Consider the following 69,090-nt stretch of genomic DNA (forward strand, 5'->3'; position numbering starts at 1 on the left):
CAAAAAAATAATAAAAGATAAAAAATACCTAGTTTCAATTTCTAATAGATAAAGCAACTATAGCGATGACTCACGAGAACAAAAGGTTTTTGAAGTTCTCAACAAGTTTTCAGAGTATAAAGGGGTCCTGAGACCAAAAAGTTTGAGAAGCACTGTCCTTCAGGGAGCAGACAGGTGCAGTAAATGAGTGAGGCCTGATGGATTTGTTTCACAGGAGCGTCTTCAGTTGTATGCTCTCAGCTAGGACACGCTTGGCCTAGGACCCATAGGACAATACCATTCACCTCCACAGGGCTTGAATTTCCTCCCTTTCTTCTTGAAAACTGCATTCCTCTCAATTTATGTGATTTGCCCACTTTTGATAGAAGAGGAGATGCAAGATGCATTTCATTATCATCTTAGCCCGTGAGAGCACATCGGCGCTAGCCCGATGATAAAGGGCCTCAGCCACTTGGCCTCAGAGTCGTGTAAAGATAGGGACTGCGGAGGCTGGGGGCCCCCTTCAACAAGGGCTGCCAGGCAGGGCTGCCGCACCCACTGGCAGGCCAAACATCACTAGAGCTACTTTTCAAAAGAAGGTGGCGATCCTTATTTTTATGTGAAATTTCCTGATTCCTAAAATCTTGGCAACTGATGAAAGGAATCCAATTTTTAAAAAATCAACACTCTGGGAGCCAAACTAAACCCAGCTGGGAGCCAGATTGGTTCTGCACACCATCAGCTTCTGCCTTGGAAGCCACAAGAGGCTCGTCGTCTGCCAGAAGTTTTCCTAAACAGAGATGGAAGGACAGGGAGAGGAAGAGCTGTGTGGGGAGCTTGGCCGCACCTCTCAGCTGTGGGATTTCTGAGGCGTCCTTGCCCCACTGTGAAACCCCACCTCCTCATCTGTAAAAGGAGAGAAGCTTCTAGAGTCCTCAGTTCTTTGGACTGTCATGATGCTCAGCAACAGAAGAGTGTGAAGCGGTTTTGGAAACCATCCAATGCCTCATCAACGGGAAGGATTCGTACTGACAGGAGGTGGAGGCCTCTCAGACTCTCCCCATAAATAAATACCCCGGAGGTGTGAAACTCGAAATTGCTGATTGCATTTGATGACACCAGAGCTTTTTGAAAGAATATTTATTTTTATTTATTTATTTGGCTGCACTGGGTGTTAATTGTGATATGCGGAATCTTTGTTGCAGCATGTGGGATCTAGCTCCCTGACCAGGAAGTGAACCTGGGCCCCCTGTATCGGGAGCAAAGAGTCTTAGCCACTGGACCACCAGGGTCATCCCCACACCAGTGCTCTTCTCTCAGCTTAGCCAGTCCTCCAGGTGGTCCTAGTGATGGGAAGCAGAGGTACCCAAACATCAGTGTGCACCCGAATCTCCCAGAAGGCCTAGTGAAAGGCAGACTTGGCAAGTCCAGGGTGGGGCCCTGGAATGAGCATTTCTAACAAGCTCCCAGCTGATACCGCTGCTGCTGGCCTGGGGGCCACACTTCGAAGACTCCTGTTGTTGGCTGACGGCAGAGAGCGCCTCTGGGTTAGACTAAGCACCTGCTCCCAGTCAAGAGCACGTGGACCAAGGGGGTGCAAGGGCTTGATTCTGTCCTAAGATGAGTTTTGCTCAGTCTGTACAGTGTTTTAGGTAAAAATTGGGCAAATACCTAAAGACTGAGATATTTCACATAGAAATCTGAACTCTTGCTGTTACAGACTGAACTAGGTCCGTCTGAAATTTATATGCTGGGGTTTCCCTGGCAGGGCTTTCCTGGTGGCTCAGATGATACAGAGAATCTGCCTGCCATGCGGGAGACCTGGGTTCAATCCCTGGGTTGGGAAGATCCCCTGGAGAAGGGAATAGCTACCCACTCCAGTATTCTGGCCTGGAGAATTCCATGGACTGTATAGTCCATGGGGTCGCAAAGAGTCGGACACGACTGAGTGACTTTCACTCTTTGGCAGTCTGGTAGTTAGAACTCAATTCAGTGCTTTCACTGCTGGGGCCTGGGTTCAACCCTTGGTTGGGAAACTAAGATCTTGCAAGCCATGTGGCCAATAAATAAATTAATTAATTAAATGTAAATGTTGGCATCTTAACCCCCAATGCAATTCTGTGACCTTATTTGGTGATAAGGTCTCTCTTTTTTTTTTTTTTTTCTTTTGATTGCTTGGCTCAATATGTGGGGTCTTAGTTCCTGCACCAGGGATCAATCTTAATCACTAGACCATCAGGGATGTCCTTTGATAGAGTCTTTACAAGGATAATCACATTAAAATGAGGTCATTAGGTGGGTCCTAATCCAGTAGCTTTGTTGTGCTAATAAAAAGTGGAAATTTGGACACAGAGACCCACATATAGGAGAACACCATGTGGATGTGGAGACCTCTAGTCTCCAGCATCATGAGACAATTTGTTGCTGTTGTTCAGTGCTAAGTTGTGTCTGATTCTGGCTTCCCTCTCCTTCACTATCTTCTGGAGTTTGCTCAAACTCATGTCCACTGAGTTAGTGATGCCATGCAGTCATCTCATCCTCTGTTATCCCCTTCTCATCCTGCCCAATCTTTCCCAGCATCAGGGTCTTTTCCAGTGAGATGGCTCTTTAGCATCAATGGCCAAAGTATTGGAGCTTCAGCATCAGTCCTTCCAATGAACACCCAGGACTGATCTTCTTTAGGATGGACTGGTTGGATCTCCTTGCAGTCCAAGGGACTCTCAAGAGTCTTCTCCAACACACAGTTCAAAAGCATCAGTCTTTTGGCGCTTAGCCTTCTTTATGGTCCAACTCTCACATCCGTACATGACTACTGGTGAAACCATAGCCATGAGACAATAAACTCTATTTTTTAAGCCACCTGATTTATGAGGCTTTGTCACAATCACCCTAGCAAACCTGCCTTTCCTGGAAAGACCTGGTGATTGGGCAGCACTGGTAGATGGATCTGAGTGGCACCTCACCTTTCTTCGGGCACAGGCTCTCAGGTCCCTGAGTCCTCCAGTGGGCTGGGGACCCGGGTGCAGATCTCAGCAATAGCACCCCCTGTGGGACACACTCACCTGTGCAGCCCGCCCCCAGGGACAGCCTTCGGTTCACCCCCAGAGAGATGGTGGACCCCTCAAACTAGACACACAACTCCAACGCGGCTGGTGTTGATGTGGAAGGCTGTGACATCTGAGTCCTCCAAGATCTCCGTGTCCTCCCCCAAAGCCCACGCACCAGGTCCCTCTCTTCTCTGGGACCCAGGCGTACAGGCCCCACCCCAATCTCAATGGGCCTTTGTCCCTGCCTGGGAAAGGCACGGGCAGAGTCTGACATCATGAAGCCTGAGGTGGGGGTGGGACTCCTCATCCCCCACCGCCCGCCCCCCACCCCCCGCCCGCCCCTAGGCTTCTCTGACTCCTCACTCCCCAGTCTGGGGATTTCCCCGCCTCGACCCATTCCTGTGCCTCAGGGCGGGGTTCTCCCTTGGGAGAAAGGGCCCTCTCTCCCTCCCTTCCTCCCCACTGCTCTGGCCTGAAGGACAGAAGATGGCCTAGTGTGGCTGAGCAGCTCACGATCAAGCCACTACTACGAGGAGGCTGAGATGACAGAGGATGAGATGATTGGATGGCATCACAGACTCACTGGACATGAGTTTGGGTAAACTCCAGGAGTCGATGATGAACAGGGAGGACTGGCGTGCTGCAGTCCATGGGGTATCAAAGAGTCAGACATGACTGAGTAACTGAACTGAACTGAACACTTAGTCACACCACCACCAGGCAAAGGTTATGACTGGGCCTGGGGCAGCAGGAGGATCACCATAGAATCTGCACACAGAGGGTCCCCACCCAGCTCAGAGAGTCAGCACAGCCCGGGTTGGGCACCCTCGTGCACCAGGCACTGTGCTAGGGAACACGGGGGTGAACAAGACAGACAGACAGGCGGACAGACGGAAGCCTGAGCTCAGATACCAGTGGGGAAGCAGCTCACTGAGGGTGCAGGTGGGCAAATGAGGTGCTGAGGGCCATGGAAGGACCGGGCAGTATTTAAATATTTTATTTATGGTTGTGCTGGGTCTTCACTGCTGCTCGCGGGCTTTCTCTACTTGAGGTGAGTGGGGGCTACTCTTCATTGTGGAATGAGGGCTTCTCCTTGCCAGTGGCTTCTCTTATTGCAGAGCATGGGCTCTAGAACACAAGCTCAGTAGTTGTGGTACAAGGATGTGGGTGCTCCGTGACGTGTGGGATCTTCCTGGACCAGAGATCGAACCCATGTTTCCTGTGTTGGCAAGCAGATTCTTTTCCACTAAGTCATGAGGGAAGCCCCTGGGGCAGCTTTTAAACAGCGGGGCTCGGCTTGGCGGAGAGGGGCTGGTCAGCAGCAGATCAGGAAGTGGAATGGGGCAGGGGAGTTTCCAGGAGGAAGGAACAGTGCCAAGGCCTCCAGTGAGGGTATTTGAGGAACACACTCGTGCACCCACTCTGTGGTTAGGAAGTTTAACTCAGGAGTCCGTCTGCCTGCAGGGCAGATTGGGAGGAAGCAAAGCCCTGTCCTCCTGAAGGTCATGTTCTCACGGGAGGAAACAGTTAACACATAAAGTCATTTCCAATGGCAAGAAGAGCCTGGAAGAGAATAGACCAGGGTGTGGGCACCAAAGACGACACCCTCTAGGGAGGATGGAGGGGACTAAAGCCGAGAGTGAGCTCTAGAGCCTGCCTCCTTCTGGTCACACTGGCCTCTGTGGCCTCCCGGGCCTAAGGTTATTACTAGCATTGCCACCAAGATTCCCCAGAAGCTGAGGACAACACGTTCTGCCTCTCAGCCTGAGACTTCCAGATATGTTAGAGACGCACCCCCGCCCTCCTCCCAGGGACCCAGAACTAGGGTGCGCAGGGATGGAGCGGGGAACGAGTGAGGCAGCCACCCCCAGCCCCTCCAGGAAGGAGCTCGTGGAACCCAGGCGTCAGGCTGCCCAGTTCGCTCTGTGGTGACAAGGGCCCTTTGTGCCCCCCTCCCCCGGGGGCAGGGAGGAGCTGGGCCCTGGAGGCAGGCGGCCCCTGGCACCCGGGGGGAGGGGAGGGGCTGGCGAGTGGGGGCCTAGACCCTGGGAGGCCAGGGGACGGCGAGCAGGGCCGGTGGAGCAGAGGGTGCAGAAGCAAGGGCATCAAGTGAGTACTGCAGCTGAGAGGGCTGGGGACGGGGAGGAGAGCAGAGGACCTGGGTTGAGAGCACAGGGCAGGGTCACCCAGGGCGCGTGCAACGCAGGGCGTTCTGGGCCGTGGATGGTGGCTGTGAGCTGCCACTAATTTAGGATGGGGGAGGGTGCTGCTCAGGACCGCGCTGGGCGTGGGCTGGGATCATGGCACGGACACTGACTGAGCTTTGGGAGCAAACCACAGAGAGAGAGACAGAATGAGGCACCCTCCTTGGGACCCCTCCGGTGGAGATTCTGCCCTGGGGCTCCTAGGTTTGTGGCAGTTGGGGTGGAAGTGGTCCAGGGCCAGGAGAAGACCGAAAGGATGCCCAGGTAATCAGAGGTCTGTATCCTGCCATCTGGGAGGGGATGGGGGTGGGGGGGTTGAGTGGGCAAGTTCCAGCACTGAGCACACGACAGGGGTGTGTGTGCACAGGCGCGTGCACCTCTCTGAGTGAGCCTTAATCCACGTCAGTGTTTCTCCATCTTTTTTTTAACATCTCACTAAGGAAACCTTTCAGACTTGCTTTTCCTAAACCCACTTCCTCCATGAAATCTTAAGATAATAGATGGACTGTGTTTATGTACCACACAGCCCTTTAGAGAGCCACAAACCATCATAATAACTCAGGCTTTTCTGGACCCCATCCCCAAGAACCAGTTTTCATCCTTATTCAGAATGCATGATCTACACGCTTGGTTCATGAGTCTGGGCCCGTGGCCCTCACCTGTGTCTACCCGCCGTACCTCCCCGCGGCAGGCACAAAGACGGCATCTGCCGTGTGTTCTTCGGCATGGGTCTGGGTGGGTCTGGCCACAGCCACACCTCCATGTGTGTGCTGGTCCGAGTGCCTTTGGGAGTGTGCAGTGTGCAGTGTGTGTGCCTGATGGCCATGCCTGTAGCTGTGCAGGGGTGTGGTGGGCAGGAGGGTGAGGTGTGTGTGGGTATCTGCTGCACGTGGGTCCCGGTGCCTGTTGGTGTGTGCAGGGTCCTGAGCAGTGCTGTTGGGGTGAGCCGCCTCCTTCTGGTTTTGTCCAGATCTGTAACATTTCATGCCAGCATTTGCATGTGTCTGACTACATGCATCTGTCCGTGGGAAGACAGTGTCAGAGGCCAAAAAAGCAGCCACTTGGAAACTCTGGCTCCAACCCGAGGCGACCCACGGAGCAGCCGGGTGCCAGGGACTCACTAACCCCAGTCCCTGGTCCTTCCTGGCTCCACTCAGAGCCCGGCCAGGCGTTCCCAGCTCTTCTCTCGACCCCACCTACCTCAGAAGCCCCCCAGGACGAGGCGCCCTCACCCTGAGGGAACAGGCCTCTTTTGTAACCGGGCTCTGGCCTCTGGAGGGTGAGGACACCAGGGGCCATCTGTGGGGCGGGAGAGGGCGGCAGGAATTCCCGCGGCATGTTGGGAATGCTGATGCTGTGAAACCCAGTCATTGATGGGGCTGGGTCCCTGCCTGCCACCCCCAGGTCTCAGCCATGGGACAAGTGCTCCCTTGCCCCATTCACACCCCTCGCCTCCCCCTACCCCAAGGCACTGCTGCTCCCCTTTGCTTCCCTGGAGTTCTCCATCATGGCTTGCCACGGGAGGTGACCACAGAGTAGCTTTGAGGCTGTGTGGGAGGGTCTCAAACATCCAGAGGCCATGGGCAACAGAGGCTGTGTGGGCAGCCTGGCAACGGCCACGACTCGTGCTGGATCCTGTGAACGGGGGTGGGGATGTTCGGGCCCCCACTTCCTTGCACCTGTTTGATTCTTGCTCCAGGTTGGCCGGCTGACAGCTGCAAGCGGGACCAGAAGGCATTCCCAACTCAGGGAGACGGAGGTGAGCGGGGAGGGTTCCAACTTCCCTTCCTCCTGGCTTTTCCTGCTTCCTCTTGTTCATCCAAACTTGGCTCTATCCTTACTTTCTGGAGATCCCCAAGGGCATAATGGTGATAAAGATAATTATTAGCACGTCACTAACCATGTAGATATCTTCACCGGCTCAATGGACGTGAATCTGAATAGTGAAGGACAGGGAAGCCCAGCGTGCTGCAGTCCATTGGGTTGCAAAGAGTTGGACGTGACTGAGCAACTGAATAACAACAAACCCACGGAGAGTCAGGACAGTTTGGTGGTGAAGTCTACAACCCTGGACAGGCAGACAGGGCTTGAATCCTAGCTCTGTTGCTTGCTGGCTGTGTGACCTTGGGCAAGTTACTCAATCTTGCTGGAGCTCAGCTACAAAAACAGGATAATAATTGCACCTACCTCAAATGAATTTGTATAGTAGAGTACCTCGGGTGGTACATGGTTGATGCCATAGATGTGTCTGTGATCATAAATACTAACAGCAGCAGCAGCTATCATCTGAACGGGCTGCTTCCCAAAATCTTACCAGAAGTCTTACTTTTCACTTCTCTGGGCCTTCAACACTCTCCTCTCCCCTCTCCAGCTCTGCTCACTTGCTGTACAAAATGATATTCCTCACGGCACTGTCTCTATTTTGGATTATGATTTCAGGTAATAATGCATGGGGATCTGGAGGTTTGTGGGTCCTGGCCCCTGAGCAGGCTGGGGTCCCTGGACCCCTCAGGTGGTGGGAGGTGATGAGAGTGGGGGTTGGGGGCACCCGGGCAGAATGTGTCTCTCAGCCTCGGCGGTCCTGCTCACCCACAGCCTCTCGTGGGGGTCAGTGGGGCGCCTGGATGCCATCGTCCATCTCGGCCTTTGAGGGCACGTGCGTCTCCATCCCCTGCCGCTTCAGCTTCCCTGATGAGCTGCGGCCGGCCGTCGTGCATGGCGTTTGGTACTTCAATAGCCCCTATCCGAAAAACTACCCTCCGGTGGTCTTCAAGTCACGCACGCAGGTGGTGCACGAGAGCTTCCAGGGACGCAGCCGCCTCCTGGGGGACCTGGGCCTGCGCAACTGCACCCTCCTGCTCAGCAACCTAAGCCCCGAGCTGGGCGGCAAATACTACTTTCGAGGGGACCTGGGGGGCTACAACCAGTACACCTTCTCCGAGCACAGCGTCCTGGACATCATCAGTGAGTCTTGGGGGGCTGTGCCGGGGGCGGGGACCATGGGAAACAGGAAGCCCTCCCAGTGCCCTTCTGGGAAGGTCTGGTCGGCAGAACCAAGGACTTGCTGGTTTGGCTGGAGGGAGGGGTGCCAAGCCTCTGGCCCACATGACCAGGCAGATGACAGAAAGGGGCAAAGCAGGGCCCCAAGTTGTATTGTCCTCCCCAGAGGAAAGCAGTGGCTCTTACTCTTCAGAGACACCCGGGAGAAAGACAGTGGGGCTCGGGGATTGCGGTAAGGTCTCTGCATCCCTGTATTAGCTGGGCTACTGTAGGCAGTTTGCTGAAATTCTCTGGGCCTTGTTATCCTCTTCTGTAAAATGGGGATAAGAACAGCATTTAAAGTTCAATAAGGGAATAGTTGTCAAGTGCTAAAAACAGTGCCTGGCACATGGAGCCTGGCTCGAGCTAAATGGGGTAGCATGAGAATGCAGGGCCATAGATCTCAGGCAGTCTGAGTTTTTGTTGTTTTGTTTTGTTTTGAGCCATGCCAAGTGGCATGGGGGATCCTAGTTCCCTGACTAGGGATAGAACCCGTATCCCCTGCAGTGGAAGCTTGGAGTCCTAACCACTGAATGGCCAGGAAATTCTCTGAATTTTCAAGGGAAACCAGAACTGTGTGTTTTCAGCATAGGCTGCTACTTCAGATTTTTTTTTTAATGTCTTAAGTTTATGCCAAATAAAATGCAGCTCTGGGCCAGTTTGGGCAGAGTAGGGTCCACTGCCTCATTTCTGAGAGGCCCTGAGAGGCATGGAATCCTTAGATTCAGGTTCCCCATCAGCTCTGAGACCATATGAGGAGCCAGATTATAGCCCTGATGCAGAAAGAGACCCCGCCCCCAACTCCAAACTGCCACAGACAGACAGACACAGCTCCAGGACACACCACACACACGCGCGCGCACACATGTGGAAGGTAAAGCAAAGCAAACATGAGAAGGAGAAAAGTTTCTTGAGGAATATAATATATTGTCTGGGGCACAGAGCTTCCCAGGTTGCAAAGTTGGTAAAGAATCTGCTTGTCAATGAAGGAAGATGCAAGAGATTCAGGTTCCATCCCTGGGTTGGGAAGATCTCCTGGGGGAGGAGATGGCAACCCACTCCTGTATTGTTGCCTGGAAAATTCCATGGACAGAGGAGCCTAGTCGGCTACATAGTCCATGGACTTGCAAAGAGTTGAAAGTGACTGAGCATGCACACATAGGGCACAGATGATGAAGCAAGAGCAACAGGGTTTGAAGCTCAGTTTTATCTGGTACCAGCTGTGGCCTCAGCTTCCTCATCCGTAAAATGAGCAAAATAACATTACTCACCCTCTAGTTTCAGCATGGCTGGAAGGACTGGCAAGTCAAACACCAGTGAAGTACTCAGAACACAATATTGTTGTTTCCATTATTATTACATCCCTCGTTGGATCTGCGGAGGGCTTCTGGGTGAACCGTACCCAGGAGAAGAGCCGGTTGTGGGGAACTCTGCATCCAAGGGCGGGGAGGGAACCAGGCGCCAGGAATGGAGTCCGACAGCGGCCTGCGGGTGAGGGATGGCTGGTGGGCGACGCTGCTTCCTCACCCTCCATCTCCCGGGCTCATGTAGACACCCCCAACATCGTGGTCCCCCCGGAAGTGATGGCTGGCACAGAAGTGGAGGTCAGCTGCATGGTGCCTGACAACTGCCCGGAGCTGCACCCAGAGCTGAGCTGGCTGGGCCACGAGGGGCTCGGTGAGCCGACTGTGCTGGGGCGGCTGCGCGAGGAGGAGGGTACCTGGGTGCAGGTGTCGCTGCTGCACTTTGTGCCCACCAGGGAGACCAACGGCCACCGGCTGGGCTGCCAGGCCTCGTTCCCCAACACTACCCTGCAGTTCGAGGGCTACGCCAGCCTGGACATCAAGTGTGAGCCTGGGTGCGGGCCAGGGGCGGGGCGGAGCGGGGCAGGGTCAGGGTCAGGGAGGGGGCGGGGTCAGGGCCGGGGGCGGGAAATGCGCGAGCGCCCCCTGAAGTCCTGTGTCCTCCCACCGCACCGCAGACCCCCCGGTGATCGTGGAGATAAACTCCACAGTGGAGGCCATCGAGGGCTCCCACGTCAGCCTGTTCTGCGGGGCCGACAGCAACCCGCCGCCGTTGCTGACCTGGATGCGGGATGGCACGGTGCTCCGCGAGGCCGTGGCCGAGAGCCTGTCCCTGGAGGTGGACGAAGTGACCCCTGCCGAAGACGGCGTCTACCTCTGCCTGGCTGAGAACACCTACGGCCAGGACAACCGCACCGTAGAGCTCAGCGTCATGTGTGAGTCGCCGCCCTGTGCGCCTCACACACCGGGCACTGGGGAACCAACCTCGCCCAGGGCAGAGCTGGGGGGCGGGGGCTGAGGGTAGCGATGGCGGTCAGGTCCATGCCTGCAGTTGAGATGAAGATGGAGAGGAAGTTCCAGGTTAAAGAGTTCTTTCATTCTTGAACACCTACTGGGCATCTATCTCCTGGCTAGGAGGACATGGAGATAGGAAGAGAGAATCAGAGTTGGTCTCTGCGCACCCAGGAAAGCCTGTTAAATTCAGTTTCCTGGGGGGTAGAGCTGGGCTTGGCCCCAGGAATGTGCATTTTATTATTATTATTTTTTAAAATATCTGTTTATTTGGCTGTATCATGCGGGCCTAAAATCTCAGGGGCTTCCCAGACGGCTCAATCATAAGAAATCTGCCCACCAATGCAGGAGACATAGGTTTGATCCCTAAGTTGGGAAGATTCCCTGAAGAAGGAAATGGCAACCCACTCCAGTTCCTTCTGGGAGAATCCCACAGACAGAGGAGCCTGGTAGGCTACAGTCCATGGGGTCACAAAGAGTCGGACAAGACTGAACAAACACAGGTGGGATCTTAGTTCCACAACCAGGGGTCAAACCCATGTCCTTTGCATTGCAAGGTGGATTCTTAACCAGCAGGGAAGCCCTGAAATCTGCATTTTAAAATGAGCCCTATTACAGTTCCAATGGGAGGGCTGAGGGGAACCCAAGCCTGATCCAGCCCCTGTGGGCACCCTGGAACATTATGGGGCTTCAGGAGGAGGGGACGGGTCAAACAGGATTCTTGGCTGGGAGCCAAGGAGAGGTCATTCATTCATTCATTCGCTCACAAATATTTATTGAGGCAAAGTGCCCAGGACTGGGGATAATAAAAATGGCAGCGCCAGGCAGCTTTTGATTTCCTCAGCAGTTTCTGAGTGCCCTATGCAAATGGTCCTTCCCTAGACATCCCCACAGCTGGCTGCCTCCTCCCGGCCGCTTCTAGTCTGGAGGGAGCCTTCCCTCCGCATCCTAGTTAAAGCCATAACTACCCTGACTTCCCATCCCACTTTTATTTTTCTCCAAAGAGCTCCTCCCCATCTTGCCAACTATACACTTGATTTCCTTATACAGCACCTGTCCACATGGACAGAGATCTTCATCTGCCTTGTTCAGGCTAAAGCAGCGCATGTCATAGTCTATTCTCAGTGACCCCCTATGAAATTGGGAATATTTTTAAGTCTAGTTTCCAGATTTAAAAAATGGGGCCCCGAAGGGTTAAGACATGGGTCCACACACAGCTGGGAAGGAGTACAGCCGGGACTCAGACACAAGCACCGTGTCTGCAGAATCTCTGTAAACGAGACAGCCAGGCCTGAGGTTACCCGGGCTGTCCTGAGGCGGTGTGTTCCAGTTGGGGTGTTGAGGGTCACATTTAGGGGTGAGAGCTGGCTGGCAGAAGAGGCCCCCCTGGCTTCTGACCACTGGCCCCCTGTCCTGCCCCCTAGATGCACCCTGGAAGCCGATGGTGAACGGGACAGTGGTGGCCGTGGAGGGCGAGACAGTCTCCATCTTGTGCTCCACACAGAGCAACCCGGATCCTATTCTCACCATCTTCAAGGAGAAGCAGATTCTGGCCACGGTTATCTATGAGAGTGAGCTGCAGCTGGAGCTGCCGGCCGTCACCCCTGAGGACGACGGAGAGTACTGGTGTGTGGCCGAGAACCAGTATGGCCAGAGGGCCACCGCCTTCAACCTGTCTGTGGAGTGTGAGTACCCCCCTCCTTGACCCTCTTCCCCTGATGAAAACAGGTGGGCTTGATTCCTGCCCACCCACCCCTGTGGTGGAGCTCAATGGGGGACACTCAGCATCCCAACCAAGGGTCAGCTTTGCTCCAGCAGATGGGGGTGGGGAAGCTAAATCCACAGCAAGAAAAGGCCCACCTAAGGGACTTTCCTGGCAATCCAGTGGTTAAGACTCCACACTTCCAATGCAGGGGCATGGGTTCAATCCCTGGTTGGGGAACTAAAATCTCACATGCCGTGCAGGTTGGCCAAAAAAAAAAAAAAGTCCCACCTGAGAATATAATATTCCCACACCCTGGGATGGGCTTTTGACCAAGGATATTTCTGAATCCTGTGGCCACTGCTTCTCTGAAGTGTAGAAGTGTTAGTCCCTCAGTCATGTCCAACTCTTTGCGACCCCATGGACTGTAGTCCACCAGGCTCCTCTGTCTGTGGGATTTCCCAGGCAAGAATACCAGAGTGGGTTTCCATTCCCTTCTCCAGGGGATTTTCCTGACTCAGTGATCAAACTCGGGTCTCCCACACTGCAGGCAGATTCTTTACAGTCTGAGCCACCAGGGAAGCACACATGCATTAACTAAAACAAAAACCGCAACCTCTAACCCTGTGGAGCATCGCTAGGAGTCAGGCACTGCTGGAAGCTCTTGACAGGAACCTACTCTTTCACCTCTTTGACATCCCAGTGAGGGAGATTCTCTTACTGTCCCCAGTTTCCAGAGAAGGAAACTGAGGCCCTTAGGGGTTATGTCACTCACCCCAGGTCACCCAGGCAGAACTGAGATTCAGATGCAGGAGTCTGGTTCCACTCTTCTGTAATGCCCAAAGCTGACCTCATCCTGTGTTATGACATCAGAATACATTGGTCAAGCCGTTGTTATGTGCACGAGCTGTGTGGCTCAGTGGGAGGTGGGGGATAGGACCGAGAGGACGCCAAGCATGTTAACAGATATAGCACAGCCAGAGAGATGAGACGGGTGCAGATAAAAAGCTAACTGTCTCGGGAATGGAGCTCATTGTTCCACTGCCAACCAGTCCCCTTCCTGACCTCCCTTCTCTGGACAGCACTGGCAACACCCCGCTCCCACCCCAGCCATCATTCAGGTCATAGCTCCGAAGTCATGGTTTCCACTTCCCCTCCTCCAGCACCTCCTTCTGGAATGTCGCCTCCATCTTTCCATTCTCTCTGCTTCCTCCCCAACCCCAGCTTGGCCTCTGGCACTTGTCTCCAAAGTCACCACTTCCAGACTTACTTATTCCACCTACTGTGGTCCCCACCACACAAGTCTGTTAGAAGGTGTTGAGCACAGTCCATACTCAACAGTCTGCAAGTGGCCACAGTCAGTTGTTGTTCAGTTGCTAAGTCGAGTCTGACCCTGCAACCCCATGGACGGCAGCACTTCAGGCTTCCCTGTCCTTCACTAACTCCTGGAGTTTGCTCAAGCTCAAGTCCATTCAGTCAAAGACGCCATCCAACCATCTCATCCTCTGTTGCCCCCTTCTTCTCCTGCCTTCCATCTTTCCCAGCATCAGGGTCTTTTCCAGTGAGTCAGCTCTTCACATCAGGTGGCCAAAGTATTGGAGCTTCAGCTTCAACATCAGTCCTTCCAGTGAATATTCAGGGTTGATTTCCTTTAGGATTGAATGATTTGATCTCCTTGCAGTCCAAGGGACTCTCAAGAGTCTTCTCCAGCACCACATTTCCAAAGCATCAGTTCTTTGGTGCTCAGCCTCCTTTATGGTCCAACTCTCACATCCATACATGACTACTGGATAAACCATTGCTTTGACTATGGCTTTGTCAGCAAAGTGGAGACAGATTATTCCACGGCAATGTGATGGCCATCACTGCTCTGCTGACCTTTCATCTTGGGGACATCTTTCCTCCCAGTTTGCTCCCTCCCAGCATCAATATGTGATATGTGTATGGGTTGTGTATACTCTGCCTTCTTCATACATGCCCCTCCTTCTTCCTCTTGGTCTTCCCCATTATATCTACTTCCTTAATCAGAGCTTCTTAGGTGTAAGAGCCAGAGAACCCCTTGAGAACCTGATGGAAGCCCCTGAATGTACATACAACTCCACTTCATGTACATTTTCAGTCACAGACCATCCTGTCCCATGGACTGTAGCCCATCAGGTTCATCTGTCCATGGAATTCTCCAGACAAGAATACTGGAGTGGGCTACCATTTCCTTCTCTAGGGGATCTTCCCAACAAGGTTTGAACCCTGGTCTCCTGCATTTCAGGCAGATTCTCTACCACCTGAGCCACCAGAGAAGCACAATAAGAGTGGCAGCAGCAAACAATGCTGAAGGGCCTACCCTGAGCCAGGACTGCATCCCCAGCACGTGTTATTGTGGTGGCCTCTTTCTTTTCTTTTAATGTTTTTTTTTTTATTGTTGTAAAAGTCACATAATATAAAACACACTATCTTAACCACATTTAACTGTACAGCTCAGTGGCACTAAGTACATCCATACTGTTGTGCAACTCTCACCATCACCCATCTCCCCAATTTTTCACCTTCCTAAACTGAAGCTCTGTCCCCATTAAACACTAAGTCCCCATCCCCCTCCCTGGTCACCTCTTGAAGCAGCTGCATATTGTCATCATCTCCCTTCACTGAGGAGAAACGGAAGGACAGAATTCCCCAAGGCCATGCAGTTGGGAGGCTGGCCAGTGTCAAGATTCTTCTGGACCCTGTCTGTCCAGTTCGTAAACCTCTGGCTGTTTCAGTTCCCCTGAAGTCCCTGGAACCCAAGGACTCAAGGCCTTCAATGTGCCAGAGGGGACAAGCAGCTGTGCCCCCAACCCCCACTCCTGCTGAGCCCGTCGCTGGGCTCCAAGGTCTGGGTCACAGTGCTTGCACTCTGGGAGTCCAGCCCCAGGTTGCTGGGCAGAGCTATCCCTCAGTCCCCTCTCTGTCCCCAAAGTCTGTGTCTCCTAGTACTGGGGCTTCCATGCTCGCTGACAACGGTGGGTGCTCCTGAGGAGGGGGTCTCAGCAGGGGACCTGCAGGGCACTCACCCTTACTGAGATCTTGTGACAAGCAGGTCCAAGCCCTTTGCACATATTGACCTGTTTCGTTCTCACAACAATGTGACTGGGGGTAGGGATCGCTTGTCACCCCAGTTTAATATGAAGAAGTGGAAGTGTTACTGGTGTCTAGCTCCTGACAGAGCTGAATGGACTTGGGTCTGAATCCAAGCTCTGTTTCCGTCTTGCTGTGTGATCCCAGACGAGTGACTTCACCTTTGCTGAGCTCTGATTCTCTTCTCTGAAAAATGGGTGTGACAGTATCTTACACTAAGGAGCCCACGTGCCCTGTAAGTCTTAGACACCCTCTTAATTTCCCACTCATCTCCCTGAACTCCTGGCTGGATGGATATCCGCTGCCTTTCTGCTGCCAAGGCATTGCTCACATGCGCCCTCTGCTGGAATAGTTCTATGTACATGCGTGCGTGTTCAGTCGCTTTGCTGCTGCTGCAAAGTCGCTTCAGTCGTGTCCGACTCTGTGCGACCCCATAGACGGCAGCCCACCAGGCTCCCCGGTCCCTGGGATTCTCCAGGCAAGAATACTGGAGTGAGTTGCCATTTCCTTCTCCAATGCATGAAAGTGAAAAGTGAAAGTGAAGTCGCTCAGTCGTGCCCGGCTCAGTCGCTTTATCTAATCCTAAATCCCTAGATGGGATGTTAAGCTTTCTTTTCAACACACTCGTACTCCCACTTCAGAGTGTATTCTCCGTAGCCCCTGGCAAGTCAAGCACCCATTACCCCTGTTTGCACAGAAGAGAAGTCCATCTTGTAGGTCCAGGAAGCTGAGTGGCCTGGTTCGGGCCACCAGCCAGTAGATGGCAGAGCTGGAATTCAAGCCAAAGCTGTCTCACGCCCCGAACCTCCCATCTTTTGTGGGACCTGGGGTTTGTCTAGTATCAGTCAGGGTTTCACAGGTCTCGGGGCTGCCGGCAACTCTGCAAAGATGCTGAGCACACTGCAGGGTGTCAGCATTCCCGCAGCCCCGTCACAGCTGTACTAGCGGTACAGTCTAGAATGAAAAGGTTTTTACTTTTTAAAATAATCACTGTCAGTTCAGGTTGGTCATTACTAATTTACTCTGTGGTGTGTTAATTCGTTAATACTATAGTAAGCATCGGGCTTCCCTGGTGGCTAAGTGGTAAAGAATCCCCCTGCTAATGCAGGAGACGTAGGTTCAGTCTCTGGGTTGGAAAGATCCCCTGGAGAAGGAAGTGGCAACCCACTACAATATTCTTGCCTTGGAAATCCCATGGAGGGAGGAGACAGGCAGGCAGGCTATAGTCCATGGGGTCCCAAAAGATTTGGACGTGACTTAATAACTAAACAACAACATAGCAAGCATATACATGTCTACCTAAGCAGAATTTGGACTATTTAACTTTTGATTTACTAGACTTAGAGATATGTACCCATTCCAAATGGAATGATCCCTATTGCAAATACCCAAGTCTCATGGCTCCCTGCCCCATCACTGTTACCTGCATATTCTTTTTGGATGGAAATTGAAGGTCAGACTAGAGTGAGCAGAGGTGAGTGCCAAACTCTCAGAAGGAAAGAGAACATAGATGAAAAAGCAACATTCAATGTTCTATTATAATTTCATATTGGGAAATGAAAGGGGAAAAACCATCCCGGTATCACTTCTTTTTTTCTTTTTTAATTTAAATTTATCCAGTATCACTTTTGTAATTCAAATGGCAGCAAAGGTCAACAAAATTATCTTGAGTGGAGGGTGGTGTCTGGTGTGTCCTATGAGGGAGGGAGGGTCAGGACGCAGGGTCTCTGGGGAGTGAGTGGGGGCATCTGCAGGATGGCCAGGAGGCGGAGCTGGCTGAACTCAGTCGCTCATCCCATGAGTCTTCCCAGAGCTCCTGCCAGGTGAAAGGGATGTTCTGGAAACCTTCCAGTGGTTAAGACTCTCAGCTTCCACTGCAAGGGGCATGGGTTTGATACCTGGTCAGGGGATTAAGATCCCGCATGCTTCTCAGTGTAGCAACAAGAGAAAAAAGAAAAGGATATTCTAACAGTGGGGACAGAGTGGAGACAGAGCAAGTACTTGTCTGGATGGAAATAAGAGAGCAGTCACATCGGTATGTAACCCCAGTAGACGTAAGTGCTGAGGAGCAAACCCGAGTGAATGGTTAGTGCAGCAAGGTGCCGCTTACATGGTGTGGTCAGAGAAAGAGCGTGGTCTGCACAGAAGCTGCCTGGAGTGAGGGTGTGAGCACTGCAGGTGTCAGGGAAGTGCTCAAGGCTGAGGGAGAAACGGAAGACTCTGGGTGTGGGAAAAAGTTCCATGAGTATGAGAAACAGCAAGGAGGCTGGTGTGGCCAGAAGAGAGTGAGCCAGAGTGAAAGCAGAAGATCTGAGTGTGGCCAAGTCCTGCAGGGCCTTGCAGACCAAGGCAAAGTATTGGGGTTTTATTCTAAGTGACACAGGAAGCAGTTGGAGGGGGTGAGTTTAAGCAGGGAGTGCCGTGATCTGATTTATTTATTTATATTATAATGATCACTTTTAAAGATTTTATTTCAGGTTTTTTTTTGTTTAAATTGTATTTATTTTTGGTTGTGCTGGGCTTCCGTTGCTGCATGGGCTTTTCTCTAGTTGCGGTGCCTGGGCTTCTCATGGAGGTGGCTTCTCCTGTTGCAGGACCACAGGCTCTAGGGCGCACAGGCTTCAGTAGCTACAGCATGTGAGCTTTGTAGTTGCAGGTCTGGGCTCTAGAGAACACAGTAGTTGTGGAGCACAGGCTTAGTTGCTCCGTGGCATGCGGGATCTTCCCGGGTGAGGGATCGAACCCGTGTTTCCTGCATTGGCAGGTGGATTCTTTACCACTGAGCCACCAGGGAAGCCCCTCATGTTTTTAAAATATATATTTATTTATTTGGCTGGGCCAGGTCTTAGTTACAACACTCGAGATCTTCACTGCAGCATGTGAGATGTTTTTGTTGCAGCACATGGGATCTAGCTCCCTAACCAGGGATTGAACCTGGCCCCCTGCATTGTGAGTGCAGGGTCTTAGCCACTGGACCACCAGGGAAGTCTCTATGATCTGATTTATATTTTACAAAGTGAGCAGCATTGGAGAGGGCATTAGAGAGAGTGTGGGGCGTCCCTGGTGGTTCAGTGGTAAAGAATCTACTGGCAATGCAGAAAATGCAGGAGACATAGGTTCAGTCCCTGGGTCGGGAAGATCCCCTGGAGGAGGGCATGGCTACCCACTCCAGGATTCTTGCCTGGAGAATCCCACGGACAGAGGAGCCTGGCGGGCTTCAGTCCACGGGGTCTCAAAGAGTCGGACGTGACTGAAATGGCTGAGTGAGCACACACAAGAGAGGGTGCAGGGGGCACAGCCAGCTCATCTCAGCCCAGAAGCCCCTAAGTCCCCATCTCCAGCCTACCAGGTCTTGGTCTTGCCCCCACAGTCGCTCCTGTGATCCTATTGGAGTCCCACTGTGCGGCAGCCCGTGACACAGTGCAGTGCCTCTGTGTGGTGAAAGCCAACCCAGAGCCCTCCGTGGCCTTCGAGCTGCCCTTGCGCAACGTGACGGTGAACGAGACAGAGCGCGAGTTCGTGTACTCAGAGCGCAGCGGCCTCCTGCTCACCAGCATCCTGACGCTGCGGGGGCAGGCCCAGGCCCCACCCCGGGTCATCTGCACCTCCCACAACCTCTACGGCACCAAGAGCTTGGAGCTGCCCTTCCAGGGAGCCCGTGAGTGATGTGGCCTGGGGCTGGGAGTCAGGGAACAGATGGGACCCCTGTTGGATCTAAGCTCCCCTCGCCCAGGCTGATTATCGGGCGCTGAGCAATGGTCCGGCTATGCCGTTGATCGAATGGTCAAGATGTGCTTTCCAGCCAGTTAGGAGAGGCTGCCCCAAGCCTGCTGACACTTCGCGGGCCCCTCCAACAGCTCAACTGATCAGTCAGTGCAAGGGTGTGCCTGCTGTGTAAACATGTTCACTCCCGCCCCTGCCCTAGCCCGTCTCCTAAGAACCCTGGTGTCCTCCTCCCACCAGCAGCCCTGAGGGCACCTGGGTCTTCTCTTTCCTCAGACCGCCTCATGTGGGCCAAGATCGGGCCTGTGGGAGCCGTGGTGGCCTTTGCCATCCTAATCGCCATCGTGTGCTACATCACCCAGACGCGCAGAAAGTGAGTGGGCTGAGCTGGAGTGTAGTGGGGTGGAAGGGCGGGGGGGTGGGTGCAGGAAGCCTCCAGGGGCAGGGCAGGGCAGACCAGTTGGAGGCTGGGCGTGGGTAACAGAGGGCGGGTTCCGCTGTGAGAATTCAGCTGGGTGGAGGACAGTGGACTCCGGCTAACAGGAGCCGCCGTGGTCAGGTCACAGGTGTCGGTGCCTGGATGGGACCCTTCCCACCAGTCATCACGGGTGCCCCACATTCTCTGCTGTCTCCTCCTGCCCCTCCCTTGTGATGTGGAGAGCCAGTACCCTGGCTTGCGGGCACAGCATCAGCCACAGTGGGTTCCAGAAACTCCAACAACTACACATAATCTGTGGTATCAGTAAACGCTCCCCAGTCCCAAGTCACACCCGCCTGCTGCTGTTTCTCTTCCTTGTGTCACACACCCATCAGCACTCCCGACAAGGAATTAATCTCCCCATTCCGCATCCTGGCAGCCAGGGGGTACAGATGGCCCCAGAGAACCGAGAGGAGCCAGGCAGGGGTCCTGAAGGTGGCAGAGACTGGGGCCCAGGGGTGGTTCGTCTTCAGCCATGAAGCAGGAGAGGGATGGGCTAGGATGGATGGGAAGAGGCTGCTCACCGAAGCGGCCGCCCACCCCATCTTAGAGACTGGGCCAAACTCCTAAGGTAGAGGGAACTGCAGACAGAGAGAGGAGTAGGGAACCCAAAAGTCGCACTGGGGCTGACATGTCCTGCCCTGCAGAAAGAACGTGACGGAAAGCCCCAGCTTCTCGGGGGGAGACAACCCCCCGGTCGTGTTCAGCAGCGACTTCCGCATCTCCGGGGCGCCGGAGAAATATGAGGTGAGGCCAGAGCCCCGTGGCGCCAAGCTGGCTGGAGATCCTGGGTGCCGGGGACACTGAGGGCCTGGGAGGGGCCTGGGAGGCCCTGGGTGGAGGGGGAGCTGGCCCCAAAGAAAGGGAGGAAAGGATCTGCTGAGCCTGGCTCGGCCCTGGGCTGGGACAGGGCGCTCAGGCTGAGGCTGCAAGCGGGGCTGTAGAGTTCGGGGCCCACGAGAAGCCCTGACCCTCCCTGCCTGGGTCTATGACTGCATTTCCTTCTCCAATAGTCCAGAGAGGTCTCTACCCTGGAATGAGCACCCCAGGAGGTAGGTTCCGGGGGCCTCAGTGTGCCCACCTCTGGGCCCGTGTTGGGCCTCGGGGTTGGCGGGCATGTGTGTGCGTCCCCGTCAGGCGTCCAGGTTGGTCCCCAGTTGAGTGTGGCCTTGCCCAGCAGCCCCTGGCCTTGTCTGTTCTGTCCCACTACTGCTCCCGTCTGTCTGTCTGTGGCCACTGTCCTGTGTGCGTGTGTGTCTGAAGGAGGGAGGTCAAGGATGGCAGGCATGATGGGGAAGCTGAAGTTGCACCTGGAGGATGTCCCAGATTGAGGAGGGACCACACCAGACCCGAACCTGCTGAGCCAGGCACTTACAACAACTGGGAAAAGTGGCTTCCCGACAGGTGGCTTCCATCTAGAAAGGTGTTATGGGTTGAATTGGGTGCCCCGCAAATTCCCAGGTTGATGAAGTTTTCTCGGAGACAATGAATTTGTGGGCAGCTTTCAGGCTTAGCAGCGAGGAGGTTGTTTTGTGTAGGGGGCACTGGTGCAGGCAGGGCTCCCAAGGGCAACCCAGGACCATGGGGTCGGCTGGGTGGGTGGTCCTTGAGGAAGGAGGCTCACACATGCTCTAGAGCCATGGGTGTGCCAGCAACCCAGCATCTGCAGCTGGGAAAGGTGGGACAGGACCGCCTAATGGGTTGGCTCCCTTCACAGAGTGAGAGGCGCCTGGGATCAGAGAGGAGGCTGCTGGGTCTTCGGGGAGAACCCCCGGAGCTGGACCTGAGCTATTCTCACTCAGACCTGGGAAAACGACCCACCAAGGACAGCTATACCCTGACGGAGGAGCTAGCCGAGTATGCTGAAATCCGCGTCAAGTGAGGGAGCTGGGGGCACCCTGTGCGGTCACCCACCCCCTCCAAGACCCTCACTGGCCCCCACTGGCTGTGGGCTCCCTTCCTCCCCAAAGTCGTGGGGGCTGGGGCAGGGAAGGGCTGGGGCAGGTGACGGAGAGCTCTGGGCCTGGCCTCCCTCTCCTTCCCAGCTGCCCCCCCCCCCCCGCCACCACCCCACCCCCACCTTGTGGCTTCCCTCTAACCTCCTTTAACCTCATCTGTCTGGAGGGGAGCTCTGTCTGTCCATGTTATTTATTGCTACCCCTTGCCTGGTCTCCTGCCCCCACACCTGGCCCCAGGACCTGTACGGAGGGATGTGAAATAAATGCCCTGAAACCAAATACCCTAGTTCCTGATGATTTCTGACCCATCCTTGGGAAGCCTGCCACTCACCTCCTTGCCCTCCCCCTGAGTCCTCTGGGATTCTAGCCTGGCACCCAGGCCAGCCATTCTTAAGTTGTTCCTGCTCTAATCTGGCAGCTGTGGGCTGGGTTTGGTCCACAGGAGGTCATGTTTGACTGCTGGGTGATTTCACCTAACAACCCTCATTCCTGCTTGTGCCACAGTCAGAGTAACCAATAGCCCAAGGCTCCCACTTCCGTACCACCGTGTCTCACTGACAGAGATGGCGGCTGCTTCTTCGGAAGGAGCCTGGCTCCCGATTTGCCACAGTGCCCACCATTCCCCGGTCCCCCACCCAGTTGGCTTCACTCACTGACTTTCCCCCCTGCCCCCTGTGGGTCCCAGGGGGACCCCGGGTCTCAGTGTTTCCTGAGCCTGTATCAGCTTGACTGCCATGCCTCACATTTATGCTGCATTCTGCAGCTTCAATCTTTCTTTTTAAGTGAAGTATTTATTTTGGTTGCTCCATGTCGCTTGTGAGATCTTAGTTTCCCCCACCAGGGATCAAATTCTAGTCCCAGAAGTGAAAGCCCTGCATCTTAACCACTGGATCACCAGGAAATTCTCAATCTTTCAAACCTCATTTGAATCAAGAAATATCCATCAGGCACCAGCTGTGTATTGAACCCCTTTAGGAAGCTCAGGCTATCCTGGGAAGGGAACCCCCACCTCTTGCAGGACAACCCTGTGAGAACTCTGGGGCTCCGAGAAGCCCTGTGATTTTTCCCAGGGTCCCAGAGCCAGGAAATGGTGTGGCCAGACCCTGGACTCAAGTCTTCTTGAAGTTAAAGAAGGCCAGACTCTCTAGCATGAATTGTTATCAACAACTAACATTTTTGCTGAGTGCTTACTATGTGCCCCATGATTCTACCTGGTTTACATGAATTAATCTCCATCCACCTTCCCTGACGACTCTGACAATTGTTCTCCAAGTGGGGTCTTGGCACTACCAGCATCAGCCTTACCTGGGCACCTGCCAAAAAGGCAGATTCTCAGGCCATACCCAAGCCTAGCAGTCTGTGTTTTCATGACTCTTCCTGGTGGAGAAGGGCATGGCAACCCATTCCAGTATTCCTGCCTGGAGAGTCCATGAACAGAGGCGCCTGGTGAGCTACAATGCACAGATCTGCAAAGAGTTCGACACGACTGAGTGACTCAGCATGCACGTACACATCTGGTGATTCTCGTGCACTGATGTGGAGAATCTGGAGGAGCCGAGGCAATGAGGTGACATGACTTCCCTGAGGGCCCCCAGCTGAGGACTGTGCAGCCCCGACTTGAGCACCCACCTGGGACCTGGCCCTAGAGTCCCACCCCCTCCCCTGCACTGACCATTGTACAGCACTGCCGTTTCAGTGAGAAGCAGCAGGAGCTTGTGAGTATGAAGGTGCCGAAGGGGCAGTAAGAATAGAGCTGCAGGGCTATGGGGGATTTGGGCGATTCCTAAGGAAGGTGGTTGTGCCCTGGTTTTTTTTTTTTTTTTTTTTTGGAGAAGGTGGGGGGTACATCAGAGACCAAAGTCAAGGTCTAGAGGCAGAAATAACTACACTGTTGAGTGGGAAGGGAACAAGGCTACTTTAGCTGGAATGGGTTGTCCCCATGCAGGAGAAAGGCAGACAGGCAGGTGGTAGCAGGGCGGGACCCCACCCTGAGGCCTGCCCCTTCCTCCCGGTGCTGGCAGTCACTCAGGGAGAAGGACATTAAATAAATGACATCAGACAGAACACCTGGCCACTACAGGCAACACCTGCTCCCAACAGGGAAGGCTAGTGGAGACTAGAACGAAAGCAGATTTAGGGTCTCGGGGTTGGGGAAGTGTCTGTATGGCAGGAATGTCACTCAGGGACACCCTGTGTGAAGTTCCCAAGTGACAACACGTTTGGCAAAGTTCCAGGAGCTGAACCAAAACTGGAGAGGGGGGCAGAGAACAGCAGGGACTTCAAGGCTGCCCCACTAGACATTTTGACCAGCTCTCCTGTGCATGTGTGGGAACCTGCCCTGACGCACCTGTCCCCTGACAACAACCCCTGGCTCCAGCAGGTCTGGCTGGGGAGGAATGCCCCTAAGGACTTCGCCCTGAGAGGCAGAGCAATGTCAATAATCGGAGCCATCAGAGTAACCCTGTGCTGCCTGAGGTGCAGCCAGAGTGCCACCCGGGTGAGCTGGGTGTCCCGGGGAGCGGTGTGGAGGGACTTTTAGGTGATAGTCATACTTCACTTAGTCTATGTCCAAGCAAAAGGAAACTAGGTTGCCAAATGTGATTGTTTTTAAATTTTTCAAAAACCTTTTTGCTTTATACCAGAGTAGAGCTGATTAACAATGTTATGATAGTTTCAGGTGAACAGGAAAGGGACTCAGTCATACATATACATGCATCCATTCTCCCCCAAACCCCCTTCCCATCCAGCTGCCACATAACATTGAGCAGAGTCCCACGTGCTATACAGTAGGTCCTCGTTGGTTATCCACTTTGAATACAGCAGTGTGTACATGCCCATCCCCAAAGGGATATTTAGAAATTTGATTTTTTTTTTTTGCTAAAAGCTTAGGAAGAAGTAAGTTTAAAAACCAATCAAGTGAATTGATTTCAAGAAACGTACGAAATAACAATACTTCAGGTGGTTCACAGACAGAACAAAAATCCTAAAGGTCACAGGCAAACCATTAAAGTTTGGGTTACAGTGAGGTGATCTGACACAAAGACCATCTCTTAGGCTAACATTTAGTGATGACACTCAACTCAGCTATCACACTCTGCCCAGCGCCTGGACCCCCCAGAATTCGCCAGTTCCATCAACACGAGGTTACTGAGCACTTCCTTGTAGGGCTGCTGTACAGACCAAAAGACCCACACTCTGGCTGCTGGGACTGACATCAAATGGAAGAGATAGACAAAAACCAGATAAACGTGTGGTCAGATAGTGAGTGGGCTAAGAAGGAAGCTAAAAGAGATAGAAGGACAGCATGTGCCTGCAAGTTGGCTGATTTAGAGAGCAGTCAACTGAGTAGAGACCGGAAGGAAGAGAGGGAGGGAGGGAGCTCAGTCGATTTCTGGGAAATGAGGGTCCCGGGAAAGTCGAGATCAGGTGCAAATGTCCAGCACAGGAATGTACTTGCGGTGGTCATGGAACAAGAAGGAAACCAACCAGCATGCCTGGAGTGGTGTATAGGAGTCTGAGCAGTTGCCCAAGGGAGCTGGATCACAGCAGGGTTTTAGGCCACAGTCAGGACTCAGACTTTGAGTGAACTGGGGAGCTGCTGGAGACTTACACAAAGGCGGAGCATTAGGGAGGGTTTTGGTGACCCTGCTGGCACCTGTTTAGACAGTGAGCACAGGGGATCATCAGGCCAGGGGCTCCGGAGGCCATGACTCCTGTCCAAGAGACAGGGAAAGTGGGTGGTGAGAGGGAAGAGAGTCAGGACCTGTTCTGGAGGGGGCCCTGAGGAGACCGGCTGATATGGAGGGGAAGGAAGAGAGGATCCCAAGATGCTGACAGCTTCCTTAGGTGCTAGAGAGGCTGAGAGGCGCTAGCTTGGTGGAGAACACAGCACTCAGTATGTTCAAGGACAGGCAAGGCTGACAGGATTCTTCTCTCAGGACACATCAAGCTGAGGAAGAGTTAGCCCCCATGACACAATGACTCAGAGCCGGGGACACAAGCAGGAGAAGAGTTTTGGCCAGGCTGGGCTACTCTCACAGCTGCACCTGTCAGGAAGGAGGGGCCACTTGGTGAAGGAGGGGCCAGGCACCGGGGCATGTCAACAAGGACTGCTTTGTCCCTCCCCTCCCACCAAACTCCTTGGTCATTCCTGATTGAGAAAAGCCATCCCCGAACATCTCTCTTGGACAGGAGTCATGGCCTCCAGAGCCCCTGGCCTGATGATCCCCTGTGTTCACCGTCTACACAGCGGCCAGCAGGGTCTCCCAGCCTATCTTGAGAACTGGTGCCTGGTGCAGGCAGCTCCACATACCCAATGAAGAAAGGGCTCCAGGCTGTGTGCTGGCTACTCTCCTGGGGGTGGGAGAAGGAACCCCACAGCTCTGCCCGGGAGGAGCCACACCTCCTTCTTTCCCCACCTTCCTCACTCTGCAAAACATGACCCCTAATATAAATTGGACTTCAAAATCAATTTCTTTTTGCTCCGGGAAAGTTTTTTTAAGAGAATGAAAGGACAAACTATAGACTAGGAGAAAATAGCTCAAGTCACTTAACCTGACAAAGAACTCATGTCTAGAGTGAGTATATAAAGAACTCTCAACATTCAAAAACACCAAACATCAAACAACTAAAAGATGAGCGAAAAAAAAAGGGGGGGGGGTGCAAAAGGCAGGAAGAGACATTTCACAGAAGATGGTAGATGGTATTTGGATAGAAAATAATCATATAGAAAGATGTTCAACATCATTAACCTTTAGAGAAATTCAAGTTAAGATCACAATGAGCTATCATTCTCATACACCTATTAGACAGCTACCATACAAAACAGTGACAACAACTAATGCTAGAAAGGATGTGTAGTAATGAAAGCATTTATACATTGCTAGTGGGAATGTAAAATTGTCCAGCCACTTTGAAAAACAGTCTCAAGACAGTTTCTCAGAAGGTTAAACCTAGAGTTCCAATCTGCCTCTGAAATTCTATTCCTAGGGTATATACCCAAGAGAAATGAAAACATATCCACCCAAAAATTTGAACACAACTGTTGATAGCTCATTACTCATAAAAACCAAAACCTGAGAACAACCCAAATGTCTATTGAGTGATGAATGAATAAAGAAGATACGATTTATCCATACAATGAAATACCACTCCTTGACAATGAAAAGAAATGGAGTACTGTACAGATCCTGCAAAATGATGAACTTAAAAACATTAAGCGAAAGAAGTCAGTCACAAAAAGCTACATATTGTATGATTGCATTCCTGTGAAATGACCAGGAAAAGAAAATCTGTAGAGACAGAAAGTAGATTTCGTTGTTGCCTAGGGCTGGGGTGCAGGTGTCGAGAGGAAACAGGGGGTGACTGCTAATGGTGATGAGCATTTTGGGGTAATGAGATGATCTAAAATTGGCTGTGGTGATGGTTTGCACAATGCTGTGACTACACTTAAAACCATTGACGGGTATGCTTTAAGTAGGTGGATTGTACGGGCAATTAGAAAATGGGCAAAAGACCTAAAAAGATACTTTACCAAAGAGGATACACAAAAGGCACAGAAGCCCATGAACAGATGTTCAGCACCACTAGCCATTAGTGAAATGCAAATCAAGTCTGTGCAAATCACTGCATACCAATAAAACAACTAAAATTAAAAATAATAATGATAGTAAATGCTGGTGAGGATGCCGTGAAACTGGATCATTCATACATGGCTGGTGGGAATGTAAAATGGTACAGCCACTCTTGAAAAACTAATGAAATAATCCTACCATATGACTTGGCAACTGCACTTCTAGGCATTGATGCCCAATAAATAAAAATTCATGTCTACACCAAAACCTGTACACGGTTGTTCAAAGCAGCTTTATTTGTAATAGCCCCAAATTGGAAATAATCTACGTGTGCCTCAATACTAAATGGTTCAACAGTTGTGATACATCTATGTGCTACACAGTACAATGTACATAATACATTCCATTGCTACATAGTACTCTGTGGATGTATCACAACTCCCTGGGATACAGCCAACAATTGTGATATATCAAGGAGTACTATGTAGCAAGTACTATGTAGCAAGGGAATGAGGTATGGGACAGACATCAACTTGGAAAGTTCTGAAGGGCATTAAACTGAGTTAAAAACAAACCAACAAAACAGTCCAAGGACTTCCCTGATGGTCCAGCGGTAAGACACTGCGATCCCAATATAAGGAGCCCGGGTGCGATCCCTGGTCAGGGAACTAGATCCCTACATGATGCAACAAAGAGTTACCCTGGTGCAACTAAAGATATCGCATGCCGAAACTAAGACCTAGTGCAGACAAATAAATAAATATTTAAAAAATCCTAACGGGTCATGTACCATATGACTCCCTTTATGTACTATTATCAAAATGACAAAATGGTAGAGATGGAGAACAGATTACTGGTTAGAGATAGTGGAGGAAAGGGAGGTGGATGTGACTACAAGGGTGATCTTGGCCATAATAGAATAATTCTGTATCTTGTCTGCAATGGTTATGTACATCTAGATATGAGATAAAAAGACTTAGAACCACATACAGGTTGTACTACACCTAATTATGTAAGAAGTAACCATGAGAAGAAACTCATCACAGGGCACACCAGACTTTTCTATCTTTGTCACTTCCTCTGAGTCTATAATTATCTCAAAATAAAAAGTTAAAAAAAACCCCACCAACCCAGTGATCTCAGTGCAGGACTCCCAGGCCAGGGAACAAGATCCCAGTCTTCAACAGGGGACCTACTGGGGATGTATATTCTGCCTCACCAGCTAGGAGTATCTGCTGGCATAGCTCCAGGCATTGCTGATGGTCACAGGAAGAAATTGTTCAGGGAGTTCAAGGGCATGTCTTTATTTCTGGAGGTCAAGGGCTGCATGGAGGAGGCAGGGCTAAGGAATCAGGATTCCTGAGAATGCAGCTCTGGCGCCTTCACATCTTTTCCTCCAAAGAGGTAGGTGGTCTCTGTTTTGGGGTGTCACCTGCCCTGAACAATGGGGATGGCAGCACCTTTCTCACAGGGTTAAGTGAGGTCACACACACGCTGCACTCAGCTGTCTATGACATACGACATGTGATGAGCACCTGGTGAACAGACCTGGGTTCAAATCCCAGTCCTGCCACCTGTCAACTATGAGCTGTCCCTCAGTTTCCCCTCTAAGGATGGTGCAGACATGGGTGGTTCTGACTTCCTGAGTGTGCTGTGAGCTATCAGGAGCATGCAAAGCACTTTGCACGGTGGTGGTCATGAAATGAGCATCACTCTGTAAAAGCGTGCTGTCGTTATTGCTGATAGTCCCTTGCTCTGCCTGACAGGTACTCCATGGTGACATTACATCACACATACCTCTGGCTGCTCATCTCTAGCTTGATTTTGATAGAGAGGCCCTCTGAGACCAGATTGTGGTTCCCCGCCTGTGCCCCAGAGATGATGTTCCAGGCAGACCAAGCTCTGGGGTGGGAGTGGGGTCTTTGGCTATGTCCTGCCTGTGAGCTGGGGCTGTCACCTCACCTCCAGGGAGCACTGTTGACCAATTATGATACAATGTATTAAGTGAGTAATAGTTACATAATCACAATAGTAAAAGATATTATCTGTTTTCACAATCAATAGCCAGACAAAAAAATAAAAGAAAATTACAATTGCAAGCCATAATGGGAACATGATTAACCTAATAGTGTAAGATAATTACAAAGTGGAAGTGCACGTGTACATATGTTTTCATCTGCTCAGCCAGTCTTTTAACTAGTGCATTTAACCCATTTACATTCAAGGTAATTATCGACATGCATAATCCTATTACCATTTTCTTAATTGTTTTGGGCTTATATTCTATAGGTAGGGTTTTTTATTCTCTTGTTTTCTACCTAGAGAAATTCCTTTAGCATTTGTTGTAAAGTTGTTTGGTAGTGATGAATTCATTTAACTTTTGCTTGTCTGGAAAGCTTTCAATTTCTCCATCAAATCTGAAGGAGAGTCTTGCTGGGTAAAGTAGTCTTGGTTATAGGTTCTTCCCTTTCATCACTTTAAATGTATCATGCCATTCCCTTTTGGTTTGTAGAGTTTCTGTTGAGAAATCAGCTGATAGCCTGATGGGGGTTCCCTTATATGTTGTTTGTCATTTTTCCCTTGTTGCTTTTAATATTTTATCTCTGGCTTTAATTTTTCTCTCGGTTTGATTACTGTATGCCTCAGTGTGTTCTTCTTTGGGTTTATCCTGCCTGGGACTCTGTACTTCCTCTACTTGGTTGATTATTTCCTTTCCCATGTTAGGGATGTTTTCAGTTATTATCTCTTCAAATATTTTCTCAGGTCCTTTCTCTCTTCTCCTTCTGGGACCCCTATAGTGCAAATGTTCATGCCTTTAATGTTGTCCCAGAGGTCCCTTAGGCTGTCTTCATTTCTTTTCATTCTTTTTTCTATATTCTGTTCTGCGGCAGTGATTTCCACCATTCTGTCCTCCAAGTCATTTATCCATGCTTCTGTCTGTTATTCTGCTATGGATTCCTTCTAGTGTTTTATTCATCTGTTTGTTCTTTAGCTCTTCTAGGTCTTTGGTAAACAATTCTTACATCTTCTCAATCTTTGCCTCCATTCTTTTTCATAGATCCTGAATCATATGCACTATCATTATTCTGAATTCTTTTTCTGGAAAGTTGCCTCTCTCCACTTCATTTAGTTGTTTTTCTGGGAGGTTATCTTGTCCCTTCATCTGGGACGTAAATTCCTGCATTTTCATGCTGATTAACTTGTAATGTGGTTTTGTTTTAGTTGCTGTGGGATTGTGGTTTTTCTTCCTGCTTCTCTCTGCCCTCTCATGGAAGAGGCTAAGAGGCTTTTATAAGCTTCCTGATGGGAGGGATTGGTGGTGGGGAAAACTGGGTCTTGCTCTGGTGGGCAGGGCCTTGCTCAGTAAAGCTTTAATCCAATTATCTGCTTATAATTGGATTGGGCTCCCTCCCTGGTAGTTTTTGGCCTAAGGTGATCCAGCCCTCAGGCCAAACATCCAACTTACCTTGGATCATCAATAAAGCAGTTCCAGAAAAACATCTATTTCTGCTTTATTGATTACACCAAAGCCTTTGCCTGTGTAGATCACAACAAACTGTGCAAAATTCTTTGAGATGGGAATACCAGACCACCTGACCTGCCTCCTGAGAAATCTGTATGCAGGTCAAGAAGCAACAGTTAGAATCAGACATGGAATAACAAAATGGTTCCAAACTGGGAAAAGAGTGCATCAAGGCTGTATATTGTCACCCTGCTTATTTAACTCATATGCAGAGTACATCATGTGAAATGCCAGGCTGGATGAAGCACAAGCTGGAATCAAGATTGCCAGGAGAAACATGAACAAACTCAGATATGCAGATGACATCACTCTTATGGCAGAAAGTGAAGAGGAACTCTTGAGTGAAGAGCCTCTTGATGAAAGTGAAAGAGGAGAGTGAAAAAGCTGGCTTAAAACTCAACATTCGAAAAACCAAGATCATGGCATCCGGTTCCATCACTTCATGACAAATAGATGGGGAAACAATTGAAACAGTGAGAGATTTTATTTGCTTGGGCTCCAAAATCACTGCAGATGGCGACTGCAGCCATGAAATTAAAAGATGCTTGCTCCTTGGAAGAAAAGCTTTGACCAATCTAGACAGCATACTAAAAAGCAGAGATGTTACTTCACCAACAAAGGTCCATCTAGTCAAAGCTGTAGTTTTTCCAGTAGTCATGTATGGCTGTGAGAGTCGTACTATAAAGAAAGCTGAATGCCTAAGAATTGATGCTTTTGAACTGTGGTGTTGGAGAAGACTCTTGAGAGTCCCTTGGACTGCAAGGATATCCAACCAGTCCATCCTAAGGGAAATCACTCTTGGGTGTTCATTAGAAGGACTGATGTTTAAGCTGAAACTCCGATACTTTGACCATATGATGCGAAGAGCTGACTCATTTGAAAAGACTCTGATGCTGGGAAAGATTGAGGGCAGGAGGAGAAGGGGACAACAGAGGATGAGATGGTTGAATGGCATCACTGACTCAATGGACATGAGTTTGGGTAAACTCCGGGAGTTGGTGATGGACAGGGAGGCCTGGCATGCTGCATTTCATGGGGTCGCAAAGAGTAGCACACGACTGAGAGACTGAACTGAACTGAACTGAACTGAACACCAAAGAATTGATGCTTTTGAACTGTGGTGTTGGAGAAGACTCCTGAGAGTCCCTTAGACTGGAAGGAGATCAAAACAGTCAGCCCTAAAGGAAATCAGTCCTAAATATTCATTGGAAGGACTGATGCTGAAGCTGAAACTCCAATACTTTGGCCACCTGATGCAAAGAACTGACTCATTGGAAAAGACTCTGATGCTGGGAAAGATTGAAGGCAGAAGGAAAAGGGGACAACAGAGGATGAGATGGTTGGATGCATCACCGACTCACTGGACATGAGTTTGAGCAAGCTGCAGGAGTTGGTGATGGACAGGGAAGCCTGGCGTGCTGCAGTCCATGGGGTCACAAAGAGCTGGACACAATTGAGTGGCTAAACTGACCCAGCCCTGGGGTCCATGGGCTCTATGGTCTCATTAATGGCAAACTCCAAGAGAGTTTACTCTAAAACGGACCTTCCCAAACACCTGCTGCCGGTCCCCCTGTTCCTGTGGTAAGCCCCTGCCAACCCAGCCCACACCTCCACAGTAGACCTTCCAACACTGGCAGGCAGTTTTCGTTCAGTTTCCTGTGGACTCACTGCTCCTTTCCTCTGAGTCTTGGTGTTTGCAAGGTTCTCTTTGTGCCTTCCAACACTGAAGTCTCTGTTTCCCCCAGTCCCATGGAAGTCTTGTAATCAAGTCCCACTGGCCTTTAAGGTCAGATCCCTGGGGGTTCCCAGTCCTTTTAATTAGGTCCCCAGGCTGGGAACCCTGACCTGGGGTTCTGAACCTTCAGAACAGTGGGAGAACTTCTTTGGTATTATTGTTCTCCAGTCTGTGGGTCACCCACCTGGGGGGTATGGGATTTGATTTAATAATGACTGTGCCCCTCCTACTGTCTTGCTGTGGCTTCTTCTTTCTTTGGACATGGGGTGTCTTTTTTCAGTAGGTTCAGCATCCTCTTATCGATGGTTGTTCAACAGCTAGTTGTGATTTTGGTGCTCTCGAAGAAGATGAGCATGTATCCTTCCCCATCCTCTGGAACTGGAAGCCCAAGAAATCTGGAATTGTACTTTAAATTTCAGTTTCTAAATATTCATTATTAATATAAATAAATGTGACTAATTTTGTGTTTATCTTGTATTCTGCAACCTTGCTGAATTCACTTATTAATTTTGGAATTTTTTTGTAGGTGCCTTGGGATTTTCTACACAGACCTTTATGTTATCTGTGAATAGATTTTATTTCTCCCTTTCAGATCTATATGCTTTTTATTGCTTTTCTTTATCTTCTTATACTGTCTAGAACTTCCAGTACTATATTGAATAAGATTAATTGAGAGTGAACATTCTTGCCTGGTTACCAAGCTTAGAAGGAGAGAGTATTAACACTGTTAAGACTTAAGTATGTTTTGAAGGTTAGTTGTAGGTAATCAAGTTGAAAATTTTTTACTCTTAGTTTTCAGAGAGTTTTTATCATAAAAGGGTGATGAATTTTGCCAAATGCTTTTTCTGCAACAATTTATATGATCAGGTGAGTTTTCTTCTTTGTCCCATTAATGTGAGATTACATTGACTGATTTTCAAATATTGAACCAGACTTGCATCCCTGGAATAACCCCTGCATGGTTATAGTTGTATAATTCTTTTGATATATTGCTGACATCTATCTGCCAATGTTTTGTTAAGAACTTTTGCATCCATTTTCATGAAGAATACTGGTCTATAGTTTTCTTTTTTATACTATCCATTTTCATGAAGAATATTGGTCTATAGTTTTCTTTTTTATACTATCAGTTCAGTTCAGTTGCTCAGTTGTGTCAGGCTCTTTGTGACCCCATGGACTGCAGCATGCCAAGCTTACTTGTCTATCACCAACTCCCGCAGCTTGTTTAAACTCATGTTCATCGAGTCGGTGATGCCATCCAACCATCTCATCCCCTGTCATCCCCTTTTCCTTCTGCCCTCAATCTTTCCCAGCATCAGAGTCTTTTCAAATGAGTCAGTTCTTTGCATCAGGTGGCCAGAGTATTGGAGTTTCAGCTTCAGCATCAGTCCTTCCAATGAATATTCAGGACTGATTTCCTTTAGGGTTGACTGTTTTGATCTCCTTGCCGTCCAAGGGACTCTCAAGAGTCTTCTCCAACACCACAGTTCAAAAGCATCAATTCTTCAGCATTCAGCTTTCTTTATAGTACGACTCTCACAGCCATACATGACTACTGGAAAAACCACAGCTTTGACTAGATGGAACTTTTTTGGCAAAGTAACGTCTCTGTTTTTTAGTATGCTGCCTAGGTTGGTCAAAGCTTTTCTTCCAAGGAGCAAGCATCTTTTAATTTCATGGCTGCAGTCGCCATCTGCAGTGATTTTGGAGCCCAAGCAAATAAAATCTCTCACTGTTTCAATTGTTTCCCCATCTATTTGTCATGAAGTGATGGAACCGGATGCCATGATCTTGGTTTTTCGAATGTTGAGTTTTAAGCCAGCTTTTTCACTCTCCTCTTTCACTTTCATCAAGAGGCTCTTCACTCAAGAGTTCCTCTTCACTTTCTGCCATAAGGGTGATGTCATCTGCATATCTGAGTTTGTTCATGTTTCTCCTGGCAATCTTGATTCCAGCTTGTGCTTCATCCAGCCTGGCATTTCACATGATGTACTCTGCATATGAGTTAAATAAGCGGGGTGACAATATACAGCCTTGATGCACTCTTTCCCAGTTTGGAACCATTTTGTTATTCCATGTCTGATTCTAACTGTTGCTTCTTGACCTGCATACAGATTTCTCAGGAGGCAGGTCAGGTGGTCTGGTATTCCCATCTCAAAGAATTTTGCACAGTTTGTTGTGATCTACACAGGCAAAGGCTTTGGTGTAATCAATAAAGCAGAAGTAGATGTTTTTATGGAATTCTCTTGCTTTTTCTGTTATCCAGTGGATATTGGCAACTTGATCTCTGGTTCCTCTGCCTTTTCTAAAACCAGCTTGAACATCTGGAAGTTCATGGTTCATGTATTATTGAAGCCTGGCTTGGAGAATGTTGAGCATTGTTTTGCTAGCGTGTGAGATGAGTGCAATTGTGTTGTAGTTCGAACATTGTTTGGCATTTCCCTTCTTTGGGATTGGAATGAAAACTGACCTTTGCAAGTCCTGTGGAGTCCTCTGGGAGGGTGCCTGGACTCTGTGAGGACCCCACAGAGTCCCAGGAGAGTCTCTGTGTTTTGTATTGTATTTGTCTTTTTTGTTTTGGTTTGGTTTCAGGGTAATACTGACTTCATAGAATGAGTTGGAAAGCATTCTCTCTACCATTTTCTACAAAATAGATTATGTAGAAATGGTGTTAATTCTTCCTTAAATGATGGATAGAATTCTCCAGTAAAACCATATTGACCTGAATGCTCATTTTGCACGTTTTAAATTACTTTAGTAGTTACAGGGCTATTCAAATTATCTGATTCATATTGATTGAGTTGTGGTAGCTTGTACTTTTTGAGGAATTGATCCATTTACTCTAAGTAGATAGAGTTTTTCATGATATTCCCTTATTATCTTTTTGACATCTGCAGGGTATGTAGAAATATTCTCTGTTTCACTTTCAATATTAATAATTTCTCTCTCTTTTTGTCAGTCTTGCTAGAGATCCATCAATTTTCTTGATCTTTTCAGTGAACCAGGTATTTTATTTCCACCACAGGACTGGAAAAGGTCAGTTTTCATTGCAATGCCAAAGAATGCTCAAACTACCGCACAATTGCACTCATCTCACACGCTAGTAAAGTAATGCTCAAAATTCTCCAAGCCAGGCTTCAGCAATATGTGAACCATGAACTTCCTGATGTTCAAGCTGGTTTTAGAAAAGGCAGAGGAACCAGAGATCAAATTGCCCACATCCGCTGGATCATAGAAAAAGCAAGAGAGTTCCAGAAAAACATCTATTTCTGCTTTATTGACTGTGCCAAAGCCTTTGACTGTGGATCACAATAAACTGGAAAATTCTTCAAGAGATGGGAATACCAGACCACCTAATCTGCCTCTTGAGAAATTTGTATGCAAGTCAGGAAGCAACAGTTAGAACTGGACATGGAACAACAGACTGGTTCCAAATAGGAAAAGGAGTTCGTCAAGGCTGTATATTGTCACCCTGTTTATTTAACTTATATGCAGAGTACATCATGAGAAACGCTGGACTGGAAGAAGCACAAGCTGGAATCAAGATTGCCAGGAGAAATATCAATAACCTCAGATATGCAGATGACACCACCCTTATGGCAGAAAGTGAAGAGGAACTCAAAAGCCTCCTGATGAAAGTGAAAGTGGAGAGTGAAAAAGTTGGCTTAAAGCTCAACATTCAGAAAACGAAGATCATGGCATCCGGTCCCATCACTTCATGGCAAATAGATGCGGAAACAGTGGAAACAGTGTCAGACTTTATTTTTCTGGGCTCCAAAATCACTACAGATGGTGACTGTAGCCATGAAATTAAAAGAAGCTTACTCCTTGGGAGGAAAGTTATGACCAACCTAGATAGCATATTCAAAAGCAGAGACATTACTTTGCCAACAAAGGTCTGTCTAGTCAAGGCTATGGTTTTTCCTGTGGTCACGTATGGATGTGCGAGTTGGACTGTGATGAAGGCTGAGCACCGAAGAATTGATGCTTTTGAACTGTGGTGTTGGAGAAGACTCTTGAGAGTCCCTTGGACTGCAAGGAGATCCAACCAGTCCATTCTGAAGGAGATCAGCCCTGGGATTTCTTTGGAAGGAATGATGCTAAAGCTGAAACTCCAGTACTTTGGCCACCTCAGGCGAAGAGTTGACTCATTGGAAAAGACTCTGTTGCTGGGAGGGATAGGGGGCAGGAGGAGAAGGGGACGACAGAGGATGAGATGGCTGGATGGCATCACTGACTGGATGGATGTGAGTCTCAGTGAACTCCGGGAGTTGGTGATGGACAGGGAGGCCTGGCGTGCTGCGATTCATGGGGTCGCAAAGAGTCGGACACGACTGAGTGACTGATCTGATCTGATCTGATTATTTGTCTGGTTTCAATTTCATTGGTTTCTGCTTTTATATTTATTATCTCTTTCCTTATGCCTGTTTTAGATTTGTTTTGCTCTTATTTGTCTGGTTTCTAGAGATGGAATCTTACGTTATTGATTTGAGGCTTACTTTTTTTTTTGGCTTGCATGAACTTAATTCCCCAACTAGGAATTAAACCCTGGCTCTTTGCAGTGAAAGTACCAAGTCCTAACCACTGGACTACCAGGGAACTCTCAAGACTTAACAGTGCCATAAATTTCTCCCTTGTGTTTTAGCTGTGTCCCACAAAGTTTGATAGGCTCTATTTTCATTTTCTTTCAGTTCAATGTATTATTAAATTTCCCTTAAGATGTTCCCTTTGACCCATAGGTTATTTAGAAGTGTGCTGTTTGGTTTTCAGGTGTTTGGGGGATGCTTCTGTTTTTTATTTCTAGTTTGATTCCATTGAGGTTAAAGCATATACTGTATGTTATTTCAATTATTTCAATTTTTTTGAGGCTTGTTTTATGGCCTTAAATTTGGTTGATCTTGGTATACATTCTATGCTCACTTGAAAATAAAGTGTATTTTGTTGTTTTAGGGTGGAGTAGTAGTCGGAGAAGGCAATGGCACCCCACTCCAGTACTCTTGCCTGGAAAATCCCATGGACAGAGAAGCCTGGTAGGTTACAGTCCATGGGGTCGCTGAGGGTCGGACATGACTGAGCGACTTCACTTTCACTTTTAGCTTTCATGCATTGGAGAAGGAAATGGCAACCCACTCCAGTGTTCTTGCCTGGAGAATCCCAGGGACAGGGGAGCCTGGTGGGCTGCCGTCTATGGGGTCGCACAGAGTCGGACACGACTGAAGCGACTTAGCAGCAGCAGCAGCAGCAGTAGTCTGTGAATGTCAGCTAGATACTGTTTGTTGATAATGTTGTTGGTTGATGGCATTGTCCTTTGCTGTTTTTTGTCTAGTTCTTCTATCAGTTGTTGAGGACGAGTGTTGAACTTTCCAACTATAATCGTGGATTGTCTATTCTTTCACTTCTATTGGATTTTGCTTCACACATTCTGTAGCTCTGCTGTTTGGTACTTACACATTTAGAGTGCTATGTTTTGGTGGGTCAACCCTTTCCTTATTGCATAATATCCTTCTCTGTCTTGGATAATTTTCTTTGTTCTGAAATCTACTATGCTGTTGCTGCTTAGACAGCTTCAGTTGTGTCCAACTCTGTGCGACCCTATGGACTACAACCCACCAGGTTCCTTGGTCCATGGGATTCTCCAGGCAAGAATACTGGAGTGGGTAGCCATGCCCTCCTCCAGGGAATCTTCCTGACCCAGGCGTTGAATCTGGGCCTCCTGAATTGCAGGCAGATTCTTTACCACTGAGCCACCTGTATTATAGCCACTCCTATTTTCTTTTAAAAGTTGAGATATAATCAACATATAACATTATGTTAGTTTCAGGCGTGTAATGTAATGATTCAATATTTATATCTACTGCAAAACAATCACTACAATAAGTCTGGTTAACATTCATCAGCATAAATAGCTACAATTTTTCTTCTTGTGATAAGAACTTTTAAGATTTACTCTCTTAGCAACTGTCAAATATACAATACAGCAATAGTAACTATAGTCACCATGCTATAACTTACATCCCCAGGATTTATTTATTTATTTTATAACCAGAAGTTTGTACCTTTAACTCACCTCTACCCCATTTGCCCACCCCCTACTCCCTGCCTCTGGCAACCACCAAACTGTTCTTTGTATCTATGGGTTCATTTTAATTTTTTGAAGATTACACTTGTAAGTGAGATCATACGGTATTTGTCTTTCTCTGACTTATTTCACTTAGCGTAATTCCCTTCAGTCCCATCCATGTGGTAGCAAGTAGCAAGATACTCTTCTTTCATGGCTGAAAAATATTCCTTTGTGTACATATTCTTTATCCACATTTCCATTGATGGACACTTAGGTTGCTTCCATATCTGCCGGGAACATTGGGGTGCCAATATCCTTTCGAGTTAGGATGTGTTTCCTTCAGAGAAATACCAGAAGTTGCTGTCACAGCGAGCCGGGGCCGGGGGTGTGGCCAAGAAGAGTGAAAATAGGTCACTGGCAACTCCACTGTGCTTCCCCTTTCACTCTTAGATGCTGCCGGGGTCCCTGAAGAGGGAAGACACATGAGGATACAGGTAAAAACGATTTTGTTCTCTTTTGCATTAGACAAGCATGCATGGAGCAGCCGCTGAAAGCTGGCACAATTTCGGGGGCTGGGAGCACAGTGGGGACTCTCTTCCCTTCTCCTGCCAGTGTGACAACAGGTAGTAGTCCCCTGTCTTTGAGTATCTCTCTGGCGAGTCATCTGAGAGCAGGAGGGTGCCCTGCCCTCACGGGGTGCCCAGGAGGGGAGAGCGGACCCAGGGAGGCCAGCTCTGAGGTCCTGTGAGGCTCTACGCAGGCTGGTGTTGAGCAGAGCACATGTCGGGAGCTTTTGCGCACAGGGCCGACTGTTCCCAGACTCCCCACGCCATCTCACCTCAGCAGCCTTCCAATCGCAGGCCTGGGACCCACTCCTTGTGCCCCAGAGACCACCTGAAGCTCCGTGGGGATAAGCATACAGCCCTGCTCTGAGAAGCGTCCCTCTGCCACTGGCCCGGCGTCCTCCAGTGGGTCCCCAATGAGGGTGTGACTGGTGGCTGCTGGCAGAGGGGCACCCTTGCCCAACCCCCGGAGGCTAGTCTTTGCCATGAGGAATGGACACTGGCCCTGGCCACGGCCTTTGTGGGAACCCAAAGGGGGCCCAAAGTGCATCCCTTGGAATACTGACCCTAGGACTAAAGTGTGTAAAATAGTTCCCCTGGCTAAAGAAGTTGGGGTCTTGTGCTGTACTCTAAGGTCCATGCTGGGAAATGCACGAGGCATATACAGCTGGTTAAAGGGCCTGAAAAGATCTATGCTAAAGATCCCATTTCACATTTTTTAATCCAGCTTTTCTCAAATGGATATGACCTTAAAGACTTTTTGGTGTGTAATGTGATTAACACCTGCAGAACTGTATGGTCCTTGCATGGAGTGTCTACCCCATCCATGCCTGGGGCCAGACCAGCATGACTTCTGTGCCTGGGAATAGGCCCCCTGGTTAGTTTCAGCCAGCAGCCTAGCTTTCCCCACACTAGTCGTGGACACCCAACAGTCCTTAGCTTAAGCCACACAACCGGAGGAGATAAACAGCCGGAGCGGTTGGGGGCAGGGGCGCTGATGTGTGGGAACTGTTGGCTGGGCAGGGAGGGGGTGGGGAGGAGACGAAGGTCTGGGCTGAGACAGGAGACACACTCTGTTGGCCTGTCCTGGTGACCACCCCCACCCAGGGACAGGCCTGAAGGGTGCAACCATGCAAATTGGGACTTAAATTTAACTCTATGTAAATGTAACTCTGTGTAAAAGTCTAGTGCGTTAGCTGTCCAGCTCATTGTGTGTGTGCACACACACACACACACACACAGGCAGTGGTTGCACATGGGTGGCCCTTGGACCACCTCTAGCCCACGGACAGGTTTTGTTTGACCAGCATGGTGTTTATTTGTTTTGTTTCAAAGCAAGACAGGAAACTGGCTTCTTGCAGCTTTTAAAACAGTAGAAGATAGAGCAGTGCTGGGCCCACGTTCCCACCTGACTGGAACTGAGATGCATGGCCTTTACTCAAGGCCGCTGTCCCCACCTGGTTGATTTGTCTCCTACCGAGCCCAGGGTATGGGGGGGGGGGCGGTGCTCTGAATGGTCCCTTGGACCACCTTCTTCTGAGTCCTCTCAGATCCATCTAAATACTCTCCTGGCATCATACTTAATGACTGGCTTTAGAGTTGTTGTTGTTGTTTTCCTGGTCTTTAAAATCAGTTTGGCCCTGTCTCTTTCCTATGTGAAACCCTTCCCTGGTTACCCCAAGGTAAGCTCCAAGTCATCTAGGGCCTGACATTTGAGGTGCTCAGCAATTTGGTGCCACTCAAAGCTTGAGAGCTGGCCAGCAAGTTTATAGAAGTTTGGATGGATGATTGATTGGATGGATGGATGGTTGGAAGAAAGGAAGAAGTGCTAGTCCTACATGGTGTTGGGCTGATGGGAGAGGCATGGCATATCCTGAAAAGGCCCATGAGCTTCTGGAATTCCCTATCCTGCTGTGCAACCAGTCACTGTTCTCTGGGGATCAGGGAAAAGGGGTTGGCATAGGTGCGCAAGAAGAGCTGTCTGGAAGATGTCAGCGACCAGGTGGCTCAAAGACAAACTCTTCCTGGCCCAGGCTCCTGCCTAGACACAGCACCATGCATCTCCTTGGCCCCTCGCTCCTGCTTCTCGGTAAGGATGGCAGTCTCGGTGGGTCCTTGGGTCTGGGCTGATGGTGGAATCTGGAGGAGGAGGAAAGACAGGGGAAGAGAAGAGTAAATGTGGGGCAGGGTGGGGACCGACAGTGTGTGTGTGTGTATATATATGTGTATATATATATCTGTGTGTGTGTGCGTGTGTTTGGGCTTCTAAGGTGGCGTTAGTGGTAAAGAACATGCTTGCCAAGGCAGAAGACATAAGAGTTGTGGGTTCGATCCCTGGGTTGAAAGATCCCCTGGAGGAGGGCATGACAACTCACTCCAGTATTCTTGCCTGGAGGATCTCCATAGACAGAGGAGCCTGGCAGGCTACAGTCCATAGGGTCGCAAGGAGTCAGACACGACTGAAGCAACTTAGCACACATGCACGCACATATCCAGGGGATCTTCCCAACCTAGGGATTGAATCTGGGTCTCCCGCATCGCAGGCAGATTCTTAACCATCTGAGCCACCAGGGAAGCTCATACATGTGATCCCTCTCCCTCCCTGTCTCTTCAGGGGAAATTCTTTATTCCTTTGAAAGTTCTCAGTGTCCCTCACTAGTGTTTTATGTTCACTTTGGTGGGTTCCAGAATACTTGGCTTTCTCTGACTCAGCCTGGAACTTTAGGCATCCTAAGACCCTCTATGCCTGGGATGGAGCCTGCGTCTGGATCCCTTGCACATACAGTTCGGTAAAGGGTGGTGGACACACCCTAGATAACCTGACTGTGTACCACAATTTTACGTATGACAAGAAGACCAAGCACTACAACGGGACCATCCTCTATAATAAGAGCCTGAAAACCAAGGAGTCTACCCCCAGTCAGGAAAGGGTACAATTCTTGGGAAACAACAGAAACAATTGTACCCTTCTCATCAATCCTGTCAAAGTCAATGACAGCGGCCTTCTGGGGCTGAGGGTGACATCGGGGACTGACAAATGGATGGCATCTCTAAACCTCAGCATCTCTGGTAAGGCCCTGAGGATGGGTCCCTTTGTCTCAGCAGGGAGGAAGGTGGGGAAACATCCGACTCCTGGGACCGATCACAAACTGGGTTGCCTGCAGAGGCCAGACGGGGATGCCAGAGACTGACCATCGTGGCACAAGGACCCTGTGGAGCCCATGGCAAACTGGAGTGTGGGCGTTCACCCCTCCTTGAGCAGACTGCCTGCCACTCAGCTCCTGTACATTCTAGAATCTGGCTTCTGGGTTGCCTGATTTTTTCAGAGAACATGGAGATCTGAATTTTCAAGGGAAACCTCCCAGTGTGTTAATGTGAGGGATTAATTCTAATTAGCCCTATGTGGCTACCTGGCACACGGATAGGGTATGAACAAAACACAGGTGTGGGGACCCCACTCCAGGCGGCATGCTCACTCTGTTCCATAGCCTGTGGATTTGGTGAGTGGTTCTATGCAGCCCTATGTTTGGGGTGAGAGATGCCACAATATGAGGGTGACCCAGCCCCAGGGATAGGGGAGACTGGCTGCACAACAGACCTCTCCACTAAAGGAAAGTAAACACAGAAGGCAAACACCAGGGCGTGTGACTGAAGTAAGCGTAAACCATAAGACACAGTTCCTAAGGAGGACCAGCTTTCACAAGCCCTTTCAGAAGGTATTTTGGCTGAGCAGAGAAAGGCAGGCCTGGGGAGAGGTGGACGGAGTGACCGGGGATTCCTGATGGGTTACTTGGGGCAGGGCGTCTACAGTGGGTCCATCTCTCAGGCTTCCAGCGTGGTCCCTGCTCTTTTTGTTTTTCTTTTTTTAAAAAACAGTTTTATTGAGATAAGTCTAATACAACTCACCTATGAAAAGTGTTCCGTTCAGTATTTTTTGGTGTATTTACAGACATGTTCAACCATTACCACAGTCAATTTTATAACATTTACATCATCTAGAATTGCAGTGCCTTCACCTGTCACTCCTGTGATAGCTAATTTGTGTGTAGATATGTCTGGGCTACAGTAGCCTGGAATGTGATCGAACGTTATTTTGGATTTTCTATGAAGATGTTTTTAGATAAGATTAATATTTATTTTATTTATTTTTAAAAATTTATTTGTTTAATTGGAGGATAATTACTTTACAATATTGTGATGGTTTTTGCCACACATCAGTGTGAATCAGTCACAGGTATACAGGTGTCCCCTCCATCCTGAACCCCGCTCCCATCTGCCTCCCCACCCTATCCACCCAGGTTGTACAAAGAGCATTGCTGTGGGTGCCCTGCTTCACACACCAAACACACACTGGTTATCTATTTTACACATGGCAGTGTATATGTTTCAGTGCTACTTTCTCAAATCATCCCACCCTCTCCTTCTCCCACTGAGTCCCTGCTCTTTTGCAGAGAGTGCTCCTCAACCCCACATAGAGCTCCATCAGGAAATCCGGGAGGACCAGGAAGTCACTGTCACCTGCTCACTGAATTTCGCCTGCCGTGATTACCAGGTCCATTTGCAGTGGTCCCTGGAGGGGTCTGTGACCACCTCTACCATCCTCTCCCCGGAGAGGGTCGCCACCCAGAGCCACCTCAGTTTCCAGCCCAAGTGGACTCATGATGGCAAGAACCTGACCTGCCAGCTCTGGGACCCCATGAAACAGCGGATACTCTCGGAGAAAACGGTGTTGCTGGAAGTGAAGCGTGAGTCTCCCCGATGCTTCTGTGGGAGAGACGAGGGTCTTGTCCTCTCTCCACCTCCTCAAAGGGGCATGGGAGCTCAGAGAAGGAAGCATGATGGGTCTGTGGGCACCTGCAGATGGGAATGGTCCAGGCAGAGCTTCGGCACCCCCTCTATCTTTCCCATCATCAGCGCTGGTGTTTCAGGGCATGAATTCATGTTAGCATCTGCTTCCCCGGTGGCACTCATGGTAAAGCAGGAGACATAAGAGATGCAGGTTTGATCCCTGGGCCGGGAATATCTCCTGGGGGAGGGCATGGCAATCCACTCCAGAATTCTTACTTGGAGAATCCCCCTGGACAGAGGAGCCTGACAGGCTACAGTCCATGGGGTCACAAAGAGTTGGACATGACCAAAGCGACTGAGCACGCACGCACACCAGTCAAACAGAATAAAATAATTTAATCTATCCTCAAGCCATGAGATGATTTGGGGATCACTTGGCTAAGGGTTTTTTGTTCCCCTGGGGGGATGGGGTGAAGAATTTTTTCACATCATTATTGGAGGTTCATTCATTCATTCAATAAATATTTATTGTGAACCTACTAGGCGCTAAGCCATATTATGGCTGCCAGGCATAGAGCAATGAGCAAAGTTCTTGCCCACGTGGAACTAGCATTGCAGTGGGGGATAGAAGAGCAAATAGATGATCAGGGGAATACAGAACAAAATTTTAGGTGGTGCTGAGTGTAGTTAAGAAAAAATAGGGACTTCCTTGGTGGTCCAGTGGTTAAGACTCTGCCTTGCCATGCGGGGGGCACAGGTTCAGTTTCTAGTCAGGGAACTAAGATCCCACATGCTGGAGAGCAACTAAACTCATGTGTCAAAACTAGAAAGTCCATGTGCTGCAACTAGAGAGTCCGTGCACCACAACTAGAGCCTGTGTGCTGCAACGAAAGATCCCACATGATGCAACGATGACCATGTCCTGCAGCTAAGTCCCACCTCAGCCAAATAAATAAATGTTTTAAAAGAGAGAAAGTAAAAGGAAATCAGGGCTAGGACAGACAGAGTGAGGGGTGGAGGCTTAACTCAAGCTGAGACTCAGTGAAGGAAGGGACTGAGGCAGGCACACAGTATCTTTGTGAGAAGAGCAATCCAGGGAGAGGGAAGAACTAGTCCGAGACCTTGAGGTAGGAACTTGGCATGTCTGCATCAGAGCAAGGGGTCCAGGGGCCCAATGGCAGGAAAGGAAGGCCGAGAGGGACTGGGACACTAGATCTCAGGGGCTGCAGTGAGGGGTTTGGGTTTTTCTCTAAGTGTGGAATCCATGGAATGGCTTCAAGCAGGGGAGTGGCAAGCTCTGATGGACCGTCCTGGGAATGCTGCTGGCTGCTGGCAGAGACCAGAGCTTTGGGGACTGGGCTTGGGGGGAGCAGAGAGATGACTCGGGAGGCTGTGACAGTCCCCTGGTGCTTGGACCAGCCCACCTTTGTTGACAAGGGCAACAAGGAGTGGCTCCAGACTCTCGGCCCACTCTGTGTAGGCTGCTACTTTATCAGAATAAAAGAGCTGCAACTTCTCAGCACTTAACACCCTCGGAGAATTCCCTACCCCTTCTGCACTGTCCTCTGCTCCTCCAGACGCACCAAATTTGGAGATCCAGGTCAGCCCCCAAGAAGCCATCGTCACAGAGGGCGAGTCTGTGACCATGAGGTGCCAGGTCATCAGCAGCAACCCGCCGCACTGGAGTGTGTCCTGGTTCAAGGACAGGACAAAACTGAAGGAGCAGGGGACAACACTCGTTCTGCCCGAAGTGACCAGGACGATGAGCGGGCAGTACACGTGCCAGGTCTCCAATGATGTGGGCTCAAGACAGTCAGATGTGGTGGATCTCCAGGTGCACTGTGAGCCTCCTGGGAGCTGCAAAAGGGGCAGGCTGGGAGTCAGCAGGGGTGCCACCCAGGCCCTCAGGAGGGGACCCATAGAGGCCTCTGCTCACCCCACCCCCCGCTTCGGCCCCTTCTTCCAGATCCTCCAGAACCTTCCTGGGTTCAGCTCTCCCCCTCGTCAATTAAAGAAGGAGTTACAGTAGAGCTGACTTGTATGTCAGTAGCCAATCCTCCTCCAGCGAATTACACCTGGTACTTCAATGAGCAAGAAATACCCGGAAAGAACGGCAGGACCTTCCAGATCCCTCAAGTCCTCGTCAAGCATGCTGGGAGGTACTCCTGCTTGGCAGAAAATAGTCTTGGGCCTGGATCTGTTGACCGGGAAGCTGACTTGAACGTCCAGTGTGAGTAGTTGCAGAGGAAATAGAAGAGTCCAAGAAGGGACAGCAAGCAGAAACCAGGGGCTCCCGACAGATTAGCTTCTGGGAGGTGGGCCTTGTGCTATAGTTCACAGTCATGTCCTTAGCACCAGAAGAGGCCTGGCTCGTGGGAGGTGCTCAGTAGATGTTTGTTGACTGAATGAACGGCAAGCTGCGAGGGTCCCATGAGGGACACAGAGACGTGGCATTGCTATGCAGCAACTGAGTCCCTGGAGAGGTCCTGAAGTATTTGAGAACTGGGGCAAAATGCCTTGTTACCTCTCTGTCATCTGGCCCTGTTTAGCACCAGTGAGTCTTGTTACTGAGCAGAGCCCGGGACAAAGAGAGTCCCTGTATTTGATCCTTGGACCCTGGGGCGTCATAGTATGGGCCAAATACACTGGATACCCAAATCCTGGAATCTAGACAACGGATATGGTTTACATAGTGGCAGCAACGTGTTTACCACTTGCCATGTGGCTCTAATGGCCTCCTCTCACTCCGTCCTCACAATGTTCCACAAGGTTAGCTACTCACAGGACCCCATTTGACAGATGAGTAAACTGAGGTCTGCAGCCTCCAAGTGGCAGGATCCAGCAGTCTAGCTCCAGAGCTATGCTTTTTCTTTTTTAAATGAATGCCCTTGCTCTATGACCAAGCCTTGACAGCCCCCAGACCCATGCAGAGATCCACAAACAGCAGCCCCTCCTTTCTCAGCACCATAGGTATATACTCTGCCCAGAGCTGTTCTCTTAACCACTGCACCATCCTACCTCAAACCACAACCAGGCCAAATGGCCAGGGCAAGAGGGAAGCACAAGCCTTCCCTCAGCTAACTGACAAACTGCGTCAATGCAGGGCATGGGGAGAGCAGAGAGGAAGCCGGAAGGAACAGATACTGATATTAGAGGTAGCTATATTTTCTTCATCCATCTCTCTGGTTTTCTCCAAGATCCCCCCAAGGGGGTCACCACGGTGATTCAAAACCCCACACCGATTCGAGAAGGAGACAGTGTGACCCTGTCCTGCACCTTCAATTCCAGTAACCCCAGAGTTACTCGATATAACTGGAATAGCCCAGGCTCCCAGGACCATACATCACAGAAGCTGACGATTCAAAAAGTCACCTGGGATGCACAGCCAGTCAAATGCGAAGCCTGTAACCAGTGGTGTTCGTGGTCTCCCTCTGTCAACCTGAACGTCCTCTGTGAGTGCCCCAGGCCCGCGGGAACTGGGGGGTAGCCCAGTTGGGATAATGGGGTTCTAAGAGTAAGGAGCCCGAAGCCTGGACCACAGTCCTCACAGAGAACTGAGGGATGAGAGTCAGGCCTCGGGGCCAAGGGGAGAGGGAGTCTTGGGGACAGGAGGAGGGAAAGGGATGCCAGAGGTCAGCCTGAGGTCCTTGCCCTCCAGATGCCCCCAGGGACGTCAACATTCAGATCAGCCCTAATACAGAGATTCAATCTGAGAAGCGGGTCCTCCTCCAGTGTCAATACTCAAGTAGCCGTCCCGCGGACGTCCACTTCTTCTGGAAGAAAGATGGAAGCCTTCTGAAGGAAGGGAAGACACTTACCTTTGGCCAAATCTTTCCAGAAGATTCGGGAACCTACCACTGCTTGGTCAACAACTCCATAGGACAGACCTCATCTAAGGCCTATGAGCTCCAAGTGCTGTGTGAGTAGCTGGAGCTGGAGGTGGACGGCAGAGATGGGCAGAGGACCAGTGACCTGAATCCTGACTTTGCTTGTCCTGCAGATGCTCCCAGGAGGCTGCGTGTGTCCATCAGCCCGAAAGACGGGGTGGTGGAGGGGAAGACGGCAGTCCTGACCTGTGAGAGTGACGCCAACCCTCCCATCTCCCACTACGACTGGTTTGATGGGAAAAACCAAGACCTTCACTATTACGGTCAGATGCTGAGGTTGGAGCCTGTGAAGCTGCAGCATGCAGGCAGCTACTGGTGCCGGGGGACCAACCGTCTGGGCCAGAGCCAGTCACCCCCCACCACCCTCACTGTCTACTGTAAGGCCCCCTCCTTCTTCTTCTCTGGCCCTGGCCACTCCTGGGGCTTCCTCCTTGGCTGTGCTGCTGTGTGTTCAGATCACATCCTTGATCCTGCCCTGCGTACCCTCCCTCTCCTGCAGGGGGCGGACGGGGGTGTGGGGAACCCTGCGCTCAGAGGCCCCCCTGCTCCACACACAGCTATTCCATCTTCCTTCTGCTCAGTCTCTTCAGACTCCAGGAGGACTCCCTCTCTGCCTGCCCCCCTCCTTTCAGACACCCTGAGCTCCTATTGGCTCCCTCTCTCTGCCCCTCCCTCTCTGTCTCACCCTTGAAAGGTTGCTTGTTTCTATCTTTTGATTTTTTTTTACCAGTTTTTTTTTTTTAAGACAATGCAAGTACATGGTAAAAAAAAAAAAAAAAAAGGAAGAAAAGAAACAGCATGGAAGGGTAAATAGTGGAAGGTCAGTCACTTCTCCTTTCTTGCTCCCTGAGAACTCTGCCTCCTCTCCACCCTCAAGGCTTTCACTGTTGGCTGGGTATGTCTCCTTGCAGAAATATTCTGTTTGTGCACAATAGGCCTCTAGAGACCTGTGTCCATACACCCTTCTTTGTTACTTAGACTTTGGAAGAGCTCACACATTGCCTTGAATTTTCCTTCCTTCATGTAATGGGGGCTTCCCTGGTGGCTCAGATGGTAAAGAATCTGCCTGCAATGCTGGGGACCTGGGTTGGATACCTGGGTCGGAAAGACCCCCGGGAGAAGGGAATGGCAACCCACTCCAGTACTCCTGCCTGGAGAATTCCATGGACAGAGGAGCCTGGTAGGCTACAGTCCGTGGGGTCGCAAAAAGTCAGACACGACTGAGCGGCTAACACTTTCACTTTCCATGTAATAACAGCACTTGGAGATTGTTCTAGATTTGTGCATAAACAGGTGTCTGAAGAGTCTGGAAACATAGGGGGAAATATTCACTTACTGTGTTTTTCTCAGATTAGTGATTGGAGCCAGGACTTTAAACTTAGAGGATCCTCAGCATGTAAAGCTGGTGCTAAGGCGAGCCAACCTAAGTGTGTCATTCGGAAAAGTGACCTAACACCACGTTCCCTAGGTCTCCCCTTCGCAGACACCCTGAGACCTGCCTCTTTTCCTCAGGGTGCAATGTTGCAAAACTATGTGCCCAGTGCCCTCCTCAAGGCTGGACACAGTCTCCTGCTCCGGGCACACCCACAAAGAGAACTGTAGGCTCGGTTCCTGCCTGGACTTGCTGGGTTGAAGGACAAGTGATTTTAAGTAAAGCCAAGTGGCCCTTGGGGCTTCCCAGGTGGCGCTAGTGGTAAAGAACCCACCTGCCAATGCAGGAAATGGAAGATCCCTGGGTCAGGAATATCCCCTGGAGGAGGGCATGGCAACCCACTCCAGTATTCTTGCCTGGAGAATCCCATTGACAGAGGAGCCTGGAGGGCTACAGTCCATGGGGTCGCAAAGAGTCGGACACGACTGAAGCGACTTAGCACAAGTTCACACGCAAGAGACCTTCTGATGAGACAGTATCATTTATGAGGGTCACATGCTCTTCGGGTGCCTGAATCCGTCACAAAGCAGACACTCCTCTTGAAAACCGATTGCACCTCCCTCCTAATGAGATGTCCGGAAGGCAGGGCTGGCTTCTCTCTCTTATTCTGAGTCACGTGCCCGGGGCATGGAGGAGTTTCACAGGCTAGAAGGACAGTGGCCTCGCAGAGAGAAGCCGAGGATACCTCCCAGGCAAAGGGCAGAGCAGGCCTGCTCCCCGACTGAGGCTGTGCCATCAACTGATGTACCTCCCTTCTCCATCAGACAGTGCTGCCACCATCAGCAGGCGTGCGGCCTTGGGAGTGGGATTCTGCCTGGCCATCTTCCTTCTGGCCATCTGGGGAGTCAAGCTTCAGCGGAGGTGAGTGCCTCCTACCACCTGCCTCCTTTGCTTTGCCTCCCACATCCCAGTGAGTGGGTCCCTGGTCACTCAGCCTTGCAGCCCCCAGCATGCTGGGTCCTCAGGGAGCTCTCCCCAGGCCCTTCGTCCTCTCTGATCACGTCTTTATTTCTCAGTTGGAAGAGGATTCAGAGACAGCAGGGCCTTCAAGAAAGTTCCAGTGGACAGAGCTTCTTTGTGAGGAATTTAAAGGTAGGAGGGCAGAAAGAGGGAATGCAGGGCAGGTCTTGACGTCAAGAAAGAAGCAAACTGGAAAATCAACTATGTGTCAGTTAAAAAATAAAAAAGAACTTTCCTGGCAGTCCAGTGGTTAAGACTTCGCCTTCCAATGCAGGGCATGTTGGGTTCCAACAGGTAGCTAGGATCCCACATGTCACAGGACCAACAAACCAAAACATAAGACAAAAGCAATATTGTAACAAATTCAATAAAGGCTTTTAAAAGGATGGTCCACATTAAAAAAAAAATCTTTAAAAAGAAACACAGTGGACATGGATGATAGACTACTGTGGGGGTGGGTGGGGGAGCTAGGATGGGGAGAGGAGTGATAAGAGCTGAAATTTTGTCTTTCTCTCAGGCTAGAAGGACCCCCCAAGCCGAACGCCCCGCCTCCCTGGGGTGCTACAACCCGGTGATGGAAGATGCAGTCAGCTATGCTACCTTGAGCTTTCCTCTTGGCGAGACTGACACTCGGAGACTTAGGTACCAGGGGGGTGACACCTGCACCCTGGGAGGGACATGGGGGTAGCGCTTCCGTCTTGCCTTCCTCTTTGCTTCATCTTCTCATTCCAGCTCTGTAATGACCCCCTGGAGAATGGTCTAGGGAACTGGATCTATGCCTTCAAGCAAGGGCCAGTCTCCCTCACCAAGGCTGAGGCTTCATGAAACACACACATGCATTCACTCGGTGGACACCCTGAGCTCCTGCTATGAACACAGGGGGCTGAGAGGCTGGGGGTGCTCTTAGGGGCTGGGGGAGTTGGAAAAAGGAGCAAATTGCATGCAAAAGTCTTCACCTGTTGTTATCTATCTGCCTTCCCTCTCAGAGACGCAGGGAGCTCAGAGATGCGGGAAATTCCCCCAAGCAGGGACGACAGGGTCACCTATGCTGTGGTGCAGAACTGTCAAGTGGTAAGAGGGCAGGGCTGTAGGAGGCGGGGGGAGAGGGAACCTGGCCTCACCCCTGCGTCCCAGACAGGAAGGACCCGGTGGGCTCCGTGGTGGCAGAGGCTGGGCAGGGGGAGGGCTGCCCAGGCCCCGGCATGGTCAGAGCTGGGGCAGGCATCTCCCAATTAGAGAGGTCAACTGCGGCCAGTTTCCGGACGAGAGGGCTTCGTCTTGGGCCCTTGGGACCCCGGGGTAGGGGTAGGGGGGGCCAGGAGGGAAGGGGCAGTGGGAGTGGACAGTGGAAAGCTGCTCACCACACTGTGGCTTCCTCAGGCCGACTATGAGAACGTGACTCCGGAGGTCCTAGATGATGAGGGCATTCATTACTCGGAGCTGGTCCATTTTGGGAATGGGAAGCGGGCACTGGCCCAGGAAGGAGTGGAATACGTGACCCTCAAGCACTGATGGGCCAAAACCTTCTCAGCTCCTGCTGCTCTGCTGGGGCGTTATACACGTGCACGCACGCATGCACAGTTACTGCAGCCCAGCTGGTGCAGAGAACTTTGTATGTGGCCCAGACACAGTGTCCCTTCTTAGCACTGGTAACCCTCCAAAGGGTTTGTTCCTGGTCCTTTCCTCTCAGCGTCTCATCTACATACCTACCTTGAACTGTACAAATCTTCCCCCTGCCCCTCCCCAGCCATCTGTCACCACCTGTGTGTGTGTGGTCTGTTAGTCGCTCAGTCGTGTCCAACTCTTTGTGACCCCATGGACTGTAGCCTGTCAGGCTCCTCTGTCCATGGGATTCTCCGGGCAACAATACTGGAGTGGGTTGCCATGCCCTTCTCCAGGGGATCTTCCCGAACCAGGGACTGAACCTGGGTCTGCTGCATTGCAGGCCGAACCTTTACCGTCTGAGCCACCATCTGCCCCCTCCCAAACCCCATCCCCTAGATGGCTGTGTCCCCGCTGGGATCAGCTGGTCATTATTTTTATTTCTCTCTCATCCCGTTCCTTTGACAAGTGACCCCTGCTCGATAACTGCACTCACTAATATAATGCCTAACTTTTGCCTCTGGGACAAAGAGGTAGAGAGAGGCACTGCCCTGGGCCAGTTCCTCCTCTAGGAGGCATTCCACGGAGAGGATTATGCTGCTGCGGCCCCTGTCCTTGGAGGTCTCGGGGTCTGAGATGTACACCGATGTGGATACAAGTGTAAGAGACACAGAGCTGCACAATAAACCTGACTCAGATATTGCATCAAACAGCCAGTGAGTGATTTCCAGTCTGCAGAGTCTGAGTGGGGACAGGGAGATGGGGCAGGCATTCAAGGGCTTGGGAAGAAGGGAAAGGTCATGATCAAATCACCAGACTGGAGAGCCCATCTTCTGGTTGCCGAGAGTCCACTGGCATCACAGACAGAGTCTGGGTCTCAACTCTTCCACCTGACCAGCCAAATGAGCTTGGGCAGAGTTCACCGGCTTCTCTAAGCCTCAGTTTCTTCATCTGTTAAAAAGAAGATGCAGGTGGTTCGAGATAGGAAATGAGCTATAATCTTATGTCATATTATAAGAAGGCTAACACAGCAGCCAAAAGTCCCTAAAAATCAAATTCCTATCTGATTTGCATCTCTTGAAGACTGTGAAAAGGGGAAGCCAACTCATTACTCACAGCACTTCTCAAAAAGTGGCCTTGCTGAGTTCTTTCACAACCCACAGCTGCATGGCTTCTCGAAGACCTAGAGGGACCTCTCACCCTTTCTACCTTCGTTTACCCCCACTCGTTTTCTAGTATGTTTCCTGGCCGACTTGCCCTCTGCTTCTCCGTCTGTTCTCTCTCTACCCGTTCCACTTCTGCCAAGGGGCCAAAGCCCATTCTCCTTCGGGGCAGGAAAGCGTGGTTCATCAATCAGCAAGATGCCCAGCAAATTCCTGGCCTGTGATGAGTGTTCTGAAGACATCACCTTCCTTTCCTGCCCCCAACATTCCCCCCTGCCCAACACCAGATGCTCTCTGCAAGGTCGTCCTTGGGGTACCCGAGGAGTGGGGTGCTGATTTCCCCATCTAACTTCTTGTCCCTGGTTTGACTTCTTCCTCTTTTTTCTTTCTTTTTTGGCCACACCATGTGGGTTGGGTCATCTCAGTTCTCGGGCCCTCACAGTGAAAGTGCTGAGACTTAACCATTGGACTTCCAGGGAACTCCCTGGTTTATACCTCTTATGAGCACCATATGCTTTTTTTCAGAGAAGGCTTTGAGGACTGTTGAAATGAGAGGGGAAGGGCTTGGGAACCAGAATCACTGAACCCATTCCACCATGTACCTACTGAACACCTGTCACTACATCCAGCACAGAACCAGTTATCGGGATACAAAAAAAAAGATAGAGCATGGTCCTAATCTTAGGGGTCTCTGGTCTAGCTGCCCAGAGGGTTTTAGACACCCAAGGAGCTGGAAGCAGCCTGCAGAGGCCTGGCACGGGGTTCCCTGGCAACCAGCAGGTGACTTCCATCCTGTCCCCATGCCTAGCTGCTGATATCAACCTACTTCATGACCAATTGCCTGAGAGATGTAGCTGTCATCAGGTCCCACTGAGACGTGCACAGCAGAGACTGGGCAGCCTGGGGCCAGAACACATGCAAGCCCCGCATCCAGCCCCAGACCTCACTGTCCTCGCCCAGACAATAGACCATTCATACGACTCAGTGAGTCCCTGCTGTGTATGCAACCAGCAGTGGACAGAGCAGACAGAAAGCTTCGCCTTCACTGGCCAACAGTCTAGTAGTTGTTGCTGTTTAGTCGCTAAGCCGTGTCTGACTCATTTGGGACCCCATGAACTATAGCCCGCCAGGCTCCTCTGTCCGTGGGATTCTCCAGGCAAGAATACTGGAGTGGGTTGCCATTTCTTTCTCCAGGAGATCTTCCTGACCCAGGGATGGAACCTGCATCTCCTGCATTGGCAGGAAGATTCTTTACCACTGAGCCACCAGGGAAGCCGTACATTTTAGCTGAGGAGCTGGCAAATCTGGTGTCTCAGTGTTTCAAGTGCTCAGAATAAACAACACAAAGTGACAGCGGAGGGGCTGGAGCAGAGGCAGGGCCCATAGGATGCAGGGACCGAGGGAGTCTCTGAGGCTGTGATGCTTGGCAGACACCTGGCCTGCCACGCAGGAGAGCCAGTGGAGAAGAGCTTGAAGACCCGCCGTCTCCCTTGGCACCCAGCTTTGTTCATCTCCCAAGCACTCATCACAACAGCTAAAATGGCACTTTTGTTGATTTTTTCCCCAGCCCTGTCCGTTTCTGAGTGTTTCCAAAAGACAGAACCCTAAACAGCAGGTGGTGAGTTCTTCTATATCCCAGGGGAGGTGCTGGATGACAAATGCAGGACTTGGAAGGGAGGCGGCAGAGAACCTGAGATTTAAAGGGAAATACGACCATTTCTTTGGAGGGAGCTATGGATCTGCGGAGAACCTCACGCTACCCGCACTTGAAGCCTGATGGGAAGCATTTCCAGGGAGACACTCGGAGAAACTTATTCTGGGTGACATGGAATTCGGGGAGGACATAGTGACCTGGTGACTGACACACATGCCCAAGAAAGCTGAAGTCCAGAGAGGCTGTATTGTCAGTCTCACACAGGAGAGAGACAGATGGATAGACAGACACCTGCTATGTGTCAGAGACAGAGAAACAGGACCACAGAGACAGCCTGGGGCCATTTAAATCTCACTTAGGGAGGATGGGGCTTCCCAGGTGGCTCAGTGGGTAAAAGAGCCCATCTGCAATGCAGGAGATGCAGCGAGATGCGAGTTCGATCTCCATGTCAGGAAATTCCCCTGGAGAAGGGAATGGCAGCCCATTCCAGTATTCTTGCCTGGAGAATCCCATGGACAAAGGAGCCTGGCGGGCTACAGTCCATGGGGTCGAGAAGAGTCGGACACGACTGAAATGACTAAGCAGGCACGTAGGGAGGATGATGCCAACAGGGAGGTGAACGACTGAGTTCCCAGGGGCTGAGAAAGGTAAGCAGCCAGATGAAGGGGCCACCCAGCGTCCCTACAAGTGCCCCCAGGAGGGATCCCCTCTGCCATCAGTGCAGCTCAGAGAGGGGCAGGGCAGACCACTGCCCGGGTACTTCAGTGCCGTCCATCTCAACTTTGCTTGTTCCTGGTCTCTCCTCCTCCTGCTCCTGCCGACACAGGGAGGGTCAGTAACCACTGTCAGAACTTTCCTCATGGTCCAGTGGCTAAGACTCCGTGCTCCCAATGCAGGGGAGCCAGGTTCAAACCCTGGCCAGGGAACTAGATCCCGCATGCTGTAACTAAAATCCAGCACAGCCAAATAAATTTAGAAAAAACAAATATAAATATGAAAAAAGCAACCACGGTCATCAGGCCAGAGGGGAGAGGAGAGGCCTGTTATCAGGTACGAGGAGAGGGGAAACTCCAACTAGGCATGATGATCTCATTACCCCACATTACCACCTACTACATGCCAAGTGGAGGTGCTATGGTGACCAGAGGGACTTTTTTAGTCTCTGAGAGTGAGTCTGGCCCTGCCCATGAGCTCATCCAAGAGCAGAGAAGACTTAGCCCCCAGGGCAGGTTTGAATTGTTGGGGGCAGGGTGGAATAAAACTGTGTTCTGGTTGTACCCCACCCACCCTGCTCTTTAAAGGTGCTGGCCAGGCACACCTCCCTCCACCCAACGAAAGCCCACACCTCTAACCTCTCCCCTTCCTGTGTTCACATCACCTTGGACCCTCACCTCCTTCCGAGATGGTCCATTAGCTGCTCATCCAGGCTGTGAGTGCTTCAGGCTAATGGCCCTGCCACCCCGCCCTTCCCTCCCTTCCGGCTCACTGCCCATCCTGGCCACCCTCCCTCAGGGGACTCCTGAGCCTCAGACATCTGGCAGCACCAGGAGGTGAGTCCCTCTTCCTATGGCTTCTCTCCCCATAAGAATGATTCCTCAGATCCCTGCAAGAATGATTGCCCAGATCCCCAGATGCCTCCGCTCAGGGGGAACCCCTGAAGTCAGCTAAAGTCATTCCCTTACACTGAGGGGGCTTGGCTTACCCCTGGACTCTCCTCAGGCGACCCTCTTCTCCTGCCCATGGCCACAATCTTCACCTTCCCCATACCCCAACTTCTTCCCTCAGCTGGGAGTTGCCACCTGACCCACACTGCCTGCTATAGGGGTGCAGAGCCCTCTCTTTATAGGGAATTGGGAAAGGGGCATGAACACAGGAGTCTAGATTCCTCTCTTGAGAAAAACATCCTCTTGGGCTTCACTCTGGTTCTGAATTCTCTCCACCCTTTGTTTTCCCAGAGGCTCAAGAATCAGGAGGTCTTGCCTCTCCTGGGACCTGCCCACCTGTGTTCCGTCTCCCATCTGTTGCCAGCGATCGTGTGCTCCATTTTAAGGGGGCACGTGGCAGAGAGAAAGCAGAGGGCTGACAGCGAGCGGTCCCTGCTTGAATCCAGGCTTGACTGCTAAAAACCTGCCACCTCCCTCTATGGGGCATCCATCTCTCCACTGATCTCACTAGACAGCTTCTCGCATCCTGAGCAGTGCTGAGACCAGTCTGTGACTCCAGGAGCCCCCGTTCCTCGGTCCCAGGAGATCTGAGATCAGGGAGTGAGTGGGGCGCACAAGGGGCCCCATGGACCTGCCCCCGCAGCTCTCCTTCGCCCTCTATGTGGCTGCCTTCGTGCTGGGCTTTCCACTCAACACCTTGGCCATCGCGGGCGCCGTGTCCCACGCCCGGCTGCGCCTCACCCCCAGCTTGGTCTATGCCCTCCACCTGGGCTGCTCTGATCTCCTGCTGGCGACTTCTCTGCCCCTGAAGGCAGTGGAGGCCCTGGCTGGGGGCACCTGGCCCCTGCCGGCCCCTCTCTGTCCTGCCTTCGCCCTGGTCCACTTCGCTCCACTCTATGCGGGAGGGGGCTTCCTGGCCGCCCTGAGTGTTGGCCGCTACCTCGGAGCTGCCTTCCCCTTGGGCTACCAAGCTGCCCGGAGGCCGCTCTACTCCTGGGGCGTGTGTGTGGCCGTATGGGCCATCGTTCTCTGTCACCTGGGGCTGGTCTTTGGGCTGGAGGCCCCGGGGGGCTGGCTGGACAATTCCACCAGCTCCTTGGGCATCAGCACACCAATCAATGGCTCTCCGGTCTGCCTGGAGGCCTGGGACCCAGCATCGGCAGGCCCGGCTCGCTTTAGCCTCTCGCTTCTGCTCTTCTTTCTGCCCCTGGTCATCACAGCCTTCTGCTACGTGGGCTGCCTCCGGGCACTGGCCCACTCGGGCCTGAGCCACAGACGGAAGCTAAAGGCGGCCTGGGTGGCTGGCGGGGCCCTGCTCACATTGCTGCTCTGCTTAGGACCCTACAACGCCTCCAACGTGGCTGGCTTCCTGCACCCCGACATTGGAGGCCAGTGGCGGCAGCTGGGGCTCATCACAGGTGCTTGGAGCGTGGTGCTCAACCCTTTGGTGACTGGCTACTTGGGAGGCCACCCTGGCCAGGGGACAGTCTGTGTGGCAAAAACAAAAGCAGGAGCATCCCAGAAATAGTAGCTATTGCTGGGGGGAAAGGGGCAGGGAGCAGGAGAGCCTGGCTGCTTCTCCAGGCTCCTGGCAAGGGCCACTCTCAAGGAACGGCGGGGCAGCCTCGCCTGGGAGCATCCCTGGAGCCACTTGTGGGAAGAACTGAGCCTAGAAGAAGACAGGATTGCAGTCAGAGAGAAGGATGGAGGCCTGGAGCCAGATGGCAGGAGGAAGGTAAGCTGCCCCCGGCACATAGGACTTCCCACCTCCCCTGTCTCTCGTCTCCTCGAATCTTGACTGCCCCGACTGCCAGCGAGTCATGTGGAGGAGGAGGAAGGATATTTGCTTCTAAGCCAGAGGCACTGCCACTCTGATGGTATGCTTGGGGAGATGTTACTCCAAAATCTTTTCCTAGGAATGTACATTTAAATCTCTCAAGAAGCAGCAGGAGGCAAGACCATGACACTGTGATACCCTATAGGGCTCACAAGGGGGCAGCATTAGAACTGTGAACAGGAAGCTGGTGGCAACAGATGCTTGGGCAGGGGGAAGGGAAAATACTAGCAGCACCAGAAATAGTCGCAAACAAACATACATGACAGTCACCACGTTAAGAGTTTTGCAAGCGTTGTCTCATTTCATCCTCCCACAATCCTTTGATTTAGCCGTGCAGCTGCTGTACAGATGAGCAGGCAGCTCACTGCACAAGGGAGTCAGGCAAAGGGGCAAACGCTGACTGAGCTCTAGACTGCGCTTTGCTCACCAAGCCACGTGCCTGGTGTGGGGCTGCTCCCACCCAGGAGAAGGAGTGACTTACTCTAATTTGAACAAAGCCGCTACCCACTTTGTCAGGCAGCGCACGCCCCCTGGTGCAGGGCTGTGCTCTGCAGGGAGTGCCTTTTCCTAATTTGCACTAAGGCGCTGCATGAGTTTGCCATGGTCCTGGAACCAAGTATGACCATCATCTTCATTTCTCGGGATTAAGAAATTTGCCCAAGGCCTTACAGCAATGGAGCAGTGGACATAAGATGTGATGCTTCCAGGAGGACCCCAAAAGGTCAGGGGACATCTGGAAAACTTAGGGGTATCGGGGTTAATGCCTCTCTTTGCGGTCCCTTTTGTGAAGGTGAGTGGTAACACCCTGAACCCAAGAGAGAGGCAGACGACAGCGGCTGAGAGAGACACACACGTGGGCGTCTGCTCTGAGATGAGGTGTAGGAAGCAGACTTATTCCTCTAATGATGACAAAGACGTGAACACATAGAAGCAAAAAAACTGGTAGCTGTGTGCCTGACTTGCACTTGTGGATTACACAAGTTTTCATGCTTGAATGTCTACAAGGGGGAACTTCCTTAATGGTTGTCCAGAGGTTAAGACTCTGTGCTTCCACTGCAAGGGGAATGCGTTGGATTCCCTGGTCAGGGAACTAAGATCTTGTATGCTGCATGGTGTGGCCAAGAAAAACAAATGTCTACAAGGGCAAGAATTTTCCTTGTTTCGTTTGCTGATATAACCCCAGCAATTAGAAGAGAGCCAAGCACGTAGTAGGCTTGCAGTAAATATTTGCTGAGTGAGTGAATGCTTGTAACAGCCCTCCAAAGACAGTTTTATTACCCCTGTTATAAAGATGGAGGGCTTTCCTGGTGGCTCAGTGGTAAAGAATCTGCATGCCAATGCAGGAGACGCAGGTACAATCCCTGGTTCGGGAAAACCCCATGAGAGTAGGCAATGGCAACCTACTCCAGTGTTCTTGCCTGGACAATCCCATGGACAGAGCAGCCTGGTGGGCTACAGTCCATGAGGTTGCAGAGTTCGACATGACTTAGCGACTAAACAACAGCAATAATAAACAAATACGGAAACAGGCCAGAGAAGTGAAGTCACTGGCCAGAGGCTCCACTGAAGCCAGAAACAAGTTTGCTCTCTGTGCAGTGGGGACACCAGAGAATCTTGGTCAAAACCTGCACTCCAGCACAGACGACCCCTCCCGTAAAGCAACAACTATGCTCCCTCCCACCGCACCAGAGCACCTGCTGCTGCTCGGCCACCTCTTCCGGTTACTTGTGCCTCTTCCACTTAGGGGAGATTTCAGCTCCTCCCTGCAGCCCTGCAGAGCCTGCCCCCAGCATCCTCTGGTTACTCTCGCCCCTTGTGCCGTGAACCTGCTCCCAGTGGCCCCAGAAGGCCCACCTGTGCACCCCTATTCCCTGTGCTTGCACCATTTCCTCTGGGGGCTCTCGGCCTCTGGATTATTTGTGTCTTTATTATCGTCCCCCTACTCAGTCCCTCTCAAGGACACCCCTTCCCACCACATGTAAGCCCCACAACAGCAAAAACTTTGTTTGGTTTTCTGCCCGATTTCTAACAGCTTATTTGAGATAAAATTTACATATCATAAAATGCACCCATTTCAAGTGTACCATCCTGATTTTTAGTACATTTACCAAGGGGTGCAACTATCCCTATCAAGCAATCTAGGATATTTTTTGATAAAAATGGAATAACTCTCATGCTCACTTACAGTTAACCCACTTCCACTCTCAGTCCCCAGGCAACCAGTCATCTACTTTCTGTCTCTACAGATTTGCCTACTCTGGGCATTTCATAAAAATGGAAACATACATAGTCTTCTATGTCTGGCTTGTTTCACCCAGCACAATGTTTTTAGGTGCATCCATGTATGCATGGGTATTTCATTCCTTTTTGTTGCCAAATAGTATTCCACTGTCTGGCTACGTCACATGGTTTATCCATTCACTAGCTGATGGACACCAGGTAATGTTTCCACTTTTTGGTTATTATGACTAATATTCTTATGAACATTTATGAGCAAGTCTCTGTGTGGATATATGTTTTCATTTCTCTTAAGTCAATAGTTAGTGTCAGTCACTTAGCTGTGTCCAACTATTGGTGACCCCATGGACTGTGGCCCACCAGGCTCCTCTGTCCATGGGGATTCTCCAGGCAAGAATACAGGAGTGGGCTGCCATTCCCTTCTCCAGGGGATCTTCCCTACTCAGGGATCAAACCCGCATCTCCTGCTTGGCAGGCGGATTCTTTACCACTGAGCCACCAGGGAAGCCCCTGCTATGGATTATGTGGCCCCCTAAAAGGTAGTTGTTACCATCATTGCCACTAAAATTAATATTACTATCAGCCCAGAGACAAGCCCACCGCAGGAAGTGGGGTGAGGGCAACTGACATCTGTTCAGTGCTCACCACACTTAACTTAGCCTTTGACAGGTTATTAACTAACACTTTACACAATAAACCTATGAGACTGGTATTCTGATGATCCTGTTCTATGGATGAGAAAGCAGAGGCACAGAGGGCTTAAGTCACTGGCCCCAAATCACTAAGCTAGCAAGTGACAGGGCTAGCATTGAACCCCAGCCTGGATCCAGAGCCCAGGCTCTGCATGACTGTGTCACACTTCCTGCCCTTACAAGGCAAACTGGAGGAGTGCCATTCTAGAGGAGCAGATAAAATTCAAGTGGAGGATCAGAGAGAAGACAAAGTCTGCACATCCCCTGTGAGGCCGCCGAGGAGCAAGGCATGCAGGCAGTCGTGGAATTTGCTCCTCATTTTGCATACTGGCCCGGCGGCGCTGCTAACGGAGCTAAAGGCATCTTTTGTGCCGTTGCTCTCCAGCGAGTGACGTCATGGGCACTGCCAGGTTTTTATCACTTCTGCCAGATAATAGCTCACCGGACTTGATCTGGAGGAGCCGGCAAGGTGTTGAGCAGCAGAGCCCTCGGGTTCTCAAAGCAGCAGGTGAGCACGGGGTCCTTAGGGGCTCTGTGGAGGGCACCTTGGCGCTCAGGGAGAGGGAACAGGAGACAGGAGGCGACCAGGAAGAAAGGGACAGGAAAGGGGCAGGAGACCGGGTGTGACCAGGAAGAGAGGCAGGCGGCCCCTGCTGCGGAAAGCGTGAGGGAATGGGGGTGGGGGTGTTCCCGGCCGACAGCTGGGAAGCTGATGGTGCGAGACCCCCACCTGTGCTGCCATCTCTGTCTCTCTGTCTCTCTCTCTCACTAGTGGCCATGACCAACCCAGACCACTCCTTCTTCCTCGGCAATCACTGGCTCTTCTTCTCCGTGTACCTCTTCACCTTCCTCGTGGGGCTCCCCCTCAACCTGATGGCCCTGGTGATCTTCGTGGGCAAGCTGCGGCGCCGCCCGCTGGCTGTGGACGTGCTCTTGCTAAACCTCACCCTCTCGGATCTGGTCCTGTTGCTCTTCCTGCCGTTCCGCATGGTGGAGGCGGCCAGTGCCATGCACTGGTCCCTGCCCTTCGTCTTCTGCCCCTTCTCCAGGTTCCTCTTCTTCACCACCATCTATCTCACGTCCCTCTTCCTGGCAGCCGTGAGCACAGAGCGCTTCCTGAGCGTGGCCTACCCGCTTTGGTACAAGACTCGGCCGAGGCCAGGGCAGGCTGGCCTGGTCAGTGGGGCCTGCTGGCTCCTGGCCGCTGCTCACTGCAGCGTGGTCTACGTGATCGAATTCTCGGGGAACTCCTCCCCCAGCCAGGGTATCAACGGGACCTGCTACCTGGAGTTCCGGGAGGATCAGCTGGCCCTTCTCCTGCCCGTCCGGCTAGAGATGGCAGTGGTCCTCTTTGGGGTGCCCCTGTTCATCAGCAGCTACTGCTACAGCCGCCTGGTCTGCATACTCGGGAGGGGAGCTAGCCATCGCCGTCGGAAGAGGGTGGCAGGGCTAGCGGCTGCCACATTGCTCAACTTCCTTGTCTGCTTTGGGCCCTACAACATGTCCCACATCGTGGGCTACATCCAGGGTAAAAGCCCCACGTGGAGAAGTTATGTGCTGCTCCTCAGCACCCTGAATTCCTGCGTCGACCCCCTTGTCTACTATTTCTCATCATCTGGGTTCCAAGCCGACTTCCACGGATTGCTGGGGCGGCTGACTGGGTCCTGGGGCCCTTGGCGGCAGGAGAATGGCGTGACCTCGAAGAAGAGCGAGGGAGAGGGGCCACCTCAGGAGCTGTTCAACATAGAGGCTAGCTAGCGGACTCTAGGTGGGTGCTCTGGAGCTGGTGGCAGGTGGACTGGGCTGCAAGGGGGATCATCCCTGGGGCAGCTCCAAGCTCAAGTCAGGCAGGACCCTGGAGAGGCAGACTGGGGACTAGCACCATCCGGGACAGAGCAGGCACCCCGCCTTCCTCAGGATGTGCCCACAGAAGCCCAGCTCTTGATCTCATCACACACTCCCCTCCTTTCCCATCCCCTGACGTGCCCAGGAAGTGGTCAAGGTGAGGAAGAGCTATGGAGAAAAAAGGAGCTTCCCATGGCAGCAGGCCAGCTCCTGAACTTTGCTGAAGGTAGAAGAGGAGCTGAGAGCAGTGTTCAGGGGCCCAGGGAGCTGCCCAGTGACTTGGGACACAAGACGGGAAGAATGTCCTTCAGAACTACTGACAAAGCTGGTGGGGGTAGGGACACAGGACTCCAGGTGGGAGGGAGCACCCTGCTGTCACATGTGGATTTTCCAGAAAGTTTCCACTGCTCAATAATTTCAGATCTTCAGGGACATTTATGAAAAATGGCAAAGAAACATTACCTAAATAAATTTTGTGGCAAGCAAAAGAGAATTTTTTTTTCTTAACCTGTTTTTTTTTTTTTCCTAATGGTCCATGTGATTGGTATATGTGAGTGTATCTTAGGTGAAATTGATGGATGGAAGGATAAAACACTGAGACTCTGAAAGAAAAGGGATGAACAAGAAGATGCTTAGATGCTGAGAGAGGACTGGAGTTGGAAGAATAAGAACAATAACTAACCTCTCTTAAGAGCTTGGCCTGACACTGTCTTCTTCAATCTTCTCAGTCACTGTGAGGCAGGTACTATTACTCTTCCCATTTTACAGGTGAGAGACTGGGCCCAGAGAAGTGAAGTCTCTTACCTGAGACCCCATAGCCCACAAGCGGTTGAAGCAGGACTGGAAGCTGAAATTAGCTGACTCCAAAACCCAGGTCCCTGAGCCACTCTGCCACTAGCTGTGTGTCATCGGTAAGCAGGCCCCAGTTAAACTTCCAGAGTCAGCCAAGGCAGACTGACTGGGACAAATGTAAACAGATCATGAGGAGAAACAGAACTGGATGCAAAGCAGATGGACTATCTGTGATCATACATCCTCTTCCCAGTAAAGAAACCTCCTTGAAAAAAATAAGAGAATTAGTCAGCATGTTGACTTCAGGTTACCGAAAAGACAAATGTGTGTTCTTAAGAGCTATTTTTATCAAACTGTGATCATGTAGTAACTTTTTGTTTTCCAGAGAGGGGTGGGTGATACCTGAGAAAGAGCTGGTCAGGGCCTCCCCCTGGTCCCGCAAAGCAACCAGAGAAATGCTGGCACTGTTGACACTCAGTCAGATTGAGCTCAAAATTATTTATCGTGTCCGTATTGCATGTAGATGGGTGGGTTCGGAACTTTAGGGATTTCAGTACTACTGTCTTTGTTGTTGCTGTGTAGTTGCTGAGTCATGTCCCACTCTTTTGAGACCCCATGGACTGTAGCCTGCCAGGCTCCTCTGCCCATGGGATTTCCCAACAGGAATACTGGAGTGGGTGGCCATTTCCTTCTCTAGGGGATCTTCTGGACTCAGGGATCGAACCCGCGCCTCCTGCACTGGCAGGCCGGTTCTTTACTACTGAGCCACCTGAGAAGCCCTTTACTAATGTCTTTAGCATCTGCTTTCTTCCAGGGTCACTGGAGAATGAGGACTGGCTGTGGGTGGGGGTTGAGTCTCAGGTGAAGGGAGAGAGACATCATCTCTGTGTAGAGATGAAGGTATGAGCTGTCCTTCTGTCCCATGGTTCATCTGTCTGTCCCAAGGCACTCAGGCCTTCATGGACACATGGGTGTACATGCTTCGGAAAGGGCACAAAGGTGACGTGGAATCCTGCAACTCCAGGGCTGGTAGCGAGGACCCAAGTCTGAGGACAAAGAGGAGTTGGAAACCCAGCATTCCAGAGATAACCGTGGAGAACAGGAATCTGACTCCTCCCTCAGAGTTTACACTGAGGAAGAAGAGGCAGCTTAGCTGGCCGAGCATCACCCAGCACCACCCCCACCCCAGTCTGTATAAACTGAGGGGCGGGGAGGATGAAAAGTCATCAGAGGCTGCGTGGTGGTGAAGGTAGAGTGAAAGTGTTTCCACATCTCTTGGAGTCGAGGGAGAGGGGTGCTCAGGCAGTAGAGGGTGGGTTTGGGGATGCTGTCCTGTGGTCTTCAAAGCAGGGGAGAGAGACGTGTGGAGAGATGGCGTGGGCGCATGCGTGTGCGTGACGGCGCATCACGCACTCTTCCCGCTCGGTAGAGCCCGCAGGTGTGAGGTTCTGGTGGGTGAGGACATGGCAGGCACAGGGGCGGGGAGGGGGCAGTTCTCCGGGTGCTGCAAGAGGTAAAAGACCGAGCTCTGAGAACTCAATTCCAGTTGCAAAAGAGAGCAACTGGGCACCTGACTCAGAGCAAGCACCCAAAGCTAGTCAGTATCAGCTGCTGCTGCTAAGTCCCTTCAGTCGTGTCCGACTCTGTGCGACCCCATAGACGGCAGCCCACCAGGCTCCCGCGTCCCTGGGGTTCTCCAGGCAAGAACACTGGAGTGGGTTGCCATTTCCTTCTCCAATGCATGAAAGCTAAAGCACTGTTTCTCAAACTTCTGTGCCACTGTTCCCTCAAGGAACCTTTTCTGGGTATTTTCCTCCTACTCAGTACCTTCCCTTCCCTGCCCATGAATTCTTATGATTATTTTTTAGAATTTTTACAACTTATTTGGCTGCCTCGGGTCTCAGATGTGGCACATGGAATCTTTGGTGGGTTGCGTGGCCTCAGCAGTTGTGGTGTGTGGGCTTAGTTGCCTCACAGCATGTGGGATCTTAGCTTCCTGATCCGGGTTGAACCCACTTACCTTGCAAGGGGGATTTTATACCACTGGATCACCAGGGAAGAACCCCCCACCCCATGGCATTTTAATACAACAGACATACTCTGTATGTGTCTATGTGTGTAGCCCTTTAGAAGACCATAAACCACTATAAGACTTTTTGGTTCCCCCAGAACTACATTTTCATGTCTTTGGGAACCATTGTTGCCCCTGTGGAGAACACATGAGCTGGAGCACAGGTCTTATCACGCACAGAGTGAGAAAGCCTGTCTCATGCATCAGCCCAACAAAGTTAGTTTCATTATCTTGCTGGAGCAAAGGAGACCACACACACTCCAGAGGAAGCGTGGGGTATCTCGCAAATGAAGAGACTGGGTTCTTAGAGGTTTGGGATGAGGGTGACCTTTAGGTGATGTTTTGATGACACCATATTTGATAGGCTCAAAGCAGAGCAGGCCTGGGTGGGAAGAGGTTAATTTCAGGGCTGCGCCAAGAAGCAGACCCAGGGTCTTATTTCTCTGGAAAACACAAAATAAAGATAAAGGTGGAATTTTGTGTCTGAAAATTCATATGACGCTCTGGAGGCTGAAAAGCCAGGCTGCTTCTCTGTGTCACAGGCTCTTGCCCAGTGCCTCTAGGCAGCAGTGGAATGTTCCATTCTCACTGAGGGGATTTCAAACAGCCATGTGTCTGACAGTCTGTGATTTTAATTTTATTTATTTATTTATAATTTTTTTTTTTTTGGCCATGCCACACTGTTTGCTGAATCTTAGTTCCCTGACCAGGGATTGAACCTGAGCCCCAGCAGTGAAAGCACAGAATCCTGACCACTGGACTGCCAGTGAATTCCCAGTCTGTGATTTTAAGAATTAGATCTCTTAGCAGTACAATTTTGTTAATTAACAAAACAAGTTCTTAAAGGCTTACAAAAGGGAGTCAATGATAGCCATGAGAGTAGGAAACTTTCCTTCCTAGAAGGAAAGATCACCCTCCCCCTACCCCCAGAAAAACCTGGGGCAGTGCAACCCAGAAGGATGAAAGGAAGAGTAGGTTTGACTCATCTTAGTCATAGGTTCCCAACTGTCAGCTCATAGGGGAATGGGAGGAGGCTGGGAGCTTTAAATAGCCAAGTGTGACCAGAAATCTAGGGAAGCCACCGAAGAAGTCATTAGGAAACTGGCAAAGATGCTTCACTGTGGCCTGACTGAAGGCAGCGAGTGGTGAAACCACTGCAGCTCAGACTGTCCATGAACCTGTGTCAGTCGGAGGAGGGCAGAGGGCCAGAGAGGGAGCAGGGAGGAAGCTAGGCCTTTCACTGAGTTGAATACATCACCTGTGACCAGAGCCTGTGGACAGTTCAGCAAGTAGCCTCCCACTGTGTGTCTGTGTCCGGTGGGACCGGGGAAGCTGTGATGCAAAGCAGGAGAGGTAAGTCTGCTTCACCTGAACCCTGGGATGGGGCAAAAACTAGACCCGATTGTGTTTGGGGGAGCAAGGAGGTGGGAGGTGAAGAACAGATTGGGGAGGGAGAGTAGGAGTAAGAAGCCTGGGAGTCTGCAAAATTAGTTGCAAGAATCACCCAAAAGGAAGAAGCAGAGCAGCAATAAAAAGTAGAAAGTGGCATGGAAGAAGAGTCAGGCCATTGATTCTGGGAGGGAGAATCAGAGGTGGAAGGCAGAGTCTTGGTGGGGGAACAAATAGAGTGAAATAGTGTGAGAGAGTGCTCAATTTTTACCTTCCTATCTCTGACATGATACCTCAGGTTGGAAAAAAAAAAAAAAAAAGGCCCAAGAAATACAGGTAGTTGTGGCCCCTAAAACTGCAAAGAGAAGTGGGAAACCTTCTGACTTCCCTTTAAGGCCAGTTCTGAAAAACCATATGGAGGGAGATCAAGGCATCAGGATGGTGGTCCATGTTCTGAGAAAAGGATCACATACCAGAAAAAGAATGGGCTAGAAGGAATGAAATCTGATAAACACTGTTGGAAGTGGGAAGGGCCATGGAGTTGACTCCCATGGAGGCGTGGAACTAGGGGAGAGGAAATGTTACAAAACAGGAAATGGGGTATTAGAAATATTTTTGGAAAAGAGTGATTTCACTGAATGCAGACTAGAAGGGTACAGAGAACTAAATTAATCATCCCCTGTTGCAGATCCCCCAGCCCCAGGGGGTGAATCGCAGTTGAAACTAGTCATGACAATCTTGTTCCCTTTTATGGGTGACTGGTCTCAGGATGGACACATGACCCATTTTGAGCCAAAAAATGGTAAGAAGTCTGCTGAAGGTCTCTGGGAAAGACTTTCCTCCTTATTAAAGGAGATAGATGTGTGAGGAACAGCCCTCTCCCTTCCTGATTTGGAAGCTTTTATGTGAAGATGTGATACTTGGAGCTACAGCAGCCATTTGGGGGCCATAAGACCACATACTTGAAGAACAAATGTAATAAGAGGTGGCAGAGAAGAAGGATGGAACAAGCCTGGGTCCTTGCTGAGCTTGTTGAGCTGGGATCACCACCTCCAAACACCCTATGGTTGACTTGTTATAGGCAAGATATTCTCTAACTTGCAGCCAAATGTATCTTAACTCTAATGGATAAGCCTGTACCCCAAAGCATCCTATATCCTATTGGAACCTATCCAATGACGTCTTCTCTTATTTTAAATTATTTTATGATTCTGGAATTTCTAAACTCTGTTTGCTTTGTAGGAGCTATGAAATCTTAGTGCTTATTCTACCTATTACGAGTGGACTCAGGGGAGATTTCTTATGGTTCCAGTCAGTAGCTCTGGCATCAAGATATTGGGATCCCCCTTGTTGAGAAAGGGGCTTTTGAGAGCTGACTAGGGCTGCATGGACCCAGCACTATAAGACAAAGAACAAAATTTTGACAAAGATGGACACTTTCTAAGGTTGAATATCATCTGACTGACAGTCTCAACTGCAATCTCTCCTCCTTTTATTGATGAAATTTCCCAAGCTTATTATGGGATTTTAAAAAAATATATATTGGAGTATAGTTGATAGACTAACAATGTTGTGTTGGTTTCTGCTGTACAACAAAGTGAATCAGTTATACATACACATATATCAACTCTTTTGAAAGATTCTTTCCCTATGTAGGTCATTACAAAGTATTAAGTAGAGTTCCCTGTGCTATACAGTAGGTTCTTATTAGTTATCTATTTTTGTATATTTGTTGTTATTGTTTAGTTGCTAAGTCATGTCTGACTCTTTTGCGACCCCATGGACTATAGCCCTCCAGGCTTCATAGTCCATGGGATTTCCCAGGCAAGAATGCCTGAATGGGTTGCTATTTCCTTCTCCAGGGGATCTTCCCAACCAGGGATAGAACCCATGTCTCCTGCTTGACAGCAGGATTCTTTACCACTGAGCCACCTGGAAAGCCCATTTTATAGTAGTATGTATATGTCCATCCCAATTTCCCAGTTTGTCCCTATCTCTTAATTACAGTAACCATAAGTTTGTTTTCTACATCTGTAACTCTATTTGCTCTGTAGATAAGTGCATT

The 69,090-nt window shown here is 50.6% G+C and overlaps 4 protein-coding genes and 1 non-coding gene across 12 annotated transcripts; 4 read left to right on the plus strand and 1 right to left on the minus strand.

Annotated features, from left to right (window-relative positions):
* The first annotated feature begins 5,091 nt into the window (after positions 1-5,091).
* Positions 5,092-21,835, plus strand: MAG (myelin associated glycoprotein). 3 transcript variants are annotated; one of them, NM_001040570.3, is made up of 11 exons: positions 5,092-5,135; positions 6,930-6,989; positions 7,602-7,669; positions 7,826-8,194; positions 9,821-10,117; positions 10,251-10,508; positions 12,009-12,269; positions 18,768-19,055; positions 19,397-19,493; positions 20,246-20,345; positions 21,316-21,835. In NM_001040570.3, exons 3-11 carry the CDS (start codon positions 7,624-7,626, stop codon positions 21,478-21,480), a joined length of 1,881 nt encoding a protein of 626 aa, NP_001035660.3. In that variant the 5' UTR covers positions 5,092-5,135; positions 6,930-6,989; positions 7,602-7,623; the 3' UTR covers positions 21,481-21,835. The 3 variants fall into 3 exon arrangements, with proteins under 3 accessions (NP_001035660.3, XP_024834234.1, XP_024834233.1); XM_024978466.2 differs by lacking the exon at positions 5,092-5,135 and adding an exon at positions 5,162-5,504; XM_024978465.2 differs by lacking the exon at positions 5,092-5,135 and adding an exon at positions 5,162-5,494.
* TRNAV-CAC (transfer RNA valine (anticodon CAC)) lies at positions 18,311-18,382 on the minus strand. The gene has a single exon. It is a non-coding gene; the product is annotated as a tRNA-Val (tRNA).
* A 17,061-nt stretch (positions 21,836-38,896) lies between the features above and the next one.
* CD22 (CD22 molecule) lies at positions 38,897-52,390 on the plus strand. Of its 5 annotated transcripts, none has more exons than XM_015458110.3 (14): positions 38,897-38,942; positions 40,956-41,100; positions 41,700-42,080; positions 43,463-43,756; positions 45,377-45,640; positions 45,766-46,029; positions 46,997-47,251; positions 47,458-47,718; positions 47,800-48,063; positions 49,883-49,979; positions 50,135-50,210; positions 50,596-50,720; positions 51,065-51,149; positions 51,459-52,390. In XM_015458110.3, the coding sequence occupies exons 1-14, from the start codon at positions 38,931-38,933 to the stop codon at positions 51,588-51,590; spliced, it is 2,655 nt and encodes an 884-aa protein (XP_015313596.2). In that variant the 5' UTR covers positions 38,897-38,930; the 3' UTR covers positions 51,591-52,390. The 5 variants fall into 5 exon arrangements, with proteins under 5 accessions (XP_015313596.2, XP_024834448.1, XP_059733480.1 ...); XM_024978680.2 differs by having other exon boundaries at positions 41,045-41,100; XM_059877497.1 differs by having other exon boundaries at positions 38,897-41,100.
* A 4,396-nt stretch (positions 52,391-56,786) lies between these two features.
* Positions 56,787-57,689, plus strand: FFAR1 (free fatty acid receptor 1). The gene has a single exon (NM_001309646.2). It carries the CDS (start codon positions 56,787-56,789, stop codon positions 57,687-57,689), a length of 903 nt encoding a protein of 300 aa, NP_001296575.1.
* Positions 57,690-57,858: 169 nt separating this feature from the next.
* Positions 57,859-64,250, plus strand: FFAR3 (free fatty acid receptor 3). 2 transcript variants are annotated; one of them, NM_001145233.1, is made up of 2 exons: positions 57,859-57,896; positions 61,701-62,711. In NM_001145233.1, exon 2 carries the CDS (start codon positions 61,706-61,708, stop codon positions 62,684-62,686), a length of 981 nt encoding a protein of 326 aa, NP_001138705.1. In that variant the 5' UTR covers positions 57,859-57,896; positions 61,701-61,705; the 3' UTR covers positions 62,687-62,711. The 2 variants fall into 2 exon arrangements, with proteins under 2 accessions (NP_001138705.1, XP_015313546.1); XM_015458060.3 differs by lacking the exon at positions 57,859-57,896 and adding an exon at positions 57,907-61,436 and having other exon boundaries at positions 61,701-64,250.
* Positions 64,251-69,090: the final 4,840 nt, after the last annotated feature.

This window comes from Bos taurus, chromosome 18, assembly GCF_002263795.3.
Source record: "Bos taurus isolate L1 Dominette 01449 registration number 42190680 breed Hereford chromosome 18, ARS-UCD2.0, whole genome shotgun sequence".
NCBI classification, from domain to species: domain Eukaryota; kingdom Metazoa; phylum Chordata; class Mammalia; order Artiodactyla; family Bovidae; genus Bos; species Bos taurus.

Excerpts from the sequence above, each read along its gene's own strand:
- CD22 (XM_059877497.1), top strand. The coding sequence starts at position 40,812 with ATGGATGGTTGGAAGAAAGGAAGAAGTGCTAGTCCTACATGGTGTTGG. Across the intron at positions 43,757-45,376 it reads GGTGTTGCTGGAAGTGAAGC|ACGCACCAAATTTGGAGATC; the intron begins GTGAGTCTCCCC and ends CTGCTCCTCCAG. Across the intron at positions 48,064-49,882 it reads CACCACCCTCACTGTCTACT|ACAGTGCTGCCACCATCAGC; the intron begins GTAAGGCCCCCT and ends CTTCTCCATCAG.
- MAG (NM_001040570.3), top strand. The coding sequence starts at position 7,624 with ATGATATTCCTCACGGCACTGTCTCTATTTTGGATTATGATTTCAG. Across the intron at positions 7,670-7,825 it reads ATTTTGGATTATGATTTCAG|CCTCTCGTGGGGGTCAGTGG; the intron begins GTAATAATGCAT and ends GCTCACCCACAG. Across the intron at positions 8,195-9,820 it reads CAGCGTCCTGGACATCATCA|ACACCCCCAACATCGTGGTC; the intron begins GTGAGTCTTGGG and ends GGGCTCATGTAG.
- FFAR3 (XM_015458060.3), top strand. The coding sequence starts at position 61,325 with ATGGGCACTGCCAGGTTTTTATCACTTCTGCCAGATAATAGCTCACCG. Across the intron at positions 61,437-61,700 it reads TCGGGTTCTCAAAGCAGCAG|TGGCCATGACCAACCCAGAC; the intron begins GTGAGCACGGGG and ends CTCTCTCACTAG.
- FFAR1 (NM_001309646.2), top strand. The coding sequence starts at position 56,787 with ATGGACCTGCCCCCGCAGCTCTCCTTCGCCCTCTATGTGGCTGCCTTC.